At 31.9% G+C, this 60948-nt stretch overlaps 6 protein-coding genes and 1 pseudogene across 10 annotated transcripts in view; 6 read left to right on the top strand and 1 right to left on the bottom strand.

The window, feature by feature from the left end:
* LOC107638441 (Rhodanese/Cell cycle control phosphatase superfamily protein) overlaps window positions 1-2234 on the top strand; it is a 7562-nt gene extending 5328 nt beyond the window's left edge. The window contains exons 12-14 of the mRNA XM_016341704.3: window positions 209-255; window positions 567-625; window positions 1668-2234. Of these exons, the coding sequence (XP_016197190.1) occupies window positions 209-255; window positions 567-625; window positions 1668-1890 (329 nt within the window). The 3' untranslated portion in view covers window positions 1891-2234. The remainder of the gene's footprint in view (window positions 1-208; window positions 256-566; window positions 626-1667) is intronic.
* Window positions 2235-12609: 10375 nt separating this feature from the next.
* LOC107637510 (chaperone protein dnaJ 20, chloroplastic) lies at window positions 12610-15863 on the top strand. Its single transcript, XM_088483734.1, has 2 exons — window positions 12610-13199; window positions 15585-15863. The coding sequence occupies exons 1-2, from the start codon at window positions 12639-12641 to the stop codon at window positions 15753-15755; spliced, it is 732 nt and encodes a 243-aa protein (XP_088339860.1). The 5' UTR covers window positions 12610-12638; the 3' UTR covers window positions 15756-15863.
* A 4665-nt stretch (window positions 15864-20528) lies between these two features.
* LOC148566504 (uncharacterized) lies at window positions 20529-22417 on the top strand (annotated as a pseudogene).
* A 160-nt stretch (window positions 22418-22577) lies between these two features.
* LOC107635853 (uncharacterized) lies at window positions 22578-28488 on the top strand. Its single transcript, XM_088484281.1, has 3 exons — window positions 22578-22620; window positions 23096-23243; window positions 28338-28488. The coding sequence occupies exons 1-3, from the start codon at window positions 22578-22580 to the stop codon at window positions 28411-28413; spliced, it is 267 nt and encodes an 88-aa protein (XP_088340407.1). The 3' UTR covers window positions 28414-28488.
* A 2991-nt stretch (window positions 28489-31479) lies between these two features.
* Window positions 31480-32712, top strand: LOC107638443 (dihydroneopterin aldolase 1-like). Of its 3 annotated transcripts, none has more exons than XM_016341710.3 (3): window positions 31480-31534; window positions 31843-32050; window positions 32471-32712. In XM_016341710.3, the coding sequence occupies exons 2-3, from the start codon at window positions 31854-31856 to the stop codon at window positions 32586-32588; spliced, it is 315 nt and encodes a 104-aa protein (XP_016197196.1). In that variant the 5' UTR covers window positions 31480-31534; window positions 31843-31853; the 3' UTR covers window positions 32589-32712. The 3 variants fall into 3 exon arrangements, with proteins under 3 accessions (XP_016197196.1, XP_016197195.1, XP_088339861.1); XM_016341709.3 differs by having other exon boundaries at window positions 31846-32050; XM_088483735.1 differs by lacking the exon at window positions 31480-31534 and having other exon boundaries at window positions 31833-32050.
* Window positions 32713-33388: 676 nt separating this feature from the next.
* Window positions 33389-35378, bottom strand: LOC107638442 (putative purine permease 5). 2 transcript variants are annotated; one of them, XM_016341707.3, is made up of 2 exons: window positions 35238-35378; window positions 33389-34790 (listed from the first exon to the last, which is right to left on the bottom strand). In XM_016341707.3, exons 1-2 carry the CDS (start codon window positions 35269-35271, stop codon window positions 33724-33726), a joined length of 1101 nt encoding a protein of 366 aa, XP_016197193.1. In that variant the 5' UTR covers window positions 35272-35378; the 3' UTR covers window positions 33389-33723. The 2 variants fall into 2 exon arrangements, with proteins under 2 accessions (XP_016197193.1, XP_016197192.1); XM_016341706.3 differs by having other exon boundaries at window positions 33389-34793; window positions 35238-35364.
* A 4297-nt stretch (window positions 35379-39675) lies between these two features.
* LOC107638444 (ARM repeat superfamily protein) lies at window positions 39676-60452 on the top strand. Of its 2 annotated transcripts, none has more exons than XM_016341711.3 (31): window positions 39676-39954; window positions 40257-40379; window positions 41942-42099; window positions 43003-43047; window positions 43254-43332; window positions 43459-43532; window positions 44192-44298; window positions 44426-44647; window positions 45504-45710; window positions 46343-46556; window positions 46639-46710; window positions 46847-47199; window positions 47435-47624; window positions 47742-47982; window positions 48064-48403; window positions 48704-48884; window positions 49003-49143; window positions 49241-49502; window positions 49606-50187; window positions 51331-51794; window positions 52243-52379; window positions 52505-52686; window positions 52777-53154; window positions 53425-53550; window positions 54146-54211; window positions 54296-56112; window positions 56189-56468; window positions 57684-57917; window positions 58862-59380; window positions 59463-59595; window positions 59858-60452. In XM_016341711.3, the coding sequence occupies exons 1-31, from the start codon at window positions 39886-39888 to the stop codon at window positions 60112-60114; spliced, it is 8253 nt and encodes a 2750-aa protein (XP_016197197.1). In that variant the 5' UTR covers window positions 39676-39885; the 3' UTR covers window positions 60115-60452. The 2 variants fall into 2 exon arrangements, with proteins under 2 accessions (XP_016197197.1, XP_020976116.1); XM_021120457.2 differs by having other exon boundaries at window positions 45562-45710.
* Window positions 60453-60948: the final 496 nt, after the last annotated feature.

The following is a 60948-nucleotide window of genomic DNA, read 5'->3' on the forward strand; positions in this document are numbered from 1 at the left end:
AGATATTATATGATGTTTGCATATGATTATGTAGCATAAAGTGAAGCTCTAATCTTGTTAAAAAGGCTGCACATGAGTTATGAATTTCTGTTTGTCTGTATGAATTGTGATGGATATGGTTTTTTCTTATTTTTATTTTTCTTTTCTTTTTTTCTCTTAATTTTGTTTTGGCTATGCTCTGACAAAGTGCAAATTAATATTTTCTCAGAGTGGGAGAAGACATTGCAGTTGATTGGAGCAGTTGGCCTTGGTTTGGTATGCGTCTTGTTCTTTTGGCCAAACTTTGTTAAATTGTTTCTGTTAAAAGAATATATAGCTGTTACGTCTTACGTGTACTTGTGAATTGCTTGGTGGGTTCGTAAGTCGTAATATTCTTTTACTGGGAAGTTCTTCTTTTCAGACATCTTCATGGAAGTTCTTCTCATGCCCGCACTACATCTATTATGCTTATATTATCTCTATCCCAATGCATAAATTTTGTGGATCTGTCATTAGTCATCTTTTGTAGTCTTTGTAATGTTTGGTTCTTCCCTTACCTCATAAATTGTCTGCTGCGCACTGATCAGACGGTCTATCTGCGCGTTTCTTCATATGAGAGCTCAGAAGATTTGAAGCAAGATGTGAGGTAAGTATGCTTAATGATGTATATGTAATTATTTAATTACTTTCTTATAGCCATAATAACATTCATATTCAACTCATGAAAGATGCGTCACAAACTACTTTTCTCATTATGTTCTGAAACTATCAACTCATTGAAACATAGTGTCCATTTGGGGTTTTAATTTTCATGCAGCTAAACAAACTCTTTTACGTATTAGGTATGTTATACACTTATACTCTGTTTTTTCAAGGGAGTGACACATATGTACTATGTTTATTTGCATAAAGTTTTATTATACACTAAGAAACTAGGTATTAAATTTGATTTTTTGTACATAACATGAATAAACAACATGTTGAAGGTGTGTCCAGAACAGAGTTTCGATTAGGTGGTGCTTGATGATCAATTTAGTTTTAAAATATCTATGTTGGTTCAGAAGCACATGAAAAAGGAAAAAAGTTTAGAATACTATGATACTTAGAATGTGATTTACACTTGGAAAAATGAGTAAAAGTGGAAGAAAAAGTAAGTTCAATTACTTTGTAGTTCTCTATATTTTCATTCAATATTTTTAGGCTCCTATAGTTTAAAAATTTGTAATCAGGTCGTTATATTGTACAAAATTTTCAATCAAATCCCTATAGTTTAAACATTTCTGATCAAGTCCCTATAATTTTCAGCTAGGTTCCTTTTGTATAAAAATTTCTAATGAAGTCACTAGACTGGATGATGAATTCTGTTTACATAAATTTTGGTCTAATATAGGACTTCATCACAAAATTTTTTAAATTTAAACTGTTGGGCTCCATAAGCAACGCTTAAACAACAACCAGTATTTGATTACAAAATCTTATATAAAATAAACTTTTAAACTATAAGAATATAATCTAAAATTGAGTGAAATTATAGAACCTTATAAAATAATTATACCTTTAAACAAAACCTTCTCATAAAGAAGGATAAGACTTCAAGTAGCAAATAGCAACTAAAAAGAGTACCAGTTTCTGTATCAATTCTCGGCATTTTCACTCTTGATATCATTGTCTTATTGAATCCATTGTAGGTTATTGCTTGCTCCTGTTAGAGTCGGAGCTCAAGCGGTCTCATGGGCTGCCGGAAAATTAGATTCCAATCGCATAGGGCTTCCTACATCACCTTCATCATTAGATGTTCAGAACCGAGTACTACAAGCTGCTGCCAAGCACGAATCTCAACCATCCGATAGTGAAGGGAACAACCAAGATCAATCTCCTGAACAGACAGTTTCTTTCAATCAGAATCTATGACATTTGTTCAGATTCACCGTGTGCTAACATGAAAACCAGAACTGAAGACTAGTATGCTCAAAGGAACTTAACTTCCATGACTGAAAAGTTTGCAAGTTGACAATTCTCCAAAGTTTTCCAACACGTTAAAGTGTGTGATTTTGTTCACTATGCTCTGCACAAATTTGGATCTTCATATGCAAGTAGGAACTTGTAAGAAGACAGAAAAATGATTCACTAATGTATCATATTAATTTGTATAATGCCACAAATTGCACGCATGCCTGAGTGATTAGCACAATTTCTGCATCAAAATAATAAGAATGTAACTATTATTAAATAAATAATTTTATTTGCTGCTGCAATTTGTGGTGGTGCAAGTTATAAAGTATAGGAAAGTTTTCACATGTATCATACCACTTTATTGGACATGTTATTCCGTTATCCAGAGGCCTAAAGATTTAAATTAAAAAATTTTAATGGTCATGATTGATTGGCAGAATCATGTAGTACACTTACTACGGAGTGTAGGAAGATCCTTTAACCTGTGATACGCTTTTTTTTTTTTTAATTACACCACTCAAATAAAAAAAATGTTTTCGCATATTAGGATGAAAAAGGATATTGTTCACTTGACATGAGAATAAGTATCTCCTGCTCAAACGATCCCGTGTTAGTATGCTCATGATATATTAGTGCTTAAGGTAGCGTACATGTTTGTTGGTTCAGAGATTGGTATTAAAATTTTTGTTTCTGTCTCTAAAATTTCAGTATTTTAGTACCTCTAAAAAGTGGGGACACAGAGGACTAAAATTTTTAGAGATGGAGACTAAAACTTTAATAACATTTTATACCTAAAATACTCTCATTTCAATTAATTAATTCCAATTTTATTCTTTGTGCAAATTAAATTAGAATTTCATTCTTGTTTCAATTTCTGTCTTCTATTTTGCACCAAACAGAATACTGATATTTATTTCAATCTCTGTCTCTCAGTCTCAACATTTCTTTCTGTTTCTGTCTCTCCATCAAACGCTACCTAAAAGAATAACAATATTAAATGCATACACTTTAAGTACGTAGTATTCTTTTACTAAATATATCATAATAAAAAATATAAAAACATGATACATGAAAAGATGAGAATCGAAATTGACTATTTTTTTTATTGGCCTTATTTTTATTAACAATTTAATTTTTATATACTGTAAATTAAAAAAATATTATATAAATAATTAGTCCTATAGTGAGTATTGTCGCAATAAAAATATTTAATTTTTAAATTAACCACTTAAAGGTCATTTAAGTAAATATAATAGTGTAAAATTTTATACTTTTTCTTGTTTACTAAATAGAATATCTTTGTATTTCTATAAGTTTTTTTTGTTTGAAAACAAAGAGTTTAACACAATAAGATAGAGTGAAACAACAAAAGAAGACAATCAGAAGACAAACATATCAAATAGCAATCCAAACAAATAACACACAAAATTAAGACTAGAAGAGATCCATATCTCTCCACTCTTTGTAGTTGAGACTAGACATGTTGATAATTTCCTCTACACATTTTCTTTTATTATCAAATATTCTTCTATTTATTTCCATCCAAATATTTCAAATGATCGCAAAGAAACACATCAACTACTTTTTACGCTTCTCCTTTCTGTTTGTTGCTCCTGTCCAACTTTAAAAATGTTCCTTCAAGATACCTAGAAAACACCATTGTATGCCAAGTAAATTCATAGTCAAGAAACAACTAGTTAATATATTCAACATTCTTCTTATATAATACACATACATTATCTTCCTGATTAATAATCTCAAGTCGACTCAGCCTTTTTTTTGTATTGACCATGCCTATCAAGACCAACCAAGCAAATAACTCCACTCTTGGTGGAACTAAACCTTTTTAAATAGTCATGGTGAAGTTGTGACCGGTAACATCCTCCAGAAGCATTTCTGTTTGTATCACATGCACAAATAAATTAGTCAAAAAATACATCTTGTTTATCAAACTTTCACACAATGTAACACTATCCTCTTTGTTATTTTCTAGCTTAGCTGGCCTCAAAGTATCATGTAATTAATTCACTGAGTTTCAATTCTCATTTGAATAGCTCACGCCTCCATTAGAAGTTCCAATTTCACTCTAACTCATTCCAAAACCCACAACCCCCAATGATAGATTCTCTTTAGTTTGAAGTTGAGAAAAATCTTGTATCCACAAACTAACCAAACATCCTCTCAGAACTGAGTCATTTTTACATCGTAATCTCCATGGACAAACCAGTAATCATCTTATCTCTTACATGCTGCTCCTTGATTTATAACTGGCATATATCTTTCCATGGATTCCTATAACTCATTAAGTAACGTTTGAGTGGAATATAACTCTTTAGAATTCAGATTATTAAAGGAGCATACCACCGTCTTCCACAAAGTAAACTCCTCATTTGAAAAGAGTTACCACCACTTATGATGAAGGACTTGAATTATATAGTAAGAATATTAAGGATAATTTTGATGAAGGACTAATTTAGATGAATAGTTTGAGAAATTTGATAGTTATATCATTGATGAGTTAAGGAGAGAGTACAAAGGATAATAACGTGATGTGTTTACAATGAATTTCATGATAGCGTATTTATAGAACTCATATTAGTTCGTTATAATATTTAGATATTTGTAGGTATTAGATATTGTAGATATTTTTAGATATTTATCTTTCTAGATATTTCTAGTGACGTAATTTAATTACTTAATTTCTAGACTTGTTTATCATAATATATAGATATTTAATATTACAAAAACAAGATGATGATAAATCTAGAAAGTTTTATAAATATGTAATATTATTAATTAATAATATCGTATCATTTTAAAAATGGATGAGTGAAACAGTGTCACTTCTATAATCCATTAAACCTCTATTAAATGAACATTATAATGTTATTTATTGTAACGTTGTAATACAAACTCAATTTAAATATACTCAAATAAATTAAATGTATTCGGTTATATTTCTAAATTTTATTTTATTTTTTATTATCTTCTAAAAATTTGATAGAAAAATAAATCTAACAGTAAATTTTTTCTCAATTTTTTGTAAAATTATATATTTTTTTTACATTCTAATATACAAAGTTTTCATTGCAAATTTGTTAGTGTATAATATTTTTTAAATATGATATATAATTTTTTGTTTTGTAATTTTTATTTTTTGTTTTAGTTAAATTTTCACAATTTAATTAAAATTATTTGAAATAATTAAAAATGATTTAAATGTAAATTAAAATGAGACCAAACATTAAAATAATATATTTCACATTAAATTTTAAATTAAATTTTATAACATATGATCTTACAAGTACTTACATAATACTTTTTAAATCTAAAATAAACTGAAATTAAAAACCATCACTAGAGAAGCTTTTAGTCCTTGATATTTCTTTGTCTGTTTTCCAACTCGATATATATGTCTTGTACATTAACAGGTTAGAAATCTACTTCTTGATTGAGAGCAATTTCGGTAAAAAAGTCAGAAGCAGCACAATAAAAAAATATGAATTTTTGCTATGTTTCTATATTTAAAAATTGTGAATTACTATGAAAATGAAAAAACGTGACAAAAGAACTGGACATTAATATATATTCTAAAAAAAATCTAGAGATAATATTTTTATGTAAATTTTTGTAATTATTACTTAAAAATATTTTTATTTTTTAAATTTAGTAATTTTATATCAAATCAATATAAAAAAATAATTATGAATAAATATATTTTAAAAAATAAAAAAATTAGAGATCAAATTTTGTACAGAATATTTTTATACACTTTTTAAATATTTTTTCAAATGTTACTTCAAATATTCGGATACTCACAAAAAATATAATATTTATCAATTATTTTTGTGGTTTTTTAAAAATTTGTAAGGATTATTTTATTAATAATATTTTTTAAAAAAATTTTTTGTCAGCCACTAAATATTTTAGATATTGAATTGATAGTTTATTTTTTTTTAACCTAATTTTGTTGTTTTGGTGATTGTCTGACAATGTATAAATCAATATTCTCTGAGTGGAGGAAGACACTGCGAAGCAGTTGTCCTTCGTTGGGTATGTACATATTTTGTCCCTTCCGCTAAAACTTGGTTCAAATCAATATTTTCCGACTGAAAGAAGACACTGCAGTTGATTGAAGCAGTTGTCCTTCATTGGATATGTACGTATTTTATTCTTTCCGCTAAAATTTGTTCAAATCAATATTCTCTGAATAGAAGAAGACAACAATTGATTGAAGCAGTTGTCCTTCGTTGAGTATGTATGTAATTGAATTGTTTGGTTGGCTGATAAGTCATAATATTCTTTTACTGGCAGGTTCTTCTTTTCAGACATTTTAATGGACCGGGATATATGTTGTGGGGTAGAGCCTGGTACCCGCACTAAATTAATTATGCTTGTATCATCTCTCTACTGCTATGTAATTTTATGGACTCGACTCGTTAGTTATTTTTTATAGTCTTTGTAACGATTTGATTATTCTTGTTGTTTATATATTTTTCATCAGCAATAATACGTATTTAATTATAATTAATTTTTTAATATGAATACATAAAGAGTACATAAAAATAACTATTTAATAAATATATTTCAAGATTTTTATGTTAAAAATTTTCAAAAAAATAAGAATAGTTCAATTTTTTTTTAATTTTTATTTTTTTAATTAATCAAAGTATCAACATCACAATTTAAATAATTTAAAACGTAATTTTTTTTCAATTTAGTTATTCATAAATTATCCACTGCATATGCACTATCTACATATTTCTTATACGACAGAAGATTTGAAGCAAGATATGACGTAAGCATGCTTGATTATGCATGTGTAATTATTTAATTACTTTCCTTAGGCTATAGCCATACCATTCATATTCAACTCACGAAATATATGTCACAAACTCTCTCATCTTTATATTCTGAAACTATAAACCTATCAACTCATTGAACATAGTATCCATTTGAATTTTAAATTTCATGTAGCTAAACAAACTCTTTTAGGTATTAGGTATATTATACAGCCAGTGTTTCTTCAAGAGAGTGAGAAATTATTAAATTTGATTTCTTGTACATAATACTGAATAAACATGAAGTTGAAGATGCGTTTAGAACAGAGTTTCAATTAGGTGGTGCTTGATGATTAAATCGACTCGGCTTTAAATATCTATGTTAGTTCAGAAGCATATGAAAAAGAAAAAAAAAATATATTGATAAAATTAATTATTCTGTAGTTCTTTGTATTTTTATTCTATTTTTTTTTAAGTTTTTATAGTTTAAATTTTTGTAATCAAATCTTTGTATTATACAAAAATTTCAATTGAATTCTCTCAGTTTAAACATTTCTAATAAAGTCTTTGTATTTTTTAATTAGGTTCCTTTTGTATAAAATTTTTTAATGAAATTCTTAAACTTTATGATGAATTGCTATTTCCAAAAATTTTGGTCTAACATAAGATTTCACCTTAAAATTTTTAAATTATAAGACTCATTCTTAAGTTCTTATGTAGAGATCAGAGAGTATTGTACTGTTTGTCAATTAAAATAATTATAATTTTTTATTTATTATATTTTATATCAACGACTTAAATTTAAAATTTAGAATTTATGATTTAAATTTTAGGGTTTTAAATTTTGAATTTAAAATTCAAAATTTAAAATTTAAAATTTAAATTTTAGAATTTAGAATTTAGGTTTTACAATTTAAGATGTGCTACATTTCTTATTTTGTCTGGATCGCATTAGTATTAGTTCTCCGTAACCAAATTTAAACAATAGGATTTAATTCCAAAATTTTATATAAAATTATAAATTTTTAAACCATAAGAATCTAATGGAAAATTGAGTAAAATTATAGAAACTTATCAAAAAACGGATAAAACTTAAATTAACAAAAAGCAACTAAAAAATCTATAAATTTCTAGATCTATTTTTGACATTTTCACTCCTAGGGATGAGAATGGGTCGGTTTGATTCGAATTTATGGTAAAATTAGAACCGAACCCATTAAAATGTAATTGGTTCGATTTAGTTCAAATTTGTATTTTTGTGTACATGTATCCGAACCAAACCAAACTAATTAAGAAGGGATTGGTTTGGTTCGGGTAATTGGGTACTCGATGACTTTAAAATTCATTAAAAAAAAACTAAATTTTTATCTTAAAATTTCAACAAGTACAATAAACATGTAACATTAATAGAAATAATCCAAACATGTTAAACACCAAATACATTAAAAACTAAACTCATTAAAATCCAAACATATTAATAATGAATAATCATTGTCTAATGGAAAAGTGATATATATTTTTTAATTTTTTTATTTAATTAATATATGATCGAATTCACAGATTTGTTCGGGTTTTGCACCCCTAAAATCGATACCCGAACCAATCACTAACAAAAAGAATACTTTTCGCAGCTTTTTATTTTTTGTATTGTGTATAAGTAGTATTCTTTTAATAATGTAAAAATTTAGTGTATTTTTATTTTGTATAAATACTATAAATTTGAAGATTAACTATAAAAAAATTTATCCTACACAAATCAAAGACGACAATTTATACTGATCCAGAATTTAAATGCACACCACCTAAAATCTGATCCTCAATTTTTTATTCTCATCCAATTTTAAACCTCCAATTTATAGTTTTTAATTTTTAAAAAAATGTCTAAATAATAATAAATATCCATAAAAAAACACATCAATTTCTCATAACTATACATAATCCACCGCTCTAATTCATTACCAAAAATATTAGCCACTTTTCGCAACCTACAAATTACAAGTGTACACTGCACAGGTCCAAGTGCTTTTCGCACCATGTGGAAAACCTGTGCACGATATACGAAAAATTTACACCATGCAGGCAGCATTTCACTTATTTCACTTTCATATATATTAAAGTTTTACATATTAACAAAATTTATTATTTTTTTGGTCCATATTTAATCAACAAAAATATATGTTATACTAAATTTTAAATTTTAATAATGTAAAAATAAATTATTAAATATTAATCAATATTAATAAATAAAAATTTACCCCAAACCATGCTAACTAAAAATACCTGTATAATTAAAGATGAAACAAGTTTTGGCTTTTGATTATTAATTCTGCATTGAAAAAATTTATTGGACAAGGTGAGTTTTGCAAATTGCGAGTCCCAATGAAATGCAAAACCAGCTAAGCATTTGAAACTATGTGCTCTGCCGTGAGTGAGAAAACATGTTGCCGCCAAAGGTCTATACATCTTGGCTTTCCAAAGCATAGCAATAATAATAGATGATACCAACGATGTTTTCATCTTTATTTGGTTTCAACTTTCAATTAATGTAAATAACAATAGAATTTAATTATGTGTGTGTTAACAATACATACTATTAATATAAATTCCTAAGCATTTTATTATAATAAATACATTCAAAACTTAAATTTTATATTTTTGAGAAAAGTATTAAATTGGTCTCTTATGTTTAAGCGTAATCATTTTTTTAGTTTTGAAGGTTTAAAGTGTATTATTTGAATCCAAAAAAGTTTCATTTAATTTCAATGTAGTCTCACTGTAAGGTCGGAGTTATATAATTAATAGAATATCCTACATGACATGACAGTAGTACAATAATAAGGTCGATAATCTGGAGAACAAGTTAGATGCACAAAATCAACCGTGAACAGGGACGGTTTTATGTACAATGGTGTGGGGGCAAGCGCCCCACTACAATTTGAATTTTTTTTAGTAGTATATGATAATAAGATTTATTTGTCCCATTAGATTATTAAATTTGACCCCACAATAATTTTTTACTCAACTTTTAGTACTTAATCGTCAATTTAAAAATTTTATATTAGAAATTCATTAGAATGATTAATTCTCAAATTTAAACGAAATTAGTGTTTCTTTTTAAAAATCAACTCAAAAGAATATTATTTATCTTCTTTTTAAATTAGCTTTAATTTTTGCATAGCAACTGTATTAATTGAAAGAACTTTTTTAACTATAAATATCAATAAGAGTCGACTTCTAATTGCGTTGGGAAGTGGATTTCTATATAATTATTTAGTAATATATATAAAAAGAGAGAAATTTTGATGGTAGTGTTAAGAGAAAAATTATTTAATTTTTTAAAATAGAAAATCTAAAACAATAGAATTTTAAATTATATATTATTATTTAAATTACTATTTTAGTATTGTAATTTATATATTAGATATTTTAAAGGCTAATCATATTTTACAATAATAAAATATAATCATAACAATAATTATGTTATATGTACATAAAAAATAGTTATTTGTATAAAATATATATTAAAATATAAAATACACATTAAAAATAAGTTAAACAATACATATATTTATACACATATATAATGGTTAATAGATAATTTAATATTTAATTTTTTATATACACATATTATTTTTATTATAAAAATTATTATGATGTTATATAAATTTTTCCCCCACTACCAAAATTTTCTGGATCCGTCACTGACCGTGAATATAACAATACATTTATTTATCATTTTTCTTCCAATTTAAATGAAATATTTTCTATAAAATTAAAAGAGAATGATAAATAAATGTATTGATGCATTCACGGTTTATTTTGTGCCTCTAGAGCTTGTACTTATTCTCTAAATTATCGATCTTGTTCTTGTACTGCTATTATATAAGACATTTTGTTATTTATTTAACTTTGACCTCACCGTGAGACTATATTAAAGTTAAATGAAAATTTATTGGATTCAAATAAAATACTTTAAATCTTAAAGACCAAAACATGATTACGCCAAAATATAAGAGACCAATTTAATACTTTACCTTATATTTTTTATAGATTTTTTTAATTAATAATTTTAAAATTTATTCCAAAAATATATGTTAACTAAACTTATAAAAATATTAAACACATACATTACTGTGAGTTACTTATCTTAGTAAAAGTTTGGTTTAATATTTTGTGGAAATTAAAATTTTTTGTCATAATAATTAGAATTACTTTTGATTTGATGGATATATGAATTATTTAATAGGAATAAGTTTGAAATTACTCTTTATTTTGGTAAATATTTTTAATATATTTAAATGAACTATATTTTATAATTATAATCATCAATAATTTTTATCAAAATATTAAACATATTATTATTATTATTATTATTAACGACAGCATGAAGAAAGTGCATAAGAAACTAATAAAGGCTGTCAAATGGGTCAAAGAGTAGTTGAAATTGAAAACTTGAAATTTCATTATTCATTGTCCTACACAAAAACATCTAGAAGCCCAAAAAACACATCTGGAAGCAACAATATCATGCATGCTTTTGTGTGAACCGGGTCGGACTGGACCGATTAATTCAATAAAAAAAAAAACAGTGAACCAGATTTTAAATTAATTGAACTAAAATTAAAAATAATTAATTTAATATAAAAATAAAATAAAAAAATTTATTACAAAAAAATTTAAAATTTTATATAATTATTTAATAATAATTAAATTATAATTTATTGATTATAGTTTATTAAAATTTAATTATTTTTAAAATATTAATAAAAATATATCTTTTAAATTTTAATTTTAAATTTTGTCGATCAATCACTGATTTATTGCTGGCAACTATGAACAAAAAGGTGTCAAAATTTGAAACAGACAATAGCATGCAAGTTCTTTAGGCATTTTTTCTTCCTATTTTGTAATATTTATCCCCTCAATTTATTTGCAAAATATTCTATAAACAAAAAAAAAAAATTAGCCAGCCAATACATATTATTTGAACACTCCCCAAAAAATATATATTATTTGATATATCGTTTTGCAAAATAATTAACCATAAAAATAACCAAATATTTTATAAAAGAATAATCAAATATTTTACATCAAATCAATAAAACGTATTATAGTAATATAATCAAATTTTAATAAAAGAAAAAACATCAGCACTATTATGCTTTACACTTTTAGTATTAAATTTTTTTATGAACTAAATCTAATTAAATTAAATAATAAAATTTAAAATAATATTAATTATAATTAATTTTATTATAATAAACTAATTTAATTAGATTTTATTAAAAAAAATTAAATGTGTAGAATTATATTTTACAAAATTAAAATTTAAATTTTTAAGTGAAAACTCAAGTGGAGTTAACTTTACGTAAAGTTAATAATCAAAAGTTATTAGATAATTTAATTAATTTGACTAAATTTTTATCTAACGATAACTATCTGTTGGGAAAATTGTGGGGAGCTTTCGACCACCGGAGAAAATTCGGGGAGAAATCAAGTGAAAGAATATAAGATGAGAAGATACCACATCCAAACTCAAAATCTTAAGGTGTCAAGTTAATGGATTTCTCATCTTATAAACTCCTCACTCTTCCTTACTTTCTTTAATGTGAGACTAACTTTAACACTTCTCATACTTGCAACACTAACATTATCAACTTCACGTTAAATTGACTCCAGCTGAATTCTCACCAAATTTGTAATGGTGGAAAATGAGAATTCAATTTTTTACTTTAGCCCTCGTACGTGCTGATGATATACGTATAAATAATGCCAAAATGGATGACGTATGCTGTAACAAAGAAGAAGCAAAAACCAATTTTTATATCAAATGCACTGAACACACACTCCCACTCAACACACTGAACTATCCTCTAAACGTTATAAATTGAGGACGAGAAAACGAAAACAGATACACACCCATACATGCATTATCACATACATACAAACTCTCAACCAGAAATCAAAATGTGCTCCTCTGCCCTTCCTAGTTCTTATCACCATCACCGCTTAACATCGCCACCCAAAACAATTTTCCCATTCCCATCCAAAACAACAACCCACTACTACTCACCCAAACCCGACATTATTAACAATCCGACCCGACCCGCGCTGCGACTGAGCATCAGAGCAAATGCTTCTACGTCGTCGTTCGATGCGTTAGCGGTGGCGACGGAGGAAGCGAATGCGAGCTTGTACGAGGTTCTTGGCGTGCCGGAGTGGGTGGCGGTGGCGGAATTGAAGCAGGCGTACAAGAAGCTTGCGAGGAAGTTCCATCCGGACGTGTCGCCACCGGGTCGGGCTGAAGAGTACACAAGGAGGTTTATTCGTGTGCAGCAGGCCTACGAGACTCTCTCTGATCCCACAATGAGAGAGCTCTATGATAGAGATATGGCTATGGCCGTCAAGTTCCCCTTCTCCTCTCGCTTCGGCCACCGCCGCGCCACCAGCTTCCACCGTCAACATCCCCACCCTCACTGTTACACGGTATTTACATTAACTATTTTCAAAATTTAAGTATAATTCAAGAGTTACGTTACTTGTACATCAAAATCAGTCGCTAAAGTCAATTTTCAGTATAAAATACATATTAGAATATAAATACATATTAAAAATAAATTAAACTACACATATATTTATACACAATTAGTGACTGATTTTAGTGTACAAATAATATTTTTTATAATATAATTTTGATATATTACAAAGTTTAATTTTGATATTTGTATACTATCGTACAATTATATTTAATTTTTTAGATAATTATTTACGTATATTAAAATAACATTAAATATAAAATAATTTTATATTATATAAAAAATTATTATTTTTTATGTTCTAGACTAAAAATAATTATTTAAAAAACAAATATAATTAGTTTACTTTAACTATTTTGAATTATTAAAATTAAACTTATTTAAATATAATGTTATTTATTAAAATATTTATTATATACATACTTAACGAGCAAAAACATGAGTATTAGTGTCAATAATTGTAGAAAATAATTGAGAAAAAAAGAACTTAGTAAATTTTAAAACTTCTAAGAAAAATGTTATTCTTCTTAAATAAAAAAGAAGACTGCACCACTACTAAGTACTAAGGAGTAACACAGTAACACCTACTTCAGTGTCAATGATAAATTGATAATGAATGAATATTGAGTTCAAGTTCGTTTTTTCTTTTCGTGTTATACGTGTAACGTGTTTTTTTTTTTTTGTTACTTTTGTGTTTTTTTTTTTGTTACTTAGTAGACGCTGGCATGCATGTTTTTTAGCTTTTCATATTGGTTTCTTGATAAATTCCAAAAATATTCTAAAATATTAAATTAGTTATTTTTTTCCGTTAAAATAAATGAGTATTTTTTAGTATATATTAAGTAAACTTATTTTAGTTATTAATTGTAAAAGAATTTATTAAATATGGTTTCATGGTTAATATCAACAAATATAAAATGTAAAGAAGGATTTATAATGTTATCTAGTAAGATATTTGTATTTATATGATTTTTAAGACGATACCTGATTGAATAAAATAACTTTACTAAATGCTAATAGAATAATTAATGATTAAATTGTATTATAAAATGTTTTGTACCAATAGATTATATAAGCTAGATCATTTAAATATTAAAAAAAATGTTCTAATTAATATCCACAATGTTCAAAAATAAATATTATCTTCATGTTCCGTATGGCTATGGAAGTTAACTAATTAATTATGAGGAGTGCTAGTGGCAGCATTTTTGTTAAATTTTAGTCCGTACTTAATTATTAAAAGAAAATTGAATAATTCTATATAATTAGATATAATTTTACATCATTAAAAATATTATTGATGGCTAATTAATGACTAAAAATCATAAAATCTGTTGGCTCCTTTGACTTTCTTATTAATTAAGGTGGCGTTTAATATGCTTTGGTTTTCTTGCACGAGAGCAACTCTGGAATTTATAGTAATAAAAGCATCATAAGTGATATTCGGGAAAGTTGTGCATTAAAACCATGTCAACAAATATCAAATTATAATTTCGAAAAGCACCTTCCTATATTTTAAATTTATATTTTAGATAAATTAATTTTAAAAAAATACCAATAATATTCTCTAAAATAACATATGAATAAATTAGTTTAAATATAGATAAAATATTTTTTTTGAAAAATATATAGTCAAATTTAATTATATTATTAATTATAAATATTTTTAATTTATAAACAATATTTTGTTAATTTTAATATATTTTATATTTATAAAAATTTAATTATAAAATAAAAAATAATTTAAATATTTAATTAAAAAATATAAAAAATTAATTATAAATTTGACAAAATTACAAAAACTAACACAATATTTAAATCTAAAATATATAACACATCTGTTGCTTACTGTCCACAGCATTCCTCACACAATATTAAAGAATTTGAATCTTTTAAATTTTAAATTTTTATTTTAACTTTAAATGATAAAGTAAAATTTTTTATTATTAAATTTTTTTATATATTTTTTTAGTTTCACCTATAAAATAAATAGAGATAAATTATAATTTTTTTTAAATAAAATTCAAAATTTAGAGGATCCAAATTCAATATCAAATTATCAATCACAATAGTCACCAAAAAAAAATTATCAATCACAATAATATATAAACAATAGAAAATAAATTAACAATATAAATTAGATATTAAATAAGATTATTTTGATAATAATTTTACAATCAATATTTAATTTTAAATTTCTTAATTAGTAGGCATATAATTAAAATTTTAACTACTTTAATTTTTTTTTTCCTTTCACAAAATCATTGAAACAACAATGAGATCCAGATACTTCTGTTCCATTGCATGCTAATTATAATGAGTGTTTCGCAATCAGGTTATGGAACAAAGAAATGAATGGAAAACTCGGTGGGAGTCACAACTATCTGGGCTGAAGAGAAGAAGCAAAATCAAAAGTAGTGGAGTCAATAATTCTTGGGCAGCACAAATGCGAAAAATTAATAATAACGGTTTTGTCGAGGAACAAACTCCTTCTGTTTTATATTAAGTATTTTTTTTTTTTGTAAATTAAGTGTTGTTTTTTAATTTCAAGAAGTTAACTTATTATATATATTCTCTATTATTAAATAAAAAGAGAAAGTTCGAATGCTAAAAATTAGTATGAAAAATAAAATTAGGAATATTTTTGTTTTTTTTTTAATTTATATTTTTAATTAAATTTAATGATTGTTTTAATATAAAATAGAGAGAATAACTAAGAATCTGTGAGTGAAATAATAAATGGATAAACAACTTTTAAGGGATTGAAGTAGTTAAGAGAAATAAAATAAAGGTTTACTAATAATTATTGGAAAAAAATTATTAATTTTTTATCTTTTACCAATAATACAGGCACAGAGCTACATTATTAGAAAATGAATCATAAATTCATAATTTGAACATCAATTCCATTTACATGCACGTACATATACTATGGGTTATTGAATCTTGTATTAGGGAACTGAGGATATTAAACCACTCTTCCACCTTAGCCCATGACAACAATAAAGACGTCTCACGGCCCACAAATTCAGCCCAACAGAATACACAAATTAAATTATAATTTAGTCTTTATCTTATCTTATAGTTATCTTTATCTTTATCTATATCTTATCTTTATCTAATTTTATCTTTCATAGGCCAATACTCTATATATACTTAGTTTTACCTTCATAGTTTACAATTCATTCAATCAATAATCAATAAAATTTCTTCATCTTTTTCTTTCACAATTCTTTTATTTTCCTATTCTTTCACAATTTTATTATGGTATCAGAGCTCCTCTTGAGCTCTGCTGACATCCATGGATCAAGGAGAAAGGGCACACCAGCAACTTCATCCGGAGTCTCTTTTGGACCTTTCGTCAGCCCAACACTTTTCTTTCATGGCACTTCCTTTCAATGAAGAAGCTCGTCCTTCAAACCAACTTGAGCTTCTGCCAAGTCCAACTACTCATTATCTTTGTTCTTTCAATACCTTTTCTACTGTTAACAATTCTTCAAATCGAGATTCATTCTTAAATACTTGGATCATTGATTCTGGTGCCACAGATCACATTGCATCAAATTTGTCTTGGTTTATTTCTTACACACAAATTTCTCCTATTATTGTTCATTTACCAAATGGTTCTCGAACTACTGTTTCTTATAAAGGCATCGTTCAATTTTCACCATCCTTGGTTCTTCATGATGTTCTTTATTTACCTCATTTCAACTTTAATATTATCTCTGTTTCAAAAATTACTTCAGCACTCATATGTGAACTCACTTTTTCATCTTCTTCTTGCACTCTACAGAGCAACAATTTGGGGACAATTGATTTGGCCAGAATGAGAGAGGGATTATATGTCTTTGAACCTAATTTCGGTAAAAATTCATCCACTACACACTCCATAAATTCCATCCAATCTCCACCCATTACACCTTCCAATATATGGCATTTTCGTTTAGGACACCTTTCTGGGCAAAGACTTAATCATTTACATAAACAATTTCCTTTTATCTCTATGCATCATGACGAGGCTTGTGACATTTGTCATCTTTCTAAACAAAAGAAACTTTCTTTTTCTCAAAGTTTTAACAAAGCCAATGCAAGTTTTGATTTATTACACTTTGATATTTGGGGTCCGTTTCGACAAAATTCTATTCATAATCATAAATATTTTTTTACTATTGTTGATGATTTTAGCCGCTTTACATGGGTTACTTTATTAAAATCAAAAGGAGAAGTACAGAATCAAATAAAAAATTTTATTACTTTAATTGAAACACAATTCAACTCCAAAGTCAAAACTATTCGTTCTGATAATGGACCAGAATTTATTTTACCTGATTTTTATGCTTCAAAGGGCATTATTCATCAACGTAGTTGTGTTGAAACTCCTCAACAAAATGGAAGGGTAGAACGCAAGCATCAACATATTTTGAATATAGCTCGTGCTCTTATGTTTCAATCTAATTTACCATCATCTTTTTGGTCTTATGCTGTTAGACATGCTGTTTATTTACTTAATAGAGTTCCATCATCCGCAATTAATTTTAAAACACCATTTGAGATTTTACTCAATCTTCCACCAAATTATCATGACATTAAAGTTTTTGGATGCTTATGTTTTGTTTCTACCCAAATGGCAAATAGATCAAAATTTGATCCAAGAGCCAAAAAGGCTGTATTTATTGGCTTTCAATCTGGTTTTAAAGGGTATATTGTTTATGTTTTAGAAGATAAAAGAATTGAGATTTCTAGAAACGTAATTTTTTATGAAAAGATCTTGCCCTTAGTCACAAAAAATGTCCAATTCCAGACACTTAGCCCAACATTGCCAAACACACCTTCTCAAAAACAAGATTCAGTTAGTCTTCCAGTTGAACCCTCACCTATACCCATTGACCCAACTCCACCTAGTTCTTTATTTTCTCCAACAACCTCTCCTTCTTCCTCATTATCGTTTCCTAACCAAGTTGAACCCATGACCACCGAATCCCTTTCAACACTAGACACCAGCCCACCATCACCTTCTCATCCCCCGTCACCTTCTTCACCACCTGAGCAACCCCATCCTCGTCATTCCGACCGGCCTCACCGACCTCCAGCATATCTCTCTGATTACTTGTGTAATTCCTCTCTCATCTCTATAAATCAATCTCCCTCAAAGTGCAAGTATCCTTTATCTTCAGTCATGTCTTTTTCTTCTCTTTCATCTTCACATAAAAAGTTTCTTTTATCTCTACATTCTGACGTTGAGCCAAAGTCTTTTAAGGACGCCAATCAACACTCTAATTGGCGTAGTGCTATGAAAGATGAGTTGGATGCTCTTGAGCTGAACAAAACTTGGCGTCTTGTTGATTGCCCTACAGGGGTTAAGCCGGTTGGCTGTAAATGGGTCTATCGCATCAAACGCAAGCCTGATGGTTCAGTTGATCGATATAAAGCACGCCTTGTGGCTAAAGGGTTCACTCAAACTGAAGGTGTTGATTTCTTGGAAACTTTCTCCCCTGTTGTCAAGCCTGCCACTATCAGATTAGTTTTGGCATTGGCCTCTATGAAGCATTGGCCTATACATCAGTTGGATGTCAATAATGCTTTCTTACATGGGGATCTTTCTGAGGATGTTTATATGACTCTGCCACCCGGATTTATATCTCCTCAACCGAATCAATGCTGTAAGCTACTAAAGTCACTGTATGGTTTACGACAATCTAGTCGTATGTGGTATGACAAACTTTCTCATCTTTTGCTATCTCATGGATATCAGCAGACCTCATCTGATTATAGTTTATTTGTCAAATTCATTGGTGATCAAATTTCTATCCTTTTAGTCTATGTTGACGACATTGTTCTCACTGGTAATTCTATTTCTGAACTTGCTGCCATCAAGTCTATTTTACACCAACACTTCCGAATTAAAGACTTGGGCCCATTAAAATATTTTTTGGGTATTGAAGTTGCTCAATCAGAGAAGGGAATTTGCTTATCTCAGAGAAAATATTGTCTTGATCTTTTGGAGGATTCTGGTTTATTAGGTGCTAAACCTGCCTCTGTTCCAATGGATAGTACCACAAGACTATATCAAGACCAAAGTCCCTTGCTATCCGACCCTTTTGTATATCGTCGTTTGGTTGGCCGTCTTATCTATCTCACCACTACTCGACCGGACATCATGTATGCTACTCAACAATTAAGTCAATTCATGGCATCTCCTACTGAATCTCATCTTCAAGCTGCCAAGCATGTGTTACGATATCTGAAAACTAGTCCCGGCAAAGGACTTTTCTTTCCAAGGGAATCAGAAATTCAGCTTCTCGGCTTCAGTGACTCTGATTGGGCCGGATGTCCTGACACTCGGCGATCTTTAACAGGTTATTGTTTCTTCTTAGGCAGTTCTTTAGTCTCTTGGAAGACCAAGAAACAAACTACCGTTGCCCGCTCTTCCACGGAAGCAGAATATCGTGCACTTGCCAACACAACTTGTGAACTTCAATGGATAATAAATGTGTTACAATTTTTACGCATCTCTCCTATTCGCCCACCAGTTTTATATTGTGATAATCAGAGTGCTCTTCATATTGCTGCTAACCCGGTTTTTCATGAACGGACCAAACATTTAGAGGTTGATTGTCACTTGGTTCGACAAAAAGCTCAAGCTGGAGTGATGAAACTTCTCCCAATTCCCTCTTCTGGGCAACTAGCTGACATCTTCACCAAGCCTTTGTCTCCTCAACCCTTCCATCTTAATCTGAATAAGCTTAGTGTTCTTGACATCTTTCATCCTCCAGCTTGCGGGGGCGTATTAAACCACTCTTCCACCTTAGCCCATGACAACAATAAAGACGTCTCACGGCCCACAAATTCAGCCCAACAGAATACACAAATTAAATTATAATTTAGTCTTTATCTTATCTTATAGTTATCTTTATCTTTATCTATATCTTATCTTTATCTAATTTTATCTTTCATAGGCCAATACTCTATATATACTTAGTTTTACCTTCATAGTTTACAATTCATTCAATCAATAATCAATAAAATTTCTTCATCTTTTTCTTTCACAATTCTTTTATTTTCCTATTCTTTCACAATTTTATTAGAGGATAAGTAAATATCTTTCCTTCCAAGGCTTCTTGAAGTATTACATAATTAATAAATAAGATAAAATTATTTTTTGTTCTTAATAATTTTTCAAAAATTTTAAAAATATTCTTGATGTTTAATTTATTTTAATTTTATCTTTCATTATTATCCTTTCTCTCTTCCTTGTTTTCCAAGAAAAAAAACATTTAACATGTGGGTAAAATAAAAAGAGAGAGAACCGTGGAAGTAAGAGATGAATTTGGATAAAAGCTGAATGTTATTAATTTTTATTTCATGTTATACATGTCCACATCCTTAGGTTAATTTACATGTGGTGAGATGATAAATAATGGGAAAGGAGGGATGAATGTATATTAGAGATAAGAGTGAGAAGAAATTTGTGGTTAAAAATTAATTTTGGAGGTTAATTATAAAAAATAATAATTATTTGATTATTTATTTTTATTTTTTTAGATCAAAGAAATAATTATATCAATATAAATTACATTTGTATTATATGTTATCTCAATTCTAAAATATTTTAGTAAAGTTAAAAGTTGATTTTGGATCTAGTAATTAAATATCATCAAGAAGTACTTTTTCGTCTTATATAAAAAATAAAAATTTATTAAAAAATTTTGTACTTTATTTTTTATTTTTGATATAGGTTTACCCGGTTAAAACAATTCTTGAATTTTGTGAATTCTAGTGGCGAAAAAATCTAAAAAATTATTACAGAAAATTAGATTCTTATATTCTACCTAAAGAACTTAAATAGGATAAAAATATTAGAGACAAAATCGATATCTTTTAATTTTTTTTCTTTAATAATTTTAACTTTTTATTAAAATTTATTTTTATTTTACTTAATTTGATAATTTTTTAACAAATAATATATTATTTTTATCTTCAATATTTTTGTCTTATTTAAATTTTTAATATTTTAAAATTATTCAAATATTATCCTATTATTAATTCTGTTAATAAATTATTAACAATAGAACAATATTAAAATAATTTTAAAATATTAAATATTAAAATATAATAATTTAAATATTAAAAACAACTTTAGAATTTATTCTAAAGAATGAAAACAAAAACAATCTTTTAATCAAAATATAAAAAAGAAATAAATTCGAATTATCTTTGTTGTCTTGAAATGATAATTTTACATTAAACATATCTCATATCTCAGAACACATCAATTAAATTAATAGACACATAATAGTCAAATCATAGAATTATCATAGTATCAAAGATTCAAAAACTCCCCAAAAAAGATGAGTTTAACCATATTCATACAACCTAATAACCTGTTTCAAAACAAAACCACTTCTTGGTCTTGTTCTTCATCACTATGAAATTTGGAAAATCATATACTCAGTAAAATTAAACGTGTGTGTTAAACAACATAAGCCAAGTGGAATCTCTTCTTTTTGCACAAAAACTAGATCGAGATAAATTTCTTTTGATAGTGTTACATTGTTTAATTTGTTTTGTGTTATCAATACATTGCTAGCTACCAAGTTAGGATGGAACCTGAAAGTCTGTAGAACAATTTGGGAGGGTAATCAAGATAACTTGTAAAAAAAGAATTCACATGGAGGAGGAGGGTAATCAAGATAATGGTAACAATTTTAATATTGACCAAAGTCAAAGTCAACTCAATTTTATGAACAACATTCCTAATCATAATTGTGTTCTTGATCATGATAATTTGGTATATCAAACTCAAAATTCTAATTCTGAGATCCAAATGTTACTCATCTTGTGGCAAACAATAATGAGGTGATCTTGAATTCTAGTAGCCAAGTTAATGTGTTTCTAGATTGTTCAACTACAAATCAACTTGGGGTTATGAGTTCTAAAGAAAAGAGTGTTATTGTGGATTCCACAAATCAAATCGATGAAGATGGTAATCTGATTAATTGGAATGATCTTGCTGAGGTTGAGAATTAGATTAATCAACTTCAATATGAGACTAATTTAGAGGATATTCTTTCTCATAAATTTCAAAATGTGTCACAATCTTTGCAAATCTTGCCACCAACAACATTGGATGAATTTTTGGCTGATTTCAGCCACTCAACATGTAAATGAAGCAGACTATATAAAATACATTCTCTATCACTTGTAAAATTCAATTTTCAATTCAACAAAAGAATCTCTCTCTCTCTCTCTCTCTCTCTCTCTCTCTCTCTCTCTCTCTAACCTTTCTTTACTGATACCTCACATGGTATCAGAGCTCACGTTCTGATCCATGGATCACCCCATACCCGTCGCTGCCACTCAAGCTCCAACAAGTTTAACAATGGCGTCAATCGCAAATTTTTCAGCTACGATTAAACTAGACGAACACAATTTCAAAGCGTGAAAAAGGCAAGCATTAGCGTGCATCAAAGCTAATAAGTTACAAAATCACCTTAACAAAGAAGCAATTCCAAGGAAATACAATTCAGAAGCAGATCAAGCAATCAGAAAATTGTCACCCGAATTTGAAGTGTGGGAGCAACATGATGAATGCTTAGCGGCGTGGATGCTCTCGTGCATGGATGAAATGTTCGTCAACAAGGTAGTAGAATACATCTATGCACATGAAATCTGGAAAGCTCTAGAAAAATACTTTGCGGCAAGGTCAAAATGAAGGATAAAAAAAAAACACTATTTTGATTTTTTCTCCTCACTGCACTGCAAGTAGCAGCAGCAGCAGTAGCATAAACATCATAAAAAAGTATTTTTTTTTCTCCGGGGTAGTGAAATCCTTCGCTATTATTATAGGTTTGACGAATTTCGTGCTTACGGTGGCTGGTGTGAGTGCGGTGGTGCTTCTTCTAAGGAGCGACGTGAAGCAATCTGCCAACATATTCAGGTGCAACGTTAAGCACATCCGTAACTGGCTCGAAGAAGAAACCGCTGCTTCTTCCAAGTGAGTCCCTTTTTTCCATTTTCTCTCTGATTTCCATCTGGGTACTTGTTTATTCTCGTCAAGTTTTGATCTTGTGTTCTAAGTTGCTTCTGTTTTTAGATTTTCGGTTGATGGTTTTGTTGTTGAAATTTTTTGTTTTTTGGTTTTTTTGTTTTGGGGGAGGGGGTGTTAGGGTTTACAGTTTAGGAGTGGAATTTGGATAACATAGAGTGATTGGTTGGATATTGGAATTCTGAACTTGGAAGCTTATGTTTATGGATTATGTTATTTTGTGTTCAAAGTTAGCTTATATTTGATTGTAGAGAGTGAAGTTCTATCATCCTTTCATAGAGGAAAAAACTATACATTATGTTAATTTTCAATACAACGTTGTATTCTATTATTAATGTTAGTATTGGGTCGATAAGGCAAATATACAAGAAAAAATATTGGTCACATTACATTTCCTTTAAAGGAATTTCTCTCCTAAAAAACATTACGTGGAGAAGGCTAAGCTTTGACCTGGAGTAGTGAAGGAATGGCGGTTTTGAAATCCGACCTTGCAGGTGAGGTTTGTCTAGTAATCAGCTCACTTTTGCTTAGCTAACTACTTTATGTAAAAAACTGCTTATATTGAGAAAGCTAGATGTAAGAACCTGGTTTTCGATAAACAGATTTTTCTGGCTATTTCCAAATTTATTTTGTGAAATTTCAAACCATGGCCCAATAAGAAATAGTGAGGCTGGCCCAATGGTAAAAAAAAAAAGAAAAAAGAGAGAAAAAAATAAAAATTAAAAAGAAAAAAGCCATTAATATAGTCAAAATTGACTTTACGAGAGTAATTAATTTTTCCTAAGTCAAGTTTGACTAGTAAATAATAGATATTAGATTACCATTGGTTTATTTTCTCACTAGAGACTTTTTGAGCCGGAAATTCACTTTTAGTGACAGTTTTGCGTGCGCCGAGAAAAACTCTTGTAACCGAAAATTTCGAAACTAGTGGTAAAAATAATTTCTACCTTGGTAATTGTGTCCCAAGATTAATATTAGCCATTCATTTATGATTTATTTCTTTAAGAATAAATCTTAGCCATTAATTATTTTACCACACGGTAAAATTTATTCCGAACCGAATTTCTGACTAGTATTACGCAAACGACTCCTAGAGATCCCAAATCTTCTTACTTGCCACCCAAGTAACTTGTCTCTCCTTCTCAGCCTTTGGGCCGAGACTATCTTAGCCCTTCACCCCTCTTTGTTGTGCATTTAACCTCGAGTAACTAACTGCGGTTAGTTGCGATAAGCTCGACATGTAAGCGCTGACTAAGCTTCTTCGTTTTCACGCTCCTTATTCATTGAAGCCCAGCCCTTGACCACGAAAATTTCAGCCCCTTTTACCATCATAAATTCAGCAAGACTTTGATTTTTTATTAAGGAAGCATTTGCCACAAAATTCAAAAAATACTTTACACATTTTTACACTCTTTTAACCGAATTCTTGAGAGAGAAAGACAGAAAATTCTTACCATCATAAATTCAGCAAGACTTTGATTTTTTATTAAGGAAGCATTTGCCACAAAATTCAAAAAATACTTTACACATTTTTACACTCTTTTAACCGAATTCTTGAGAGAGAAAGACAGAAAATTCTTAAACTTGTTCTCTACGCCCCAGTCACTATTTCAACTCTTCTTCCATTGTTCTTCATGTGTTCTTCAAGGACTTAAACCATACAAGCACAAACTGTTGCCCGTTTTCGCTAATCATTGCGTTTATACTGAAATTTTGGCTAGGTAAACCGTTGTTCTTCCTCTTTTCCTTTTCTATTTTAAAAACAGTAGCCATAATGAATTCTTACTCTCCTCTATGTACAGAGAACTCATCTCGAAGCACCCATGGAGCACGCCTAAGGAGTTAGAGAAATTCGAGCTCAAAGTGGTTGAATTTCGACGTTTTTGCGACACTTTCGGCCAAAAACAAAACTGCACCATCACCATCTGTGCTTCTACCCTTGTGTGAACGTTTTCTAGTATGTGAAAGGTTTAAGAACTGAATTCAATAAAAAATAAGGGTTAGGATTAGTTAGAGTATAGTCGTGCTTGTTTTCGGTGCTTATATGAGCCACTTTGTGGTGATTTTGTGCTTGATTTTTAATTCTGAAAATTCAGTGATGCTTCTCTATTTTTAGACTGTTATTTGAGTGATATATGAAGCTATTTGCCTCTGAAAAATGTATGAGACAGTAAAAAATTAATAGAGCACTTGGGTTTAAGTTTCAAGCCTTAAAAATGGATAAAAATGAAAAACTGCACCCCTGAAAATCCAACCACTAAATGATCATGAAAGTCACGTGTGTAAGGGTCAAAAAGAGGTTAGAAAACTGATTTTAATCCTATGGAACAAAGGTGTAAAGTAAAAAGGGTATTATGGTCATTTTTAGGTAAAAAGAGAGTTAAAAATATAATTTAAATAAAAAATAAATAAAATTATAAACTTAGTATCATTAGGGGTAAAATAGTAATTATATAAATTAATTGGGTCAAAATTATAATTATAATAAAGTTTCGGGTCTAAATAAAAATTTTAGTAAAAGTTAGAAGTAAAACGGTAAAAAGTGGTAACTAGAATAAGTAAATAAATTAATAAAGGGTAAAATGATCTTTTAGGTTCCTAAGTATAGAGTTGGCATTAATTAAAAATATTATGAATAATTTGGTCAAAGAAAAATATTAGGATTAACTTGATAATATTTTGACACTAAATAAGGTTAAACGGTAAAACTAGAGTACTTAAGGGCATATTAGTAATTTTAGGCATAAAGTCAAATTAAAAATAATTAACTAACTCAATGAAGGAGAAAAGGTCTATTAGAAAAAAAAATATGAGGGTAAAATGGTGAAGTAATAACACTAGTGGTGAAAGCGTCACTAAAAGCCTAAAGAAAACTAGAAAAAAACGAAGTTATATACAGAAAGGGTAAAATTGAAAGTGTACAAAAATTTCAAGGACAAAATGGTAAAATATGTGACAAGGCTGAGATATTTTAAGAAAGGACCGGACACAAATTTTATTTAAAAAGAAGGGCAGAGATGTCCCATAGAGATAAAGTTTATTGAGATGTGCCGCGGAAAAAAAACTGTAAAGCCCAAGGTGCTTGAGATTGTTTAGAGGCGGGTATTACCCACTGACTGCTAAAAATCTGTTTCCCCTTTGTGCGTATATTATGGCGTCAAGCTTTGTGACAATTGCCTGTGTCATGGACTGGTAGTATTCTTAACCACATCGACACCTATGCACGGACGGACGCAATCGGGAAACCATATCTAGGACTAGTTCCTAGGTAACGTCGGGTTGCGAGTAGTCAACCGACGCATGAGCTCATGGCCTGCATAGGACCAGGCATGCATCATACTTGGTTGCTGCGTTCTCTATGTTTGTGATTGCTTACTTGTACCTGTGTTTGTATTTTGTCTCGGCTTCTTGTATTTTGTGCTTGGTTACTATTCTGCTATATACTTGTGCTTGTACTTGTTTGTGTGACTTACTGACCTAACTGCGCGAAGTCTTAGACTTAGGCTGCGGAACCCCTTAGGTTTTCTTGTGTAGTACCCTGCTGGAAACCTTAGGTTCTCACCCCTTACTTCCCCATTCCCCAGATGCAAACTGGCGAGATCTTCTTTGAGTTTTCAGTCTTGGGACTAGCGAGCAGCAGTAGAATTACTGAAGGGTCAGAGCGACTTCTTTTACTTTCACACAGCACTTCCGTGTTTCTTCAGCTACCAGGGATCAATGACCAGCAGTAGTTATAATAGTAGCAGTGGTAGTAGTTGTCTTTTCCCTCGCTTTGTATAGACTTTTAGAGGGCTAGGTGCTTTTGTAAATACATATATAAACAAGTTAGAATAGGTCTCAGACTACAGTGACTCTTGTGAGTCGAGGCCTGTTAGTATAAATATGGAGTCTGTAAATATTTTCATGAATAAGCAACGACGTAACTTGGTGTGAATTATGATGTACTAAATGAGCCTTCGGGCATATATGTATGATATTACTATGTTTTCTGTATTTTCTATGCTTCATGTATATATTATCTATTTAACTATTATCTATTTTGTTATATCTATATATCTGACACGCGATCTCGACTAGCGCTACAGGCTCATATGTATATATTTAATATAGGGTCTGAAGTCTCTAGGGAAAGTCGTGTAGTAGCGCCTGGCGGCTAGCATTGGTCATGACATGCTAGAACCTGGATCGCTACACTAGAAAGAATTGGTGTCGTTTATCCTAAGTAATCATGCCTAAGGGTCTTAGATTTTGATGATGTGCTAGCAGTGTTAGAAATATGTTCCTTTAACCTTTTTGTTTTTCTCTCTTTGGGATTGTTACTTGTTTATGATATAGTACAATGGTGTTGTTTGATTCGTGTAGTTAGCCCTATATACAACGGGAAAGAGATTTCCCTGTAATGCATTTTTAATGGATTTTAGAGCCACTGCTTTCCCATTTTGAGAAGGATTTGATCTGAGTGTTTCTCTTGATGGAAAACTGCATGTTTAATTGGTAGTAAGACAAAAAACAACAGCTTCGAAGACTGAAATCTGTTAAGTATCATAGTATAAATGAATTGGATCAATACTATTTTTCAAATAAAACACCTAAGCAACTACCATTAGAAGTAAAGGGAACTTGGTGCGTAGGACTCTGATCTGGTGGGTTTAGGGAGAGTAGATATTTGTTGCCTTATTCTTTTGTGTAGAGAGGCTATTTCTAGGATTTGAACCCCATAATCTCTGACATTCGCCCTCTAAATAAGTATTACTAGAAATAAACTTAGAACTATTGATTTGGTTATTAAATTAGTAAGCCAAAATGTATGTTAATATGTTATGAATCTACTAGAAAATAATTTGATGGCTTTTTTGTGATTTGGAATTGCACTTTAAAGCATGCTTGTCCTAAACCTTAAACCTAAACTTACATATCTTCATTTTGTTATTTTTCTTCTTATATTGCAACATCGACGTAGGCGATGGTTACTTTTTCCGTCGATTATACATAGATTTAACTGATTTTTCAGATTGTAATATGTTCTTGCAATTCTTTTTTTAGGGAAATGCAAAAATCTGCAAAAGAATTGGAATCAAAGGTGCCTCCAAAAGAGAGTCCTAAGGAGGACAAGCACTAGATCTTTATGCAAAGTGATGGAGTTTGTTTAGTGCAGTTGTTCCTTTTTTTCCCCTTATATAGAGTTCTTATGAATGCATGTTTTTTTGTTACTAAAATGCATTTTTCATCTATGTCTGTTGATATAAAGTATGAACTCTTTCAGACCCCTATTGTTCTCATATATACGTATCCATCAATAACAAAGTCATAGTTATTCTACCTTTATACATTTCCATTTTTCTTTAGCAGATCTGTTTTGAATTGAATGAACATCTGAGAATGTTGATTTAAGACTTGTGAGGCGCATGAAAGGGATTTTATTATTTTAAACAAAAGAATAAATGACCATTTGTACCCATGAGAAATGAAAACGCTGACATTTGTACCCATGATAGCCTGAAACTAAACTTATACCCATGATAGATGCCCTTCGTGTGACAAAAGTGCCCTGACTTGGATCTGAGCTTGGTTCATAGGAATCCGATCCTACGTGGCACTCCCTCCCCTATCTTCAACCCCTCTCTCTCTTACTCACACACACACTCTCTCTCTCCAAACCCCACTCTGGCCCCTTCTTCCTCAACACTCACTCCCTCACCATCCACTCCGCCCTTCACGCCGACAAAGCCATCCTTTTCTCCCTCCCCACCACCTCTGATCCCATCAAGGACACCCTCCTCACTCTCATGCTTTCCAACCACTCTTCCTTCATCGTCACCTTCTCAACCTCCCCTTCCTCTTCCGCACTCCAAATCCGGGATGGTACTTCTCAACCATCTTTTCATACCGGTCAACCAAGCCAGCCAAGTAACTGTGCAGGTAGTAAGAATTCTCAAGGAAAACAACATCATCATCGTCCCCCTCGTCTTCATCTATCTCTTCCCCAGATTCATTCTCCTCTTCATCAATTATGGAAAAAAAATTCAAACTTTGAAAAAAATCAGCCACTCCACAAATCAGTAACAAAAAAAAATCAAAGTGAAGGAGAAAAGGACACGCGATTGAGGAACACAGGTATGAACGTGTTGGTAATATTTATTTCTCAAATAAATGTTCTAATTTTTAACAGCATCTCTCTCTTTCTCTGAATACAATTATTCAATTAAGCTAAGCAAATGAAGCACCCTTTTTTGTACAGAAGAGAGAGAGAGAGAACAAAAACAACATAGAGACAGAAGACATGTCTGCCTTTGATACCTACAGCGTCGACTCCGATCACCACCAAAACCACGCCGACGAAGACAATTTCTCTGGATATGGCGGCTACTCCAACTTCTCCGGCGGCAATGTCCCCATCGTTGATCACACTTCTCCGTCTGCTTCACCAGACATCTTCGGGTTCAGCGATCTAGATCGAAGCTACTCCCAGTCTCCCTTCGAACTGGTGCATGTAGCAGAAAATGGTAACGACAACGACTACCACGATGACAGCGTTTTTGTCTCAGACGAACCAGTGCTTCCAGCGCCTACAGAAATGTGATCAGAGGAAGGTTACGCCCTTGGTGAGTGGCGCCAGTGAGAAGTGAGAAATGATGAAAAATTTTGGGAATTTGGAAGATTCAAAAAATCTTAATAAGGATGAGGTTGTTGATGTTGACGATGAGAGGAGAAAGTGGCTGTTGAGGAAGAGGCAGAAACGTCGAGAAGGGAAAACGGTGGGTCGATGATGTTGATGGCTATGGTGGTAGCAAGGAACGAGAGCGGTGGTAGGGTTTCAGAGTTTGGAATTGGGGAAGAGAAGATGGGGAATAAAATTATAAATTAAAATTAGATTATATTTAAAGGGTTTGGGGTTTAGAGTGCCACGTAGGATCGGATTCCTACGAACCAAGCTCAGATCCAAGTCAGGGCACTTTTGTCACACGGAGGGCATCTATCATGGGTATAACTTTAGTTTCAGGCTATCATGGGTACAAATGTCAGCGTTTTCATCTCTCATGAGTACAAATGGTCATTTATTCTTAAACAAAAAATTCTAGCATTATCACTCCCTTTTTTTTTGTTCATACTAAGTGTACATACCAAATCAATCAAGTGAATCAACTATAAAAATACATGTTAAAATATAAAAAATATTTTAAGGGTGAATTAAATAACACATGTATATAAATATACAGTGACTAATTTTATAGTTATTTTTTTTTGCACATAACATTTTTATTTTCTTTCACTTGAAAAAAATTAAGAAAGTACATAACGTAAAAAAATATATATATTATTCATTTTTTTAATACTCGAATCCAAAACCTTTGTCCTAAATTATGAAACACGAATACTTTACTGTGTTATGTTTACGTGTTGGACATATTTCGGATACGACACTCGTTCGACACGTGTATCTGCTGTGTTCAACCGTGTCTTAAAAAAATAAAAAAAATTCTTCTCTAAATACTAACGTGTCCGCGTATACAGCCTTATTCTTAATACGTATTATTGAAATGAGTTTATAAATATATATTATTATTAGGTTATGCTACGTGTACACCAAAATTAGCCACCAAAGTCAGCCACCAGTATAAAATACATATTGGAATATAAATATATATTGAAAATAAATTAAACTACACATGTATTTATACACAAATACATTAGTGGCTGATTTTGGTGTACAAATAGCATTTCTCATTATTATTTATTAAAATAAAAATATTTTAAATATTTTATATAATTAAAAAAATATTAAAAAAATTAAAAATTATTTTATATTTAATATCAATAAAAAATTAAAATATCATTATAATTTATCTAAAAAATACTTTATATTATATATATATATATATGTGGTGTTTCTATGTCTTATAACATTATAAAATTTGTGTGAGTGTGTCATGTGTCGTGCCGTTTTCCATGTCCATGTAAGTGTTCTTCATACGTCCTAAGACTTCTTCCCTAATTAACTTGATCATTTAACTCGAGTTATTGGTAATTGGTATTTGGTAGGATTTGAATCATCTTCATTTCAACAACTACAAATTAATAATAAATAAATAAAGAGAAAAAAAAGTTAAAAGAATCAATGTAAAAAAATATGCTATTTATCCACCATGGTTCCACCACAATAAAAATGTCTCTTTTCTTTTCTCTCCTTTCATATTACGAAGCAAACAAATGAACAAGGTTGTTTCCTCTGCTTCTCCAAGGTAACTAACTATCTCTAAATGCTTGTCTCTTAATCATGTAACCAAACACACACATGTGAATTCTGCGTTTGTAATAGATTAACCAATTTCTTGAGTTTAAATTTGGTTTTGCAACTGTTAAAGAGATATATTGATAGCATGGGAAACATACAAAAGGATTATCACCATTTAAATTTGACTGGATTCAATCTCAACTCTAATAAGAATTTACGATTATTATATAATTTTGCAACATTGCATTGAGGAACTAGGATTATTATTATATTATTGTTGTTTAATTCAGTGTTAGTGTTCCCCTATGATGATAGCAGCAACAACAATGGAAACTGAATCACTTATGAGGGGTGACAAACTCATTCTGAGGGGATTAATGTTCCATGGTTTTCATGGTGTGAATCCAGAAGAAAGAACACTTGGTCAGAAATTCTTGGTAGATATAGATGCTTGGATTGATCTTAGAGCTGCTGGTAAATCTGATAACTTGTCAGATTCAGTTAGCTACACAGATATATACCGGTGAGTGATAATTAACACTCAATCTTTTCATAGTTAAAATCAAAACAAGAATAGCTAAATCCAGTTATCATGTTAATTATTAAATAAAATGAAGTGCTATGTCTTGTTTATGTTTCCAAAGTATCAGCATACTGCATTCTAATAATTTTCTTAGGGTTGAATAAGACGTTAGTTTTATAAAATGAGCTATTTATGATTTCATTCTGAAAATGAATTTAGTTTTGACGTACTTTGCCGGTATAAAGCGGTTTTACATGTGCATCCAATGTGTAAGGTCATGTCAGCAAAAATAACTATTTTTTACGTTGACCGTGTGAATAATCATCTAAAATAACACGTGATTAAACGACTGTGTATAACGTTTTACAACATCAGTGCATCAAAATACTATGTTAATTTGTGAAGTATTGATGAATGCAGAATAGTAAAGGAAGTTATTGAAGGGCCACCTCACAACCTTCTGGAATCAGTGGCTCAAAAGATTGCAAGCACAACTCTAACCAATCACCATCAGATATCTAGTTATAGGTCCAGTTGATTACTTAGGAGTTGAGGTTCATAGGTTCAGAAGTGATGTAGCAAACTAGAATCTAGTTTGATTTTCAGTGCTGAATGTTTTGTAACTCTGACTTTGTCTTTTCATTACATTGAACTTCCAAGAATGCTTTGGTTAGATAAGACAGCTATGGTTTTAAATTTAATCTCTACTTGATTAATATACAAAGATAAACAAAAGATAATTCCTTTAATTGCAGATTTGTTGAGGGTTGATGTGAACTTTCAAAGCTATGGCATGCTTTGCATGAAACTAACTTAAAGTTTATGAACGAAGCTTTCTCAGTAACCATTTCTTTCTCAAATTTTCATCCAATGCCATAAACATCCTTGCTCTTCTTTCATCTTCCAAAAATTCACATGCATCTAGTATTAGATCTTCATCCATGCCTGGTATATCCTGAAGCACCTTAATAGCCTTATCTATAGAAAAGGTATCTTCTATCTTTGTTTTCTTTGTTAGGGAGGTAACCACAACTGCCATGTCAGAGCTGCCACCATACCCTCGCCATCGTTTCTCGCCTTCTTATATTCATTCGAGGACATATCAAGTTGGAGCCTCTTTTGGTGACCGGAAACCTTTCTTCCTTCGCCTAAATGCAAAGGTTCTTTAACTGCATCAGGAAGAGGCTGAGATTTTCTGGTAGAATTCTTTTCTCTGCCAACATGCAATGCTATGTCATCTGCAAAAGGGGGTGGTTCGGTATCTGGTGGAATTCTATTCAAAACACCAACATACTCTCCATATTTTTAAAAAAATGAGCCTATATTACACACGAATAATTGAGGCCTGCATATAAAACATACTAGTCAATAAGAAATTGAGTCTTATACTCCTATAAACATACAACATTTAATGCAGCCCTTCCGACAGAGGTATATTCATCATTCAACTAGAAAGTGGACTAGGTTACTGGACTCCACATTCTACGAAAATGGATCCTCTCCAGTTTTTTTAACACTTGAGGAAATGAAGTATGATCTCTCACCATTAACTTTATAAGTGAGAAAAAATTAATATGAGAGAGAGAGCAATGAAGGGTGAGAGATCACAATTGACACCATCCAATTTTTCTTCACTGGAGAGGATCCACTCCCGACATTCTACACCTGCTTTCTTAAGATGATTTTTCACCCATAGAACTGCCATAAATAAATGAGCCAAATCCCCATACGGTAATCAACAGTGAGAGGATCTTGAAACCACTCATTGGGTCATGAAGCAATATCACTGCAGCAATGCTTGTTATCGGAGTTCTGACCGCATTAAGCACACCTGCTAGCACAGTCGAAGCCAAGAAAACAACGGCGGTGGCTCCTAAGACCCCCAACTGAAATGTGATTGCACCCCAAATGATTACAAGGTAATAAGCTGCTCGACCGCCTTTGAAATTGTTAGCTTCAGATGCCATTCCTTGAAAATCACGGCTCAGAAGAACCCCTACAGTGGTGAACGCAAATGCAAAAAGAGATACCATAACTTGTTGTTCCAGAACAACAATGAAGGACCTTCTTCCGACTAACTTCACAAAGACCAACTCCGAGAGGGCAAAAATAAGCCCATGAAGAGCAGACCCTAATATGTCCCACACGTATCCCATGATGTACTGGCTGTCACTGATGCCAGGATATCTATCTGAGCTAGAATCCAATGCGATAATGGTCAATCCAGCAGTTATGACAACAATAGAATTTATTATCGAAGCATTGATTTGGTTCTTGACAAGAAGGTAACCGAAGAGCGCAGAAAAAACAAGGGAAGATGATGCCACCAGTGAAGCAGTAGATGCAGGGAGGTATGCATAGGCGTAAGCATACATAAGGTTGTCAGCAGCACTTAGAAAACCCAAAAAAATATAAGATAGAGCGAGTTTTAAACTCAGCGGCGTTGGAGAGATTCTCTGAACAAAGTACGTAGGAAACAATATCAGAGCGGTTAGAGGCCATCCAGCCACAGACACCCAAGATATGATCCACTTGCTTTGGCCGCCATTATCATAATAAACGCGAGACAGGATGCTGGAAGCAGGAAATGCCACGAGCATTGCTATGATTCCAAGAATGAGAAGAATCCAATAGGGGATTGGCCTTCTTTTGTATGCATCTCTAGCCTTAGCTGTGAATTCGAAAATTTGATCCCAAAGTGAAGAGGGAGGAGTTGATGATTCTGGCTCCATAGATGATTCTGCTATAAAAAAAAAAAAAAAAAAAAAAAAAAAAAAAAAAAAAAAAAAAAAAAGCCTTTTATACTTCTACATATATATCAACAAATCAATGACTTCTACATTAAATGAGAAACAGAAAATCATGGCTACTTTGTCTTCAACTGTTAAGTATTACATATTTTCGTCATAAACCAAATAAGGGATTATCCAGACCCATAACAGATGCAAAAACAAAAACAAACTCAAAGATTAACTCTGTAACATCAAAATTTATTTCCAAATTTTGAAGCATTCCGAAGTCATAAAATTGTCAACTAATCTGAATTCATTACAAGCTCCGAAATATTGATGAATGGAATGGCGAAATTGGAAGTTAAAACCACACACCAGCATATGTTCACGTCACTAGAAGAATAAATAAATATGAATTAGTTTGTTTCAATCATTTCAAATCGGAGACAACCTACCAGGTTCAAGCAGCGGCACAGACGGCAGTGGCATGACGGTCTTATTGGAGAGAGAGAACGGTTGAGTGCGCGAGTGACGCAATTAGTCACCGAAAAAAGCATAAAAAATTATTTTATGAAAGACCTGATAAGAATATTCCAAATACATGGATGAAAATGGATCCGTACAGAAAAAATAATTCTCCTAAGTTAAGCCCATTAATTTGTATAATTACAAACCAATCCGGTTCGATAAAGAAAATTGGGAATGGTTAAACCCAAAAAAATAATATAGTTGTTAATCAAATAAAATAAATATATTTTAACAGCTAAATTTTTAAAATGTTTAGAATTAATTCAATAACAATGCATGACAATTATATCTGATTTGCTTATATTAAAAGTTATTCTCATAAAATTATTGTTAAATTAATGCTAAATTTTTTAAAAATTAGCTATAAAAAAATATATTTAATGCAATTCAAAAACTTTTAAAATAAAATTAAAACAATATAAAGCTTAAATTTTTTTTAAAACTTTTAATAAATTTTAAAAACAAAAAATATACTTTACTCTTTATTTTAAAAGGCAACAAATTCGTTACTTCTTTTTTTTTACGTGGAAGTAACATTAACAATCGTAAAAATATTTATAATTTGAACCCCGCATTTTTGTTTTAGAAAATTTTGGTAATTAAAAATTTGTCTCTCTGCCTTTTATTTTAACATATTCCCCCCTCCTTTTAATCATAATTTCAAAGAGATGAGACAGTTAGTGTTTTTGTCTCTTACTAGTTTCTACTGCCATCGCACCACACTTTTAGGTCCTCTGTGTTGTTGTGCTTTACCTCTGTCCCTGTGCCGCTGTCACTCTTGCTCATCTAGGATTTCAGAAGATTGTCGTTGCTTCTATTGCCAGGGCCGCGACACCACAATTCTGCTGCAGTCGCCACATATCTAGCCCCCTCTGCGTTGAGTTTCGACATCGCCACTATGTTCCTCTTCGTCACCATTATCTCCAATCTTGGTCCTTCTCCCTCATCTCTGCCCCTGCGAACTACTCCTTTAAGGTTTTCTTTTTATTTTATTTTATTGTCCTTTCTATGAAAATTATGTAAATTTAGATGCTCTTATTCTTGTAGGATTCCATAGTAAATTTGAAACTCTATGCAAGTATAACTTGTACCTAACTCAATATCTCTATCCTTGCCAAAACATAAAATGATTTATGTGAATACTGAATACAGAATGCTTGCCAAGTTAAGTATCTATGAGCAAATGTTTCTGATGATGAACTATTCAAAACTGTTCTCTTTAGGTGACAATGGCATAAGATAGTAAGCATTTCTAAGTATCATTTTATGACTTTCACTTGGCCTGTGAAGCATCTACCGTTATTTCCAGAATATGAATTTTATCATTCAACAAGAAAGCAAAACATATTTTCATCATAATTATAATCCTTGTTTTACTTTTGCATAGAAGATGTTAATAACATATTGCTTAGACTATTCAGTGAAGCGCCAAACGAAATGTATTTTTGACAACTATTCAATGAAGCGCCAAATATAAATTCAGGATATGGTTGAACCATGCTATTGCTTATTCTTTGGATTACATTATATCACATCAATTATACCTAGCAATGCTTGTTTTAAATTTTCAGGTGGGCAAACAACCAAAGTGCTCTTCTATGTTTGTACTAATTTGTTTGTTTACAATTGAATTTGATTATTTACATTATTTTTTGTAGGCCTATAATAGCATCGCAATTGTTATTGACAAATGAAGTATTTCTTGATTGATAGAACATTCGGAAGCCAACTTAAATTTCTTTCTCCCAAAAAGCTTCTTGACGTGGCGAAAATTAGCCGATTAAGAAATTAATGTAAGAAATACGTTGCAAGTACAGTTCTTAACCAGCAAAAATTTGCTTATCAATTTAGAAATGTTGTCACAAATTTAGAATAAAAATACTAGGAGTATGAATCCCAGGTCGTCTCCGAAGGAATTGATAAAAGAGTGCTATCTTACTTGTTACCTAGATTATTTCTTTATCAATAATAGGTTCACCAGGTTTACCATTGTAATTACTTTTTATGTACTCTCACTAAAAAAATAATTACAATGATAAACATGGTAAACCTATTATTGATAAAGAAATAATCTAAGTAACATTACTGCAACAAGATTCCTCTCCAGAATTCAGTTTGCAATGCTGAGTATCTTCATTGTGAGATAATATGCACATACTAGAATAGAAAGGCATGCTTTTAGTTTTATATGATAGCGTTTGGTGGAGAGACAGAGACGGAAAGACCAAGACTAACAGAGACTAAGAGACAGAGATTGAAATAAATCTCAGTATTCTATTTGGTACAAAGTGAGAGATAGAAATTGAAATAAGAATGAAACTCTAATTTAATTTGTACAAAGGGTAAAATTGGAATTAATTAATTGAAATGAGGATATTTTAGGTATAAAATATTATTAAAGTTTTAGTCTCCATCTCTAAAAATTTTAGTCCCCTGTGTCCTTACTTTTTGAAGGTACTGAAATACTAAAATTTTAGGGACAGAGACAAAAATTTTAGTACCAATTTCTGAACTAACAAATATAATACTGAGTCTCAGTCTCTCAGTCTCTGTTTTCGTATCTCAAAACAAACTTAATATGAGCTACTCTCTTGTCAGTAGTGGCTTGATCATCCAATTCTTTTGAGGCAATTTCTAAGACAAAATATGAGCTACTCTTCATAAATTATTCAATTCGGTGAATAAAGTTAAAAGAAATTTTCTTTCAACCATACAATAATATTTACTGATGAATGCTTCTACCTTCATTTTCAATGCCTACATCAAAACATCTCCCATCAGCAACTGAATGGCAAAAGCTCAAGAAAATATTTGTCTTGAGATGGATTCCAATTAGCCCTCAAGCTATCCAAATTAATAGAAGAACCATTTTCATCACCTGCAATTCAAATGGATTACTATCTTAGAAGCATTAATAGCATTTCCCTAATTCTTTGCCAACTTAAAAAGATAAATCAGCTGTAAAAAGTGTACTACAATGCATCAGTCACGACAACTAATCTCCTCTCATCTTAGCACACTTGAATCTATTGGCAACACTGTCATCAACCACAGCACATTTTTCACTATGCTTTTCATAACAGCAACAATGTAATAACAACTATCCTTTATCATAAGAGACGTGTTTAAAGTTCAAAAGATTTGCAATTAAATCTCTTTTACTAATTTCTTGTAAAGTAACAATTCTGGATACATTTTGCTGGCATGATGCTAGAAATGGGAAACAAACCAAAAGACTTCTCAAGAACTGAACACATTCTAGTGAGAAGTGTAAATTTGAAACACTCTCTAGGGCCAAATTGGTTGGTAGAACTCATTCTCAATAATCAAATTGCATGGACATGACATGATACACAAACAGAACATTCAGGAAGAAATAGAGTCAAATGCCAGTTAATTCAGTTAATCATTTATATGTGCACCCAACCCATCAATTTTCAGCTCAATGAGATAATAACATAAAAGTTAGATGGATTGACCTTTTATTATGTGCTTGTTTGTGCGCCATTAAATCAATAGTTTTTTTTTTTTAATGAAAAAGATTTTTTTTTAATTTTTAGCATGTTTGGTAAATTTTTAATAATAAAAATAAAAATATTTGAAAAATAAAAAATATCTTATTTTAAAAAGCTACTATTTACATTTTTCTTAAAGATTTTTTTTTTAAAAAAGAGAAAATTATTATAAAGAACCGTTAGGAAGATTTAATTATTAAGAAGGACTTTTAATATTAAACTTATTAAGAAGGACCAAATCTTTTTATAATATTTAAAAAGAAGAACAAAATCTTTTTATAAAGAGACAAATATATCTTTAATTATTTTTTATAATGTATATTAAAAAATTTTGTTTTTTCTAAAATTTTAGTAATTTTTATTATTTATTTATTTATTTTTTTGATTTTTTATTTTTTTCTCGTTGGGTAAAGATCACAAAAAAATAAAATAAAAAAATAAATAATTAAAATTATTGAAATTTTAAGAAAAATAAAATTTATCAACATAAAAATTACAAAAAATAAATAAAAAAATAATTAAAGATATATTTATCTTCTTATAAAAAAATTTGGTTCTTTTTCTTAAATATTATAAAAAAATTGATCATTCTTAATAATTTTAATATTAAATTTTTTTTTTATAATTAAATCTTTTTAATAGTCTTTTAGAATAATTTTTAAAAAAAAAAATATTTTTTACGTAATAAATAAATAAAAAAATACGTTTATATAATTATACTCAAACATAATTAATATATAATTTTTTTTATAATAAAATATCTAAACATAAAATTATTTTTAATAAATCAATTTCAACAATTTAGACAGCTGGGGTATTAATCCAAACCCTAAATCTCTGTTTGGATTCTGAGAAAGTGAGGAAAAATTTAGTAAACAAACAATGGCGAGGAATAACAGCGAGCCAAGCAAAGGTATTTGAGAATTAAGAAAGAAAAAGTGAAAAACGATGTGAGTTGCGACTTGCGAGGGATCTTTCAAGTTCTAAATATAATACATTCCATCACCGATTAAAGAGCAGTGGTGTGCTGCTACTACCTTCTCTTTAACCAAGACTCAACATGGCAACGGCATCGCACGCTCAAGCTGTCAAGTCTCTTAACAAATCCCCCGGCCGCCGCCGCTTCGTCGTAAGCTTCTCCTCTTCCGAAATAGAACCAGCCTTCACACTTCCCTCTGAATTAACCTTTATCTTTGTGCTTAAGCTTAGTCCCGGTTCTGCTTAAACCCTAAACCCTTGCCTACTTTTACTGAGTTTTATTTATTTATTTATTTTTAATTTTTTTAAAATATTCGTTATTATTGATGAAAGCTGTTTTATTCGGTTGGGTTGAAAATTTGTTCTTACGTGCTGCTAATTTGTGTGAATTGCTTGCTTGACACTTTTTGTTTTTATTTTATATTTCATTTACTGGGTTATTGAATTGTGCAGTTTAAATCCTTTTCTGAGAGAGTAGATGAGATTGATATCAACGTCTATCGGAGTCTTGAGAAGGTTAAAGCTGAGCCGTCTGAGGGTTCCTCATTTTTCAGAGACTGTCTTATAGAATGGAGGGTATGGTTATGGTTATTATGATACATTTAAGTTGCTGCGATTGCTATTTTCTTGCCTTTATGTATGAAAGGTTTCCATGTCCATTAGGCCTTCGCTATTGAAGAAATCCTACCTTGCTAACTACTATGTTTAACTAATTTATCTCGAGTAGTCGACAGTGGTCTTGCTCTTGTTAGACGGAGTTGCATAATAGCTTGAATAAGTTGTTTTTGTTATAGAGTAGAAATTGATTGATCTTTCGTGCACTAAAGATAAAATAATGTGGACCTTAGCTATCGTTAGTGCATGGTGCTTCTATAATGTTTTGCATGGGATTTAGTGTTTTTTGCAGCTTCATTGTGTCACATGTTTTTTGGACCTTTGTTGTTAAGCTGTAGTGATCACTTTATTTTCAGTGGGTGCTTTATCCTGTAACACTGTTTTTCATACAAAAATTTATGACGATATATGGAAAAATATGCATTTCACTTATGCTTGGTTGTTCTTCAGTTGTTGATTCTCTCTCTTTCTATTTTTGTGCATTCGGGATTTGTGCGTAAATATACATTTATTAAGAGAGCAAAGAAAGACTGCGTGTGAAACATGTTATTTAATCTTTTTGGTGACATGTCAATTAAGCTTCGTAGTATTTTAAGATAATTGCATAATCTGTGAAAAGAAAATGTGAGAGGAAGGCGTGGTGAGATGAAGCTTATCAGGTGGTGGGAGACATGGCATGGCTAATGTGTTGGCTGCAGAGTTATTTGGGGAAGGGTAAAAGTGGGGCGTTGAAGCAAGTGGTATAGGAGATTCAAGCAAATTTTCTTGCATAATGGGAGAGGAAGCATTGAAAAGTATAGTCTAAAAAATTCAGTTTTGGCTCATATGTTGTATTATGATTGGTGTGGGTTTCTTTGGAGTATACTTGAGAAGAACATGCGGGGTCTTGTATATTTTTGTGTCATACAATTTGAAAGATTAGAAGTAGGAGATGTTGAATGATCTTGTGGAACGTAAGGAATGGATAATCATGGTAGAAGAGTGTGATTTCAGATATATCATAGGACGTGGCATGGATATTTGCCTATTGATGGTTATTGCTGAAGGGAGGCTGTGGCGTTCAAGGTTTTATGTGAAGCATTACATGTTTGGTGATAAGTAGAATGCAATGCGACATCAAGTGAGAAGGGGCTGGAATCCGTGTGTACTGGGTTTTGTTTTGATTAGGGATAGTTATTATATTAGTAGTTAAAGGGTATGGATGTTGACAGTGATGTGGGAGGTTGTATTCATATTTCTTTTGGTTCTTTATGTTCTCCTGGGAGTTTCTTGACTGTTATGATCTAGTTCCCTTCCATGGAATGCGCCCCTTTTGTGTTTGGACACACTCTTTTCTTATTTAAGAAAAACATCTGTAATTATTCATCTCCTTGGAGATTTGAAATGAAGGGAGAAGAGAGTTTTGCTTCCTCTATCTTTTCCTTCTAATCCAGAAAAATAGAAAAAAATTTCGAGTGGCCTTTTACTTGATCTTTGCCATGTGCTAATTGGTATTTATTATTTGCTGCGTTGTTGAAACACAGGAGTTAAACACTGCCGAGGATTTCATCACATTGTATGAAGAGATTCTACCTTGTACACAATCATTGGCCTTGGTTCTCTTGCACAAGGAATCCTTAATCTCAAAACTTCTTTCTAGGTTGCACTTGAAAGCAAGGCTATCTGTTGAGCCTATTCTCAGGTATGCAGGCATTGCTTGGATTGCTTATCTTTTTGCATAGTGTGTTGCACATTAAATTGTGGAAAAAAAAAACATAATCTTATTTTGTTAAAAAATATTGATGTTGGTAGTAATTTTCTATTTGATAATGTTGAAAAAAAAGGATTTTTATCAGGATAGTTAGACTTCCCTTAGGAGGGTGGTAAGGAGTAGCATGGAGTGGGTTGGTCAAAGTCAAGTAATAAAGTAAACCATTTGAATTTGTTGAAGTCTGTCTTTATTTGTCAAAGTTTGATTTCAGTTTATTTATCAAGATTCTATTACAGCTTATATCCACATTCTAGAGGATCTAGATTAGCTTTAGTGAAGGAAAAATAACAAAACAATATATTGGGTAATTGGGTTCAATTAGTCAGTGTTTACATCTATATATATTTAGATATGCTCTTCTATTAAGCATCAACTCATTTGAGTACATGTTTTATGTTTTGTTGAATTCTGATTTGTACATAATAATTATAAACATAAGTTATTAATTATTTTAACAAAGTAGCTTTGGACTTGGTTAAGGGTGAGTTTTTTCCTTTAGGTTGTGTTTGGTAGGTGTCTTAGGATAGAAATACAAGGACAGGAGATAGAGACAAGACATAATAGTTGAGTCTCTCTCCTCTTCCCGCTGTCCCCAGTTTTTGGTTGGAAAGAAAATAATGCAAATTCTGTCTTAGGTAGAGATGTTTTCCTATTTCTATATTTGTCTCCTTCTCCAGCATGTTTGTGTCTACAAGTTTTTGTATTTATGTTATGGGACAATTACTAAACAGGTCTTTTGTGTTGGTTTTGCTATTCGATTACTATTTGAAGCTGTTGACATAATTCTCAATCCTTTCTTCCATACCCTTAAAACCTCAATGCTCTCTTCTGCAGGTTAATTGCAGCTTTATCCAGAGATATTCTGGAAGAATTTGTTCCGTAAGCTTCTGCTCGCTTTGACTTGGTGTTTTAGAAATTCTGGTCTTCTTATGCCTTAAACTTTTAGATATCATGTTTGTGTTTTTGTTTATTTCATGTATCAACTCTGTACATAGCCTTATTTGAAGGTTTCCCTATTATAAATATGCATTTTAAGGAAAATTCTCACTTGGCTTACTTATGGATTTCCATGTCGGTTTGGTTAGGCTGTTGCCAAGAATTGTTGATTCTTTGGTATCTCTTCTCAAAAGTGGGGGAGATAGGGAGCCAGATCTCATTGAGCAGGTACAAGCTTGTCTTGTCAGTGATATTCCTATAAGGAAAATATTGTTTTCCATTTTGCATTTGATGATTTCTCATTTCCCAACATAAATATGAAATATGAAACTTTATTTCTTCATTCTTATGCAGATCTTCACATCATGGTCATATATTATGATGTATCTTCAGAAATATTTAATTCACAACACCACTGAGGTGCTCAAGTGAGTTTCTGGATTACAGTTTTACTGTTTTAGTAGTTTCCTTGTTATCTATATGAAGTTTAACTATGCTGCAGTTGCCTGAAATACTCCTGAATGTATATGCCTTTACCTTCATATCTTTCTAAATTTCCTCATTAGACTTTCATCACTAATGAAAGTATATACTTTTCCCAATGAGCAGTGTTTGATGACATGGAAAGCATGTTGAGGTGAAATGCCAAAAAAATTGTAATTTATAAATATAAAAGCAAGAATTTAACGTAATTTTGGTCATAGTGAAGTAACAAAAGTATAATGTACTTTAGAACAGACATGTTGTGATTTGCTGGTAGTTTGTTTAGATGAGTACTTGATGTTACCTGATCAAACATATTTCCACCTTGCCTCAGCCCTTTTGACAATACTACATCACTTGGGCCGAGTGTTTAGTTATGACAGAAAACTGTATCTGGAAATATGGGGAAGATTCATGATTCTTTAGTAAGCAAACTGTAGTATATTGTTGATTACAAAAGGTTGAGAAACGGGTAGTTGATCATATTTTGTATTAGCCAACATGGCACAAGTTTAAATGTGAATGCCTATGCAGTATGCGTTTAATTTTTCAAATGGTAGTATTCTAAACTTTGTGGTTCTTTTCTTGACTATGATATATCAAGGGTCACAAAAGATTTGAGGTATTATCCAAAGGAATATGTCCAACAATTTATGGCTGAAGCAATGTCGTTTGTCCTGAGAAATGCCCCGGAGGAGCAGCTTAAACGAGGTGCTGATGTCATTCATTGTTTTCATTTACTGATCTCCCTTTGTCCCCTCCCTCCTTTTCTTTAACTGTGCATTTATTTATTTCTTTTGTTGGTTATGAAACTCTCCAATATTTTTTGGTGACATAGGAATTGGAAGAATCATTGCTGAAGCAGTGAAGGATCCATCTGCCTGCAGTGAATCAGCTGTTGGAGAATTGCTTTATAATATAATGAAAGGTTACTCTTCAAGGTTCCATTCGAAAGCAGAGCGAGTTATACAGTTATTGACTAGCAAAGCAATTTTTTCTATTGGTGATAAAGCCATCGGAAAAAGGGCAAATTTTGTTACTGATGATAAAGCTAACCAAGGCAAGCTTGTTTCTACTTAAATCCTCCTGCATATGTACGATAGAATAATATTTGGTTTGATTACACTAGCGGTTCCAAATAGTTTTACTCAATTTTCAAATAACTCCGTATAGTTCAAAAATTTGTAATCACTTTGCAAACTAAAATTTTGTAATTAGGTCCTTAAAGTTAATCACAGTTACAAAAAGGTTTCATTTAACATATTATACTGATAAATACATATTTTATGGTGCATCTGTTCAAGGTGTGGTACCATTTTCTTATCTAAAAGGTCCAGATTATGATGGTGGACAGAATCGACAATTTGTACTCACCTTATCCCTATTCTCTTTTTTACCCTCAACCCACTTCATTGGTGTGCTTGGCTATCTCTTCCCTCCTGCACTACCTTCTGTGATGGCACTCAGTGTCTAGCATCATCTAGGAGTGTCATGTGTTTGATGTTTAATTTTTCAGTTCAAAATATTTAGGATTACTTTTACAGAAGTATGATACTATTTAGATTATAAGTGGCAACCAGAGTAGAGGTTTATTCCTAGGCATGTTTCTGCAAAATTCTTAGTACTTTGGTCTGCAGTACTAAATGTGTTAAAACGTCATGTTAAGATGCTTATTTTGTTCATAAAAGGTAAGGAATGTAAATAATATTAATATTATATTAGTATTAATACTATGGTTGTTTGACTGAAACACAGCATTTTGATGTTCTAGACTCCAGCATGATTATTGTATAATTGTATTAAATAGATGCTCCTACTCTTGATTTTGTGGTGTTAGCAAGGTAGACTCTGACTAAACTTGTGATTGATTTCTAATGTTTCAAATAACATTATTTTTATCTCTGTCTCTATTTCAGAGTCCAGGTGTACCGTTTTGGAAATTGTAAAATCCGTTTTTAATAAATTATGTGACAGGATGGAGGCCAAAGAGCTGAGTTTGGTATGGGATTTCTTATATAAGGAAATAAGTGAATGTGTTAGTAGTGGAGATGTCAAGCATTTAAGACGCATTTTATCAGTTCTAGTTTCCGCTGTGAAGATGCAAAATGGGCAAAAGGTGTCTGGTGAGTTACAACGCTATATGTAATCTAATTTTCATTTTGCTCTGTTTGACTAAGGTAGGTAATTGACAAGGAAAATAAACTACAGTTGCCTGTTAGGAAACTGATCACATTCTTCCTTCCTTTTTGTTCTTAAATCTTTATTCCTTGATTTCTTTATAAGCTTATTTATATGACTTTTTATTCAGTCTTAAGATACCCCAAGGTCAAATCTATTCTTTCGTGTTTGTCCCCATAATTGGGTTCTAATTTTAACTGCACTTATGTTTGCCAGATTATAAGCTGTTGGCATCTAATTGTGATAAAAGCGAGTGGGTGATTGGGTTGAGTTCTAGTGCTATCACCTGGATTGAGATTATTGTTCCTTATCTTCTTCAGTTCTTCCTTCATTGAAATTATGTGTTGTATTGAAATAATTTTTCAAATGAGTTCAGTTGATTAAGATTATCCCCTTTTTTTAAATCCTTTAATTTTTCAAATAATGTATTGTATTGAAATTAGTTTTTCTACTTTTAATATTGTATGCGTTATCTCAGGATACTGTGCAATTTCTTTCCATGAAAAAAGTTAATTTAGTTGTCCATGTCCTTCTTTCTTTTCCCCCTTCTAATTGTAACTGCACTTACATCTGTCAGATTATAAGCCTATGCTTGAACTTGTTCGGCTGCTTGTGGGAACCTTTATCGCACCAGATGGATTTGTTGAGTCACAAGAAGACCTACATTTGGTGGTTAATGAGATTTTGGAATTAATGTTGGTCATTCTCAGTGGGCTCTGTAGTTACAACCCATCAACGATATCAGAGTGTGCGTTACAGTGGGATCCAATTTTTAAATCAAGAAGCTCATGGTAATGACTGTAGTGATGCATTTGCATTACTTGCATGTTTTAAAACCTTCTTGTTCTTGACATGTTAGAGTTTTGGTTCCAGTTTGACGGACTTTATCAGACAACTGCTACAAAAGGAACTTTGTGCACTTGCGTTTGGAAGTAATGTTATAAGGTAATATTTTTGTATGTGTTCGTGTGCATGCACGTTAGCCTGTCTCTCTGTCTCTCTGTTTCTCTTTCTATGCATAAAAAGGTTGTAGTTTAGTACTTCCCGACTTCTATATTTGACTTATCTCATGATTTTTTAGAGCAATAAATGATCTAATGGAGAGTTCAGAAGAAGAGGCGATACACCTGTTACAGTACTTCTGCGAGAAAATGCAATTAAGTACACAGAAGTTGGACTTTCTGGATGAAACAGGCGTAGAAGCATTAGCTAGTTTATCCAACCGTTTGCAAGGGGCTATCATTAACTGGACTGATAAAATAAATGATATTTCACGTACCGGTGTATCAGAAAATAATAAAATTGATGAAAAAGGAATGGCACGGATATGGGGGATTGTGAGCTGCTATTCTCATATGTCTATTGTTGAGACCAATCCATCCTTGTTGCTGAATCTCATGAATGCTATAGATCAGCTTCTGACGGTTAAAGCTGGTATTGCTTCATTCCTTGTGCAAAATGTGACTTTTTCTAATGGGAATCCTATTTGAACTGACCAAGTTTATACCAAAGCTGATTTTTCATTGCCCCTATTTCTATCGTGTTCACTATCATGAACACTCTTGTTTTGAGAAAAATGTTTAGTGCTTGGGTTATGCTAGGATACCTGTATTCATTAATGCTATGTCATTTCTTATATTTTTCTGTACCTTCTGTTTCTAATCTGCAGACTATATTCATTCAACTAGAAAAGCCTGGGAAAGCATTATAGGTTCTTCGCTGAGTTCTTATAGCAGGCTGTATAGCTACAGCAGGATTGTAACTGATGAAACTGGAAGGTTTTTAACTCTTGCAAAACGATACAAGTCATCTTCACAAGTCTTGTTGGGTGTTGCTGATTATTTGGACTACAAGTATGGGTATGTGGATGTGTTTTAGTAATAACTCTTGTTTTCCATTCTTAATCGAATTGAGTCAATAATTTTACAAATAGTTAGAGTTTTGTACTTGTATAACACTCCACTTGTATGTTGTAGCCCTCTGGAAGACAATGGGTCTATTATGTGTGATTCAGAACTTGAAAAAGGGATTACAGGTGCAGTGACAGAGTTCGCTGATAATTTGCACGATCCATGCAAGGAGATTCGCATTTCAACTCTTAGAATACTTTGTCGTTACAAAGTTGGTGGTGAGACTTCATCAGGAGATCAGCCTCCTGAGAAGAAAAGGAAAACTGAAGTTTCTCCGATTTCAAAAGTAAATTGCACAGGATATAATGTATGTATCTTTTATGTTTGCTGGCATCATCGTATTTTAACTTGAGATTTTATATGAGTGCTTATTTTGGTGAAATGACAGGCTCTCGTGTTGCTCCTCTCGATTGAAAAAACTCCTATTTCAATATCTACAAGCAGAAGCATTCAGCAATTGATCTCCAAGATACAGATGGACCTATCTGCTGGAAGGATTCCGCAATTATATGTTCTTCTTGTTTTGAATGGATTGTTAGGCATCTTGAATAATCGATTTAGCGACCTTTGGGATCCTATATTAGAATGTATTGCTGTATTGATTAGCAAACATTTTTCACTGGTATGGGATAACTTCATTGGTTATCTGGAAAAGTGCCAATTAAAACTACGTACCACTTTCAACTTGCATGATGGTGTCAATGGTGCATTACTTGATCAACCAACGTGTAAGTTTGTTGATTCTCATCGGATCTTAGGTTCATTCTTGCTCTCATGCTTATCTTTTTGCATGTAGTGTCCTAGATGATAGGACTGGCATGATAATTGGTTGGGGAATCTGGCTATTTAATATATGCTGTGTAAATAGAACGGTCTTGGTTGGTTTGTATGCATTTAAGTAGTTGGTAAATAGGTATTTTTATATGTTCTATAAACATTTTCACTAAAATGTTCAAATCCTGGTAAGCAAAATATTTTTGTAATTCCCATTCTGCTGGTTTGGTAATCAACTTCATTTTTTTTTTCAGGTCTACTTGATTGTTTTGATTTATTTGTCAATCTTGCGTATGATAGTACGCCGACTGTAACAATATTATCACTCTTGCTAAAAGCTTTACAGAAAATTCCAAGTGTTGTTGAACCTCGCTCCCGGCAATTCATTCCATTATTTTTGAAGTTCTTGGGATACGAGACTCATGATCTTGAAAGGTGAAGTCTAGTGGATTTTGTCTCCTTGTAGGATAGGAGTCATAGTTAAAACTTTATGGACTTGAAGTGTTAAATTATCTGTTTGATAATTAATTTTCCTTTGTAAAACTAAGTGCAGTGTAGGGCAGTTTGAGTCATGTGCTTGCAAAGGCAAAGAGTGGAAGACCATCTTGAAAGAATGGTTAAACTTGTTCAAGCTGATGAAAAATCCCAAGTCATTCTACTCAGGTCAATTTCTTAAGGAGGTCCTGCAGAACAGGTCAGTTGTACATCTCTGCATTATTATTTGTTAATGGCTGTTACCTATTTGAAAGTTGAAATGCGATTTTATTTTATTTTTTTGGGTGTTTTGGCAGGCTTCTTGAAGAAAGTGATCCTGAGATACAAATGAGAGTTCTGGATTGCCTGTTGATCTGGAAAGATGATTACCTTTTGCCATATGATGGACATCTGAGGAACTTGATCAATTCCAAAAATTTAAGGGAGGAACTAACAGCATGGAGTCTATCGAGAGAATCAGGCTTCATTGAGCAATGTCACCGTGCTTATCTTGTGCCATTAGTTATTCGTCTTCTAATGCCAAAAGTACGAAAGCTTAAAGGACTTGCATCTCGAAAGGTATATGCAACTTATGCTTCTTGAGGATTTTGCCTGTTAACATATATTTTTGTCAGTTTCTTCTCATTTGTTTTACTCTTATGATCTTAAATGCCTTCTGTAGAAAGCAAGCATTTGTCATCGGAAAGCTATTCTAAGCTTCTTGGCTGGACTAGATGTCAATGAGCTGCCACTTTTCTTTGCATTACTGGTAAAGCCATTGCAAATAGTTAAGAAAAATGATGGGCTTGTGAACTTGTTTTGGTCCTTATCTGGAGGCTCCATTAGTGAATTTCAAGCATTATCTTTGTTACAATATTTCACTTTGGAAAATATGGTAACTCTACCCTGGAAAAAGAAATATGGTTTTTTGCATGTCATTGAAGACATTGTTGGGGTTTTTGATGAAATGCATATTAGCCCTTTTCTTGATCTATTAGTGGGGTGTGTTGTTCGAGTATTGGAGAGCTGTACTTCAAGTCTTGACAAAGCAAAAGAACCAAACAGGCTTCCTTTAGATCAAAGAAAGTCTGGCATCAATGTCGATTCCCTTCATAAGGACACTGGGCTTCCTACAGATCAAAGCAATTCTGGGACCATTGCTGATCCCCTTCTAGAGGATGGTGGGCTTTCACTAGATAGTGTTGATTTTGGGACTAATATAAAATCCATTCAAGAGGACAGTGATCCAGAAAATCAAGTTGTGGTAATATTCTGTTTATGCTGAATTTAAAGTTTTATATGTACGAACTACCTGTATGAGCTTGAGGAAGAAATTCATGTTTAATAACAGGTGCCCGTACAAATGATGATAAGCACTGAGATGTGTGTTTCTGTAAAAAGACAGACTATGCACAAAAATAGTAAACTGCTTGAGTTGTATTTAGCACTGTGATAAGCAAGAGGAGTTTCTTACATTAGCTTATTATTCTTGCCACAAAGGAAATACCCAGCCCATAATAGTGGGATAATTAACCTTCCCAACTAATCTTCAGTATCTCTCATATTCTAATATGGCTCTTTCTTATTTGGTAATTGTTTAGTTTTTGTCTCCATATGACTATCGACTCACCTATCCATCCAGCATATACTAGTTTCTTTAGAATATATCCCATGTGTATCTTCTTTTGTGACATACCACTCCCATAGCTAGAAAAAAGCAACCTCTTATAAGGAAAATAGAACTTACCCATGTCCTCTATTCAGAAAATCTTCACACGATCAATATTATGTTAACTGTATCCTCAACATAGACCATTATATCACATAGTAGCTGGGAGAAGTATGGCGGTGTTAACATTCCAAAACTTTTGGACAAAATGGTCCTTGCTAAACCAAGCCACAATGGATTGTTTTAGTCTAAAAGGGAGACACATATCCCTTAACAAGACTTTCTTTAAATCAACAAAATTTTCCATTTGTGACATTCAACTGTTGTTTTCTTGGTAGATGGGGGAGTTAACTCCCTGTTGCCCATGGTGTTCTCCAATATGTATGTTATCAATCATGGCTTACCTCCATCTTAGACGAGCAATCACCTCATGAATTCTACTCACAATTGTAATATTTATATGTACAAAATAATGAATACATCTTATGTTTACTAGAAAATAATAATGAATTAGATAAGTTTCTGTGACTTCTAAATGTTGATGCTTACCATCCATCATATACTATAACTTTTTCTATTTCCAACTATACATGGATTTGCTTTCACATATTGCTCGTTTTTATTGTTTCTTATTGTCTTGTTGTTGTTTCATGGTAACTGAAAGTGGATTGACTGTTTCTCCCGTGATCCATGCTGTCTGTTTTATTTATTACTCTATTTTTCAATTTGTTTGTGCAGAGTGGAAATACTTTGAAGCAACTCAAGGATATGAGATCTCTGTGCCTGAAAATTGTTTCTGTTGTCCTCAATAAATATGAAGATCATGAATTTAGTTCTGATTTGTGGGACCGATTCTTCTCTGCAGTAAAATCACTGATTGCTAAATTCAAACAGGAGACTGCTACTAGTGAGAAACCAAGTTCACTGTTGTCTTGCTTTGTGGCCATGAGTGGAAACAATAAACTGGTAGCACTATTACGCACAAGGGAGAGTCTTGTACCTGATATATTTTCAATTATCTCTCTCAAATCAGCTTCTGAAGCTGTACTATATAGTGTTATGAACTTTGTTGACAACTTGTTAAGCCTTGACAATCAATTGGATGATGAAGACAATCCTGCTCGGAGAGTTTTGCTTTCACATATTAAAGTACTTATAGACAGCATGTGGTGTTTATTTGGAAGTGATCGTTCAGTCAAGAGGTATTAGCTAATTTTATGACTGTGCTTGGATAATGATGTTTGTTTTTTAATGTTGACACTTTCCGTAATTTGAATTTCTGTTATTGCTTAGCTTATCTTTGGCTTAAACTGGGAAATAGTTATGGTAGAACATGATTTTTTCTTTCATGTGAAAACTAGCTATTTATACTTTGACAAACAATTCTTTGAAGTACTGCTGAATATAGCTCAGTCAAATGAAATGAAAAGTTAACAAGATGTAGTAAATACTTACATTATTGGGCTAAGTGCGGTCTTAGCATTTTTTGTTTATTCATTTTTTAATTTTGGGGTATTTCTGAAAGGACATGATAATCTTATAAAGTAATATGGAACAAAAATCTGCTTTTATGTATAGAATTACTTGGGGAAACAGGGATATATGCAGTTAACATTTTGCTTTTGTATGTTTGAATTTTTCCTTGATCAGAAAGCTGATCAGATCTCCTGGGGAGACAGTGATAAGAATTTTCAAATTCTTACCCAAGTATATCAAGGAGTCAGAGTTGGCAAAGAAATTTGTGGAAATATTGCTTTTGTTTATAGGAAAGAAAACTGCAAGTTCTGGTGAGACAACCGCATATATCTCTAGTTGCTGTCATGCTGTGTTCTTCCTTTTTAATTGCAGATAGTTTAATTCACATCCATTGCTCTGTGTTTCTTTTTTATTTTTATTTTTTTTTTACCCATAGATTTATGTCTTGAAGTTTTGCAAATCATTCAAAATATTGCCCCGATATTGGGAGATGGAAGTACCGCTAAAATTCTAAGTGCGCTTTCTCCTTTATATATTTTGGCTGAGCTGGATATGCGTTTGAGAATCTGTGATGTTCTTGACGCCCTTGCAGCATCAGATGCATCTGTACTCTCAGTGGTAATTTTGATCTTTAGTCCCTGTTCATAGCCATTTGTATTGTTTGCTGTCAGCTCTTTGATATCAAATTGTGATTTTGTTGGGATGCAGGCAAAGATACTTCGCCAGCTGAATACAACATCAACTCTGGGTTGGCTTGATCATGATGCCATTTTGGATGCTTACAGGATAATCGATAATGATTTCTTTGCAAGTGTTCAAGTTGAACATGCATTACTTGTTCTATCCCACTGTGTGCATGACATGTCGTCAGAGGAAACAACTTTTATGTATAGTGCCTATAGTTCATTGCTATCATTTGTTGAATTTTTTGGTCTAATCCTTTGCAAAGAAGGAAACAGTGAACAATTGTCAATGATGAAGAACATTGATGATTGTTGGACAAAATCATGCGTCCAGCGTGTAACACAGAAATTTCTGTTAAAGCACATGACAGAAGCAATGGATGGATCACTTTCTGTTAGAAAGGTATTGGGTTGCTGGACTTGTGTGTATTTCAAGACGTATCAAGTTAGGCATGTATGCGCATTGATCTTGACTTATATCATGTCCCCTCCTTAACTTGTCTGCCTACATATATAAGATTTCTTTCCTTAAACTCATGCATTGATGGATGATTAGAAGAGTAAACCATCATTATATAGATATTTTCATTACTGATTGAAGATTTTAACTGAAATTACCAATAACTAATTTCTTAAATCCTCTACTCTTTAACACTGGTTGATCTGGTTTCAGGGATGGCTGAAATTGTTGCATCAAATGGTATTAAAGCTTCCAGAAGTGTCAAACCTGAAATCACTTACTGTCCTGTGCCACGAGAGTGATGAAGTCAATTTTTTTGAGGATATAACTGATCCGGTGGTAAGTTTCTGTTCAACCTAAGATCTATTCAACATATGGGATATTAGGTGCAGTTGATACATGATTCGTGTCATGGGCCTAACTATTAAGCTTGCACAAGTTGTTCACCTAATAGTGTTTGTGAGAGAGAGCGAACAGTAGAAGAGTCTTTACGTGCGTTATTTAGGAGATTCTATCCTAGCTGGCACTAGCTCTAACTACCAAACAGATCAGCTTAACTGTTTCTAATTCTTCTGGATGCTTGTAGACTTTTACTCCGCTGATTCTATTACTTCTGCTATATATTTGGTTCTGTAACTATTTGTAATAACCGAGTTGCAAGTCAATAATGGAAAACTGATTGTGTCCAAATCTACTATTAGTTTCCTAGGTTTCATTTGATTGAACAGATATGAAGCTTTATATGCTAAATGTTACATGATTAATGTCTGCCAGCTGTTATTTCCTGATGCGACAACCTGCTGCTGCCGTTCCATGATGTAGTCAGAAACACTACTATATTGTCCTGCATTCAATAATTAGTCTGTAAATTTTTGTGGGATCATTCAGTAGCTTGTAGAATTTACATTTCACGTAATTCCATGTGGTACTGCAGATCCGTAAGAGAGTGAAGGCATTGTCATTGTTTAGGAAGGTCATCAGCACAAACAAATTATCAGAGGTGATAACTATATCCTTTCAACTGGAAGTATCTTTTATCCATCTTAGTTGCTGGTGTATAATTTTTATTTTTGTTAACTTGCAGTTCATTATTGAGAGGGTTTTTATGCGACTCTACTTCAACATGATGTTAGATGAGAAAGAAGGAAAGGCAGAGCATATGAAAAATGCATGCATAGAGACTGTTGCTTCTGTAGCAAGTCAGATGGAATGGAAGTCATACTATTCATTGTTGATCAAATGTTTTCAGGGAGCATCTAGTAGTCCAGACAAGCAAAAATTCTACATACGCCTGATTTGCTGTATTTTGGACAAATTTCACTTTTCCGAACTTTCCTACACTAAAGAACCTAAGGAATCTTTGGGTGGTGTTTCTGAGCTTGCAGTAGCTGACACTGTTTCTTCTGATAACAGCAACTGTGGCACTTCTGGTGTGAACCCAGATATCCAAACTAGTCTTCATAAAGTTGTCTTCCCCAAGATACAAAAACTGCTAGATTCTGACTCTGAAAGGGTTAATGTAAATATCAGTCTTGCAGCTCTAAAATTGGTTAAGTTACTTCCAGGCGATGTCATGGACACGTATCTTCCCACCATTTTGCACCGAGTCTGTAACTTCTTAAAGAATCATTTAGAAAGTATCAGGAACGAAGCTAGGTCTGCACTGACCGCATGTTTGAAAGAACTTGGATTGGAATACTTGCAATTTATTATCAAGGTTTTGCAAGGTACCTTAAAACGGGGATATGAACTTCATGTCTTGGGATACACACTTAATTATATTTTGTCCAAGTGTCTTTCTGGTCCAGCCAATGGAAAGATTGATTACTGCTTGAAGGATCTTCTTTCTGTTATAGAGAATGACATTCTCGGAGATGTTGCTGAGCAAAAGGAGGTGGAAAAGATAGCTGCTAAAATGAAAGAAACAAGGAGGAAGAAGTCATTTGAAAGCTTGAAACTGGTTGCACAAAACATTACATTCAAAACCTGTGCATTGAAGCTCCTTGCACCTGTGACAACTCATTTGCAGAAGCATGTTACACCCAGTGTAAAAGCAAAATTGGAAAATATGTTGCTTCATATAGCTGCTGGTATTGAAAGCAACCCATCAGTACATCAGACTGATCTATTTGTCTTTCTTTATGGCATTATTGATGATGGCTTTAAAGATGAGAGTGGTTGGCATGAGAACAAATTGATGAAATTGGAAGATAAGGATGAGTTTAAAAATGCTAAAAGAATTTCTACAGGCCGGCTAGTTGCTGGTGGCTTATTGGGTTCACACCTCATTACAGTGTTTGGTCTCAGAATATTGCATAAACGTCTAAAGGGTATGAGACAGGATATGAAAAGTGAAAATACGTTATCCTTATTAGATCCTTTTGTTAAGCTATTAACTGATAGCTTAAGCTCAAAGTATGAGGATATCTTGTCTTCTTCCCTTGGATGCCTTACTATACTGGTGAAACTGCCTTTACCGTCTCTTCAAAAACAAGCCGAGAGAGTAAAGGCTGCTCTTTTTGATATTGCGCAGAATTCAGTGAGCTCTAGTAGTCCTTTAATGCAATCATCCTTAACTTTGCTGACTGCGCTTTTGCGGAACACCAAAATTTCTCTTGCAACAGATCAAATACATCTATTAGTTAAGCTGCCTATATTTGTTGATCTTGAAAGAAATCCATCTTTGGTGGCCCTTTCACTTCTAAAGGGTATTGTCAGCCGCAAGCTGGTTGTACCTGAGATATATGACCTTGTTACTAGGGTAGCTGAATTGATGGTGACAAGTCAAATGGAATCAATTCGCAAAAAATGCAGTAAAATCTTGTTGCAATTTTTGCTTGATTATCGGCTCTCAGAAAAGCGTTTGCAGCAACATCTAGACTTCTTGCTCTCAAATTTGAGGCAAGTATTCTGGACTATTCTGTGTCTCGTATGTACTAAGTATGATTTAGGCTCATTGGTGTTCTAACTGTTACAGGTACGAGCATTCAACTGGACGGGAATCTGTTCTTGAGATGATTCACGCTATTATTGTCAAATTTCCAACAAGTGTTTTGGATGAGCAGTCACAGACATTGTTTGTCCATTTGGTAGCTTGCTTGGCCAATGATAATGATAATATTGTTCGCTCAATGAGTGGAGCTGCCATAAAGAAGCTTATTGGTTCTGTTAGTCCAAATTTTCTGAATTCTATGCTTGAGTATGCTCTTGCTTGGTACTTGGGTGGCAAGCAACAACTATGGGGCGCTGCCGCACAGGTGATGTATTCTAAAATTTCTCGGTAATTATGTTGTTGTGATGTGTGAACTTTATTGTAGGTCACAATTGTACTATATCATGAGAATTTGAGTTCTATAATATCACTCCTTGGTTGTAGTACTAGTTGGAATTAGTATGTCGATCGCACGAGGCATTTGAATTATCTTGGAAACTGTGAATGCAAGGGTTTAACCTAGAAAATGCTCTTCATTAGGTAAGTGAAATGACACCTCAGGTTTTACCACATTAAGGGAATGGCAGTGGAATATTTTATGGTGCATTTATTAACCTCAGTTTCACATCCTCTATGTTATTTAGAGGCTTAGATGTAGTTAGTCATTCAGTACTTGACACTTTAGTGGGAAAACTTAAGAGCAAACTTTTCTTATTATGAGATGCTTCTGGTTCTTTTTACTGTAGATGGTATTATCCTGGAGGTAAGGAAACAGAGAAAATTCATTGCGCACATGCTTGCTTTTGGTTTCCCATATAGGGCACAGAGGTTTAGCATCAAAATATGGTGCCAAGAGCCAACTGTGGTGTATTGTTAATCTCTATGGTCTTTCAGAGTGGTGAATTGTGAGGTGAAACTGTGTCTTCCTGGCCTTGTTGACCTGTCAAATAATGCGGTAGGAATGCCATTAAGGTTATGTTCCCATCGAACTTCTGTAACCTAGAGCATGAATTGAAATCTGGCTTTGTGAAGTTGGAATCTAATTTGATTACCAAACTTGCACATTGCCTTTGGACAAGCTTCTACCAATGTGACAATCCTGTTCTAAATATTGGAGTCACTTTCATTTTATTTTGTCATGGGATGTAATTCAGAATTTTTTGAATTTATTCAATTATTATAATAGATATGATTAGTTATTTTGGGAAATTACTATTAAGCAATTATAAGTTCATAATTGTAAGAGGTGTCCACATAATGATATACATTGTAAAGGCTCTGTACAGTTTTGGTTAAAGAAACACAAGTTATTCGGTATTCACCATATTAGTCTCTTCTTTCAAGTGGAATCTTTCTCTGCTGAGTTGTTAAGGAAAAAGAAGAACGACTTGCGTACTTTTCAAGAGAAATCAGTTATCACCAATCTATTTGTTGTTTCATATGTCCAAATTTATTCTCTTTAACTAAGTTATTCTAGCATAGCACATTTTTGTTTTCCTGTTTGCTTCATTTGTATTGAAATTGGAAATTGTTGACATAGGTTTTGGGGCTGCTGATTGAGACAGTAAACAAAGGATTCCGTAAACATATAAATTGTATTTTGCCAGTGACTCGCCGAATCTTGCAGTCCACCATACTTGCAGTCACAGAAGGGCAAGTGGGCTTTTCAGATGAATCCACTGTTCCCTTTTGGAAGCAGGCATACTATTCTCTTGTTATGTTAGAGAAGATGATTCATCAGTTCCATGATATATGCTTCTCAAAGGATCTTGAGGTAAACTTCTTTGTGCCTTCCTTTCTATATTTATATATTCAGACTTAAGATGACATTTATATGTGTTGCTTATGTCTTGTTTCTCTACAGAATTTGTGTGTGTGTGTGTGTCTCTGTGATTGTGAGGTGATAGATAGTGATTGACTGCATGAAATAAATAATTGGTACTTTCTATGCTTAAATGTACGAGAGTTTCGGCTTTTGGTTTGGAAAACCTGGTTGGGGATAATATGTCCAAGTCTGGATGGTAAGAGATATGGGTTTCTATAACATTTAATGTTGAACCAGCCATTTTATGTCTCTACTTTAACAGAATATGCAAGTGTATTCTTTTTGTTTGCTGTTATCTGATTTATAATTTTCATTTATTTTTGGGTTTTGAGCACAAGTTATGAAGAAAAAAATATGGCTTTATATTTTAAGAAATTTCATTTTATAGTTTGATTTGGTTTGTTTGATAATTATTGGAAAGGAGCAACACTAGAGGTGTTCTGGATTTGAAGGAAAATCTAGTGTGATACTTTGTGTGTTAAAAGATCAGCCCTTGTAATATCTTAAGTTGCCAGGGATTGTATTTGACACCTACACACGTGAACATTTGACTTAATTGTGGACATTTGACTTAATTGTGGACATTGTATAGATCTATTTTACTGTGTTGTAAACATGCGTTTTGATTTTAATTATGAACAATAGAATTGCATGGTTTTGATACTGCTTTTCCATAATATTTTTACTATCTTGAAATAGCATACTTTAAAGTCCAGGTGGTTCTGCTGTGTTCTTTGGCCGCATATAATCAAAATAAATGTTGCCAGCCATTCGTTGTCCTTTCTACAAGCATTACCACTCTGAAGAATTAAAATTTTTCCATTTTAGTTTCCCCCTTTCAAATTTCGTTAACAAGCACACTGACAAACTTTTTTCTTCTGCCGCATATTAAGGATACATGGGAAGCAATTTGTGAGTTGCTTTTGCACCCACATTCATGGATACGTAGTAGATCAGCTCGCCTCATAGCGTTATACTTTGCTCGTGTAAATGCTAGCAAAGAGAACAATCAAAGCTCCTTAAGACACTATTATCTTACAAGTCCAAGTAGACTTTTTTTAGTAGCTACTTCCCTTTGTTGCCAACTCAAAATGCCACTCTTAAATGATGCTGACAGTAACCTGATGACCCAGAATATTGTGTTTGCTATTTGCGGTGTCCATTCTTTAATGGATGCGCATATAGATCCCCCTGCATTCTGGTCTACACTTGAGCAACATGAGAAGGACCGGTTCCTTAAAGCTTTTGACTTGCTTGATTCAAGAAAAGGAAGGTTCTTCATGTACTCAACTTCAACCTCTCTTGTCCGTTCAGATAACAATCTTCCAAAAGTTGATAGCACCCAATGCGTACTTGTCTCACTATTGCTTCGGAAAATGGGGAAAATCGCCCTTCAAATGGATGCTATTCAGGTCGATATGCAAATTCTAGATCCGCATTCTTTATCTTGATAAATGTGTTCATCACTGATATTGTTTTGCTTGTTTAATGCAGATGCGAATAGTCTTCGATAGTTATGGAAATATCATGTCACGGATTACGCAGGATGACTGCGTGCGCTATGGGCATGAGGTCCTGTTACCTCTTTATAAAGTTTGTGAAGGCTATGCTGGAAAAGAAGTTGATGGTTAGTCTTCCTATTTCTTAACTAGGGGTTGTAGGCAAATTTAACTTTGTTAACTCAAATCTCAAGGGGCATGTCTTGTTATAACTTTGAACCATCGGAAAAATTTTAATGGATTTCGACTGTGTATGTTAGCAAGACTTACTCTTGGAGTAAGTGAATCCCCACCCTAGAAGATTGGAAGTTGTGTTCCCTAGGTTTTCTTGTTTTCTTCTTTCATGGGATCTTTTCTGGCAACTTACTGAGTTTGGTTCTTTCCTTCCAGATGATCTGAAGAAGTTGGCAGAAGAGACCTGTAGGAAAGTGGAGAATATTTTGGGTACTCAAAGCTTCGTTCAAATTTACAACCTTATCAGGAAGAACCTTAAGTTGAAAAGGAATAAGAGGAAACAGGAGGAAAAGCTCATGGCTGTTGTTAATCCGATGCGAAATGCCAAACGGAAGATGAGAATAGCTGCGAAGCAACGTGCCAACAAGAAGAGAAAGATCATGACATTTAAAATGGGGAGATGGATGCACTAATTGATGGTGATGTTGGACGGAGGAGAAAATTTCAACACATGGATTCACTAACCCTTCATAATGTTGATATAAATTAAAATTTAGATGATGCTCATCTTACCGAGGAGTCGCCATCTTGACGCACAAATTAGGCATGTCTCTGTCTCACCGGTGAAGGCTTTTTTTTTCAATATATTTAAACTAGAGTGAGTCCACAAAGAAGTAAATTAATTATATTATATAGTGTATTTTAATAAGTGATATATTATTTAAAGATTGGTTATATAATATATAAACTAATGTTAAAATTGAATTGTTTTATATTAAAAATATTTTGCAGAATATTTATTTGATAATTTGTATATAATTATTCAACTAAAATGCAATATAAATTAAAATATACTTTATTATTTTAAATATTTGAATTCATTTATTTTAAAAAGGGCATAGACTTTTAATATTAGAACTGTACAAAATTTTACTTTTATTTGTTTGTATTTTTATATTTGTTTTAGTTGTCATATTTTATTTTCTCATACAGTATTTTTGGGTTGTAAATAATTAAAGAAAAATAACTAAAAAAATAAAAATGAAAAATATTAAAAATATAAATTAGTTCATAATATATTTGAATATATTTAGTAAAGAGATGTGTTAAATTTGAACTTATTTGGATTTAGAAAAATAAATAAAAATAAAAAATACAAAAAATGTAAATAAAAAATTATGAAAGACATGTATGGGGTTATAATTAGTATGAAGATTCAAAGTGGTGTGACAGAAGAATTTTCTATAAGAATAGGATTATATCAAGAATCATCCTTAAGTTTATATCTTTTCATATTAGTCTTGGAA

The sequence above is a fragment of the Arachis ipaensis genome, chromosome B4 (genome assembly GCF_059453495.1).
Source record: "Arachis ipaensis isolate K30076 ecotype BB chromosome B4, ASM5945349v1, whole genome shotgun sequence".
Taxonomy (NCBI): Eukaryota; Viridiplantae; Streptophyta; class Magnoliopsida; order Fabales; family Fabaceae; genus Arachis; species Arachis ipaensis.

Bases quoted from the DNA above. Each gene is read 5' to 3' on its own strand.
- LOC107637510 (XM_088483734.1), top strand. From the start codon at position 12,639: ATGCATTATCACATACATACAAACTCTCAACCAGAAATCAAAATGTGC. The intron at 13,200-15,584 runs GTATTTACATTA...TTTCGCAATCAG, and splicing joins CCCACCCTCACTGTTACACG to GTTATGGAACAAAGAAATGA.
- LOC107635853 (XM_088484281.1), top strand. From the start codon at position 22,578: ATGGATCACCCCATACCCGTCGCTGCCACTCAAGCTCCAACAA. The intron at 22,621-23,095 runs GTTTAACAATGG...CTATTATTATAG, and splicing joins TGCCACTCAAGCTCCAACAA to GTTTGACGAATTTCGTGCTT. The intron at 23,244-28,337 runs GTGAGTCCCTTT...TTCTTTTTTTAG, and splicing joins GAAACCGCTGCTTCTTCCAA to GGAAATGCAAAAATCTGCAA.
- LOC107638443 (XM_088483735.1), top strand. From the start codon at position 31,833: ATGATGATAGCAGCAACAACAATGGAAACTGAATCACTTATGAGGGGT. The intron at 32,051-32,470 runs GTGAGTGATAAT...TGATGAATGCAG, and splicing joins AGCTACACAGATATATACCG to AATAGTAAAGGAAGTTATTG.
- LOC107638442 (XM_016341706.3), bottom strand. From the start codon at position 35,271: ATGCCACTGCCGTCTGTGCCGCTGCTTGAACCTG. The intron at 34,794-35,237 runs GTAGGTTGTCTC...TTTTTTTTATAG, and splicing joins TGTGCCGCTGCTTGAACCTG to CAGAATCATCTATGGAGCCA.
- LOC107638444 (XM_016341711.3), top strand. From the start codon at position 39,886: ATGGCAACGGCATCGCACGCTCAAGCTGTCAAGTCTCTTAACAAATCC. The intron at 42,100-43,002 runs GTATGCAGGCAT...TCTCTTCTGCAG, and splicing joins TCTGTTGAGCCTATTCTCAG to GTTAATTGCAGCTTTATCCA. The intron at 44,299-44,425 runs GTGCTGATGTCA...TTGGTGACATAG, and splicing joins GGAGGAGCAGCTTAAACGAG to GAATTGGAAGAATCATTGCT.